The sequence below is a fragment of the Pezoporus occidentalis genome, unplaced genomic scaffold, assembly GCF_034315485.1.
Source record: "Pezoporus occidentalis ecotype Australia unplaced genomic scaffold, CSIRO_AGI_Poc_V1 ctg1, whole genome shotgun sequence".
In the NCBI taxonomy this organism is placed as follows: Eukaryota; Metazoa; Chordata; class Aves; order Psittaciformes; family Psittacidae; genus Pezoporus; species Pezoporus occidentalis.
This window is the reverse complement of record NW_026912778.1, coordinates 16,414,109-16,485,807: the sequence shown is the minus strand read 5'-3', so window position 1 is coordinate 16,485,807 and position 71,699 is coordinate 16,414,109. Positions and strand designations below refer to the sequence as shown.

The 71,699-nt window shown below is 43.9% G+C and overlaps 1 protein-coding gene across 1 annotated transcript; it reads left to right on the top strand.

Moving 5' to 3' along the window:
• The first annotated feature begins 29,588 nt into the window (after nucleotides 1-29,588).
• On the top strand, nucleotides 29,589-65,843 carry PDGFRA (platelet derived growth factor receptor alpha). Its single transcript, XM_062607036.1, has 23 exons — nucleotides 29,589-29,741; nucleotides 38,090-38,150; nucleotides 39,544-39,858; nucleotides 42,887-43,150; nucleotides 43,861-43,991; nucleotides 45,413-45,584; nucleotides 45,687-45,876; nucleotides 46,379-46,494; nucleotides 46,964-47,090; nucleotides 48,061-48,254; nucleotides 48,714-48,808; nucleotides 48,920-49,052; nucleotides 53,164-53,268; nucleotides 53,972-54,082; nucleotides 54,356-54,509; nucleotides 55,604-55,770; nucleotides 56,911-57,026; nucleotides 57,607-57,729; nucleotides 58,336-58,447; nucleotides 60,235-60,334; nucleotides 60,444-60,549; nucleotides 61,240-61,475; nucleotides 62,477-65,843. The coding sequence occupies exons 2-23, from the start codon at nucleotides 38,102-38,104 to the stop codon at nucleotides 62,622-62,624; spliced, it is 3,264 nt and encodes a 1,087-aa protein (XP_062463020.1). The 5' UTR covers nucleotides 29,589-29,741; nucleotides 38,090-38,101; the 3' UTR covers nucleotides 62,625-65,843.
• The last annotated feature ends 5,856 nt before the right edge of the window (nucleotides 65,844-71,699 follow it).

Genomic DNA, 71,699 nt, shown 5'->3' with positions numbered 1-71,699 from the left:
GAAAAGCAGGAGGCGTATTTCAAGCGGTTCAATAAAGAGGGTTGTCACTTAAAGACAAGAACCATAGTGCTTTGATGACTTTGTATTAGCCTCACCGTTTCAAATAAGTGACTCTACTCTCTTTGCGGAATTCACCGAGTTTCAGTGGATGACACTTCAGTGAAGCCGCTTTGGACAGGAACTCCTAACTGCGGGGACGAGCTCCTCCCCGGGCGGATTTTGCAAAGTAGATTACCGATCGGGGCTGTTTTTACTTTCTGCCCTCAAACTAAGGGACCTCGGGGGAATCAAGGTTTACAATTTACGCGGAAGCACTGACAAAAGAGAGAAAACGCTCCGCCTCCTAGGGACTGTAAAGAAAGCGGCGGTGAGATGTGGAAATGCCGGGGGAAAACGCTGCCTCCCGGCAGCGCCCGGCAACACAGCGCCGGTCCTTCCAAAATCGCTTTCTACACCCTCGAAGGAACCACCGACACGGGGTGTTGAAAGTAAAGCTGTTTAATCCTCCAGGAAGCCCACGTTTGTCCTCACCCCGCGTGCAAGCGCAGCCTCTCCCGGGTTCTGCGTGGTGTCCCCCCCGTCCCCGGTACTTCCCTTCCCTCCGGGACACCTTTCGTCTGCCCGGGGCAGCCGGGGTGCCGCAGCCCGACGCTGGTGCAGGGGGAGGGAGGGAAGGCGCAGCCCCGCCCGTGAGACTTTGATATCAAACCCCGAGGATTTATACATTTTTCTCTTAAAAATTATTTTATTTTTTTAAGATGGGAACCCCAGAAAGCTGCAGCCCTTCCCCCCCCCGCAAGGCTTTGCAGGCACAGCGAAAGGGCTTCACTGTGGGTTTGAGCAGACCATTTAGTCACTGTTTCATTAGGCACTATTTGAACCTTGCAACATGTGGTAATTTCTGGGGCAAGCTGAAAAGGGAGGATTATGTAGGAGGGACACAAGGAAATTAGCTAACGGTTAATTTAACTCGTTTTCTGGTAGAATTTTCGATACATTCCTAATTGACTGAGGAGGCAGGTGAAGTCTTCAGTTCCAGGCAGACTCATTCACGGTGAGAATAAATGGCTCTTTTTCAACTCACACTGCTCACAATATATCATCAGGGAAAAGACATGCAATGAATATGTTGATTTTTTTTTTATTATTGTTATTGTTAATGGAATTACACCCTGCCACGCAGGTGCGAGGGTAAAAACCTATACTACTTTGAAATCAGATTAACAAAGAAATGAGAATTTTATTAGCTTTCTATGTCACCTAGACCTGGATTTAAACTGTCAAAACAAGAAACAAGGAGGGCTGGGGGAAAAAGATAGTCTGAAGGCAGCAGTGCCGATCAACAGGCAGAAGGAGCAGCTCGGTATCCAAATTATAATTAGTTGCAATTCGCAGTGGATATCCACACCCCCCACTCTACGCTATTTATATCATATAGAGAATGCATGATTAGCCTATAATGGGGAATCTCTTGTGAGCCCGGGGTTTGCCAATTAATCCTAGTCACCCCGATTTGCTGTGACCCGGGAACATTTGCTCATAAGGTCTGAGTTTTAATAAACCAATATCTCGTGTCGGACATAAACTCTGGCTCAGACTTTTGCCGTGTTCGCAGCGGGGAAAGGGCCGAGGGAGAGCAGAGTGTCCCGCGGGAGCAGCGCGGGATGCAGCGGGACAGGAGCCGCTATCCCGTACCAGGCAGCTCCGGGGAGCGACGGGCTGGGGGTGACCCTGCACCGGACACGGGTGGCGTCGGCTGTACCTGAGCGGCGTGCGGAGAGGTGATGGGCGCAGCCGGGCAGGGCCCGCCGCAGGGGAAGCCCGCCACGTCTGCCAAGGGCCCTTTGTAACCTGCTATAGAAAGTGGGAATACTCTGCATGACAAAGCCCAATTAAGCTCGCTATTCAGGACCTCTGCAGCTGGCAGCCCATTGGGAGAATGGGAGGAAACGCGAATATATTAATTATGCGAAGGGGCGGTGAAAAATACCAACAACGGCGGTTCTGGGTTGGGTGTTGGGTATGTTTGTTTGGTTTTTCCTGTGTCAGACCTGTTATTTATGTATGTATTTGGTGGCGGGGCGGCGGGAGGAGGTGGGGCGCTGCCCGGGGGCACAAGCCTCAGCCTCGGGTCTGTCTCTGCGCTACTGGCAGCAGAGCCCCGGTCCTGAGGGGCATGAAACCCCGGGGCAGGATGAAGGTTAACCAAAGAAGTGAAAATACTGGAGACCTGAAGTTAAGATTGACCCAGACAATCCATTTGCTTTTCCGTTTTATTCCCATAATACACACGTGGTTATAGTTGGTACGTAAAACACAATTTCAGACTCCAAAAGCCGGAGCGTCAGAGAAATATCTTGCACGACATAGTCATCTTACTCTAAATAATCCAACTCTCATGATAGCAGGTGAGTTTTAGTTCAGAACTATGTAGCACTACATACAGAAGAACTACGCTTGCAATCACACAGTCCTCAGACCCTGGCCACAGATGCATGGACTTGACCACATGGACATTCCCTTTTCTTCTGTAGAAGTAGACGTCAACAGAGAAAATTCAAGCTGGTTTTATACCACAAGTGCTACTAGTCTTTTCAAAATGGTATGGAGTTTAGGCCAGAGTATGGTCAGCCATACATGCAGAAGATAAAAATAACATTGAGCCAAGGAGCATACTTGGCATAAGACGTGTAGTGCACTTGAACAAAATTTTGATATTCTATTTTTTTATGCAGTAAGTTTAGGTTATAACTAACCTACCACCATCATCCTATTCTTCTAGAATGGTTGTCAGAGTAGTCATGGCCTCAGAGTCTCAGTGTTGCTGCAGAAAATCAAGTAGACATCACCTCCCCCTCCACTCCTCCCTCAGTTTGGGTACCATAAGGAAGGATACATTGCTTTTTGTTTCAGCTCCCCTGACAGACCAGTCCTGGCTTTTAATGCATATTCTATATTCTGGAGTGTATAGACAGGGCTCCTTTGCTGCCTTGAATTAAACTAGTAAGAGCAAAGACAGCGCAGTCTTTAGACAAGTGAATGACTCAGCTGAATACAGGACAGTTTAGTGTAAAAACTTGTGTAAAAACTGGAACAACTCCGAGGAGAGATGGGATAGCAGCAGAAAGAATTGCTACTTGATGCCAACAGCATCAATTTTCATCTTGCTGTTGCCATTTTCACCTGCTCCCATAATTTTGTTTTGAGACTGCATTTTTTTTGTTTATTATTCAGCCAAATGAAACGACGGATTTTAATGAGTTAATGAATAGCCATCAGAGATCCTTTTTTAACTTTATTTTTTTAATCAGGTGTCTGCCAATTTTCCACAGCCAAAGGATTTCAGCTTTAAAATCATTATGTTAAAATAATGCTGCCATTAAGATTTTTCAAGATCTGATTTGTCTTTTGTAATTAATGCAAGACAGAGTGGGCTTAGGCAATGTACAGTTTAATAGATTGCAGCAGTTCAGCTCACGAGGTTTTCAGCAAAACTTGTCAAATTGCAGTAAAGTTGTCAGCATTTTTTTCTCTTTCCCAATTGCTATTAAATGTAAGTGATTGCATGCACAGAAAGTAGCTCTCAAGCTTTAGGGTTTTTTTCAGGCAAAGGTAAAAGTTCATTGGGGTTCCAAATGCAAGTCCACCTGCACTAGGCTGCCTCAGCAATGCATTGCCTTTCAAGGCCATCTCCAGTTTTGTGATAAAATGGGCAGAACTTTTTATCTTCAGAGCTAACTTGCAGAATAAATTTAAGCTAGAAACTGCTATAGGTAAACAGCTTGGACTTTGCAGGCCAGCTGCCATTATAGGTGAGCATGAGAAGAAAGAATACCACACTTAATAAAAGACCTTTTACAAAACAAGCACTGAATCTTTCAAACACCTTGATTCAGGACTTGACACTTCCGTAAATATTTGGGAGCAAGACTGAGATCATCACCTTGGTACTTGGAGAGCTTCTTTATCGCATGTAGTGTCAGTATAGGTAAGGAAGGCGGCAGATGCATGTCTCCATGGGGTAGGAGGGCATGAGTCCCCTGCCACAGGCCTAATCTCAGCAGCTGCACTGATACTGCTGAGATAACAGCAGCAGTGCTCACCGTCTTGAGAGCATGAACCATCATGCCCATCAGAAATGCTGCTTTTTGCATTGAGGGAAACACTGTGAAAGTTAATGAAAGTGAATCCTGCAAAGCACAGCCTGCCAGGCTGAGGTGTATCAGCCTTATTTATGCTGGAGTCTCATGAAACAAGACAGTATTGCTGCCAGAAACAATGGCCTTTGCCTCCTGTCATTCCCTGCCTCTTGTTCTCTGGGCTGTCCCATCCTTTGCGTTTGCTTCTTCCCTATGGAAACTTCTGGCTTGCTTTCATCCCATTTCTTGGGAAGTGCACAAACCCAAATGATGTGATCAGTTCATCCTGTTTAAAGCCCTTCTCCTACATGTGAGGAGGGAGCATCTTTAAGACTTCTCCTCCTTTCTAACTGACATTGGCTGATAGATCCTAAAATTGCAGGGGAGCTGAGCTGGGGGGACAAGTTTAAGAGACTGAGGGAGGTACAGGCAGATTGCTTTCATAAATGGAATCTCTTTGGAAAATGAATTTTACAGTATCGGAAACTTCAGTCCCATAGCTGCTAGGTCAAAGTTGAGATGGTTTAAAATATCTTCAGTGTAAATGTAGCATTTGAAAGAGGTTTTTCTGGAGGAAGACTTCTACCATGCTTGAGGTACAGGAATATCAGCAGGAGCATGCTGTGCCTGAAGCTATAAAGCTGACATACTTTGGGTGTCCTCTGCCCCTAAAGAAATAGAAGATTCTGACTTGCAAAGAAAAGACTTGGATGAAACTGCAGGAAGAGGAGATGGTAAATATAGTACATGTTTAGAGCAAAGGACAGCACAGATCTGTTGTTGTCATAACTGTTTTTTCCCTTGTTAGACTTGTGTTTAGTTCTTCCCATAACTCTAAAGGGAAGTGGAAGAGATCTACTGTTTTTTTTTTTCCTTATGTTAGTGTTTCCCTGCCCCCCAACCCCGAGGCAAGCTCAAGGGCATTTGAAGAATTCTGACATTTGAAACTAAAGAATAATTTCTGTGTGAAAAGTAAACAGGAGATACAAACATTTGAAAGCTGTTTCTGTTTAACTTGATTTAGAGCTTCAGCTTCCCCAGGTTCTGCAGCAGGCTGCTGTCCTCTTCCAGTGCGTCCTCCTCTGTTTCTTCACCTTGGCATTCCCATTTCATCTTATTCGGGCATCAGCTTATCTTGAGGGATCTTGAGAAGCTCCTAGGTCATATTTTGCAGGAAGACTGGTTTTTTTTTCCCCATAGGAAAGCAGGGAGTATTATACCTCAGTCTTTATACTGTATAACACTGTCTTTTACAGAACTAACAACACAGAAAGAACTTGTTTTACTGAATTTGTGTTATTCCCTTTTTCTGTTTGAGGGGTCATTTAGGAATGAGTTAATGAATCATTTTCATCATTTATGCATAAAAATGGTATAGAAATGCACAAGACATGTTATTGCTGGAGAATGCTGGCAAACCTACAGAAGTAACAGCTCTGGGGATGGGCAACATCCAGGCCTCAGACCAGGAGTGAAAGAAAACGTGGTCCAGCCACCTCCAGGAGGGACTTTCGTAAGGAGCACAGTCCTCGCAGCATTTTGCTCCAAGAGGGAATTTGAGCTAATGCCACCTAATGGAGAGTGGGGACCACTGCAGCAGAAAACGGGATAAAAGGCTGGGGTCAGTTCAAGGGGACTGGGTGGTGATTCCCCTCCCCGGACCTCTTTGGAAGGCATGGAAAAGGCAAAAGATGGAAGTTGAACAGAGAAAGTGGCGAACAAAGGTTTTCCTCACAAAAAGGAGTATTTTGATTCACTGGCGATTTTACTGTTCAAGCTGCCAGACTGTAGAAAAGGGGGAGCAGGAATGACCATCCAGTCAAAGAGGGGAGGGGGATTTGAGAACTTTATTTGTGTTATAGCCAGAGGAGAAAATGGCACAACATGAATCCATTCTAGGGGCAATGATTGTAGATGAGAGTGGGAATGGCACAAAGGTAACGCATTCCAGTCCTAATAAGGTAACACTTGTATGGTCCTAACACCCTTTATTTTGTGCAATTTGACAGTTTCTTTGCTAGAACAACTGCATGCTTACAGCCATGGAACAGTGCATTAGCAAATACTCTTCCATCTTTGAAGAACAGAAGTTTTCACTTTAATTACATTAATGCTAATCAATAAATGTCTTTGAACTGTCCTGTAGCATCATGGAAGTGATGTTACAGTGACTAAGGCAATACTTGCAGTATCAGTCAATTCCTTAGCTACTTGGAGCACTCCATAAAGTCAATTTTTGTTTGTTTTTTTTTTGTTTGTTTGTTGTTGTTTTTTTTTTTTTTGTCTAAGGTGAGCTGTACTTATTGTCAGCAGAAAAGGGGAGAGGCAAACATTACAAACCATGTGCCTGGTACGTGCGAGCACAACTGGACCCACAAAGAAACCTTGACGTGTCTGTGCAGGCATAGGTTTGCACATGCAAAGGAGGATGCATCTGTAAATGGGAGTTTGCTCACACAAACTAACTAGCTGGAGCAGAAAGCAGCATGAAAATGTTGCTTTAATTGTTTTAGAAAGTGAAGTGCCTGGGCCACTTCATGCTGTTAGCCATTTCCCACTCTCCTGGGAAAGCACTGGGAAGGCTTTGCTGGTTTGTAGGTGCAGTTTGCTGGGTTTGTATCCAGCTAGAAGAGAAGTGGGACAAGAATTCAGGAGTGAAGGTCAGCAAGGGTCAAACAGGTCCTTATGGGAAAAACCCTCCTGGGAACTGTTAGAGAGCTGCTAAGTCTTAAAGACAAAGTCGGAGTAGGCTGGAGCAGGACTGAGAGTAAGTGTGGTCCAGGATGAAAGCCAAGTCTCTCTAAATATGTGATTCTATAACTCTTCATGTTTTTTTTTTTTTTTTTTTTTTGGTAGAACATTAGAATTTGTTCACCAAATGTGTTAAAACCTGATGAAAGGATATGTGACTCCTATATTTATGAACACTTGGAATATTATCAGAACATTCAGGAAATCCATGTAGTATGTGACATTTAGCAAATAAATGACAGCTTTAAGAGGTACTTACGGGGGAAAATATGCCCAGTCTAAGTTTATAACATGCGTTACATTGTTTTTAATAAAAAGATACATTGTACAGGTAAAAAGATGGGGTGGGCAATGGCTTCACATTTAGGGTTTAATCAGTTTTTTCATCTAAAACAAAAAATATTTGTATAATTCCAATTATCCATGCCAGAGGAATTAGCTGCTTTTCCTCATTTGCATTTTTCGATACTTTCAGGTCCTTATTAATCTAAAAATGCTGGATTTTTTTAGGACCCTATTGTCCTTCTGCTGTTGTGGTATTTGGAAAGCACCCACCATGTATATATAGTCAGTGATCTCAGCTTAAATTTATTATCAATATTCTGTGTAGAAGGAATAGATTTTGAACAAGGAATGGACTGGAAGTGTTATGCACTGAAATAAATGCAACTGTTTATTTGAAAGGATCATAATGCATTCATGCATCTTAGCAACATTAAAGGCAAAATGATTTTTCCACAGACACAGGTTATAAAATGGCAGGAGGTGCGAATTTGTTGTCGAAATGAAATGGATTCTCTCTGAAGAGTTATCTTCAAGTGAAGAAACTGATGTTTCTATTGCTTCTAAATACCTGCAAGAAAAGGAGTTAATGCTTTTATAGAGCCATTGCAACCTGTAATCAGCAATGCTGTGGGTAACTCAAAAGAAAACGCAATGCAGGAGACTTTTCATCAGATTTATTTTTCTATTTTTCCAAGGTTTTATTAGTCCAGTGTTAACCCTCAAGGAACCAAACTACTTTGCTGCATCCACAATGTTGAGCAGACCATCAGGACAGTACTGCATCTCGATTCAAAATAGTTCTCTGCTAAAAATGAATGGAAAGCTATCACTGCCTTTACACTGCTTTGGCTGATTTTGTCTATTAAAGTTTCTCAGTTTCTTACAATAGCAGAAAGTATTGTTTAACAGAGCTTTCCTGATCTGTTCTTAGAGAACAATTATTGACATTCTTTATTCTTATATTGAGTGAAGAGGATGAAAATAATGAACCACTGAGCACAGATTGTTTGACAAAGACCAAATTTTGGGAGCCCTGTTGGCTGTATTATTCACTGCTCAAGATCAGCCCAGTATGAAGGAGTGTTGGTGATTGCTGGTGCATTTGTCCATACCCCTGAGCCATCTCCTCTTTTGCATTTAACAGATTGACATTTCAGTCTTCCATATCTTCAGAATAAGAAAGGGTCTCACTTGGATAGATGTCTGCTGTTTTAGAGTATGTTTTTCTGAAATCAGTGAGAAAGTACTTTTGGATTTCATCTGCTGCAGGGTCAGTTCCTAAGGTAATATTGCCTGACATAAGAACTTTCAACATACAAAACCTAGATTGTAGTATAACACAAGATTGCTATTCCTATGATACTTTTTTATGCATTCAGTCATACATTATCCCTCAAACACCTACATTTTTGAAAACAAAGATTAATGTACTCTATTAAATACTTAGTGAGAGAATCCTTACATTGAATTACTGTGCACATTAGGTTTTACTGTAATTTTGTGGCTTTCAGACTGCTGGTGTTGAGATCCAGGAACACTACCGAATCTTGACTGAAAATTTGGAAAAATAAGCATATTTATTTCTGCTATTTGGTGTGAAAACTTGTAGTCTTTACTCTGAAGATGGTAAGGCACTATAACAAGTGGCTATTTATTCCAAAAAAGGAAATGCAAATACACTTTTGGATTGTAAGGCATCTTGGATGGAAATGTCATTGTTATCTGGTTTGGTTTTGTTTTTTTCTCAAGCTGAAATGTACACACAGATAATTATCTGTTAATAGTGACCGGAAATATCTAAAGCACGCAATTTAAAACAGTTTTACTGTAAGCCTGACAACCCAATAAAAAAATAATATATAAAAAATACAGTCTCAAGCCTTCATTCAACACACTTATATTACTTGATGGATTGATTGTATGCTAGCCTGCTAGTAATTCGTAGACTGGACACCTGAAGCAAGGCAAAATGAACCCTCACTGGCTGGCAGAAAACAAAAGTACAAGGATTGGCTATACTATATATTTGACAGAGTGTCATAGCTTCATATTGTTTCGTATTTACTCAGAGTGCAGAAATGTGAGAACTGCCAAAGACAACAGAACCTCCTATCCTCTGCTCTAAATAATGATCCTAAAATGTTGTAAGTATGTCCTGGCATTTGCATACATACCTCTGTTTTTTTTTGGTACTGAAATTCAGTATACAACATTGTCAAGGGACTGTTTTATTTTAAGGTGCCTAGAATATCCAGCAATGTGTTCAAATTATTTGAAAACATAATAATTATGTTGCATAGAGGGTTTCAGTTTCAAATACTCAAAAGCATATTAGAGAGACACACGCTTCACTATGAGTAACACATCTGCTTGGAGCACAAAGAGCTCTCATTTATAGTGTTTCAAGTGAACCACTTTAGAGGTAGGTACTGTTGTGGATTTACAGGAAGAATTTACAGTGCTATTGTTAATCTTACTCATCAGTGTACAGGGATTTCCCCTTGGGATCCAAGTCCAACAAGGCTTTGAATAAGACTTCCCTTTACAGACCTGATCCTGCTTTCAGTTGTTCAGTGTGCCAGATTAGCTAAAATAATTGCAGGCATACACTCTAAAAAGAAATCTTACAAACAATTTTTAACAGAAGGGAACAGTAAATTGATGCTCTTAGGATTTCATGTCCTGGATTCATCTCTCATCACTGTGGCTTTACCTTGGAAACTCACCCAGGCTTTTAATTAGGGAATTCAATATTGTTTAAGCACACTTCAAAGGTTAAGTATGTGATTAAGTGTTTTCTTGAATCACTTACTGGAGACACTTCTCTCTTTCCATGAATACAGAGGCAATCAACTCAGCTTGGATACCTGCATGTAGAAGGCTAGAGCTGCCTGCTCTAATTTGCTCCCCAGTGGGTATAGCTATAAAATAAGGTTGGAGAGTTTCCTATTTCCAGAATCCATATGACAAGCTCCGTTAGCCAGTGTCATCCCCTCCAGGTCCAAGTTGCAGGTAAGACCCATGCTCAAACTGTCATTAGATTCTCTTGAGCAGCTTTTGCTGCCCTTTATGTTACAGTTCTGAAGGCTGCAGCAGGCTTCTGCAGCAGGTGCCTTCTGCTTACAAGTCTGTCCCCAGCTAAATGTTGACTCTTAATGTTTGGAACAAAAGCAATTGTGAATGTATTCCCTGCCTGTTCAGAAACTTTCCTGTCTTCCAGAGGGACATACAAAGGCATAGATGAGATTTTCCTGCATTTTCCTACATTTTCTTACATTTTCCTAGACTTTCTTAGATTTTTCCTGCTTTACTTGGGCACAGGATGGTGGTGTAGTAAGAGCTGGGAGGATTTTCAGGTGGTTTTGTTTTTTATTTATGTGGGTTGGAGGTCTAATTTCCAGCCCTACCCACTCATGACTCCTTATCTTCTTCACCTTTGCTTGTGAACTTTTTATGTTTCTTCCTGGGGAAGGATATTCCTTAGAGTGAATAGTAGCCTTTCAAAGGGGTTTTATTTTGAACTGGGGGATCTAACAGAGGCAATCTGAATGACCTTTGACTTAGGAATAGCAGTGATGGACAGATGCATAGACAGCCTGGGCTAATAACTAGATGTTAGTCCTTTGGTAGGTAAGAAATGAAACCCCCTGATGAGCAACATGGAATAAGTGCAGTCAAGCCCCTCCCAATTCCTCCATCCCCATCCAAGCTGTACCATGGCTGCCAGAGTGAGGGTGTGCTTCAGGGCAAGCTCATAGAACAGCTCACATTTTGTTGCTCTACAGCAGGTATGTGATGAAAGAAGAGTGAATGGGATTTTCTGCTCCCCCCGTCATGGAGTCGAAAGCTGTTGAGTGAATGCTGCTCATGCAGCCTTGGCAAAGAGGCAAAGACCAGGCCAAAACCAGGCCAAAACCATCTACCACATTATTCTGACAACTTTATAAGAAGAAATGAGAGGGTAGTACGAGAGTGATATAATATTGGTAATCACACATGAGCTTTTGTGAGGTTTTATCTAGAAGCACCTTTGCACATAATATAGAGTAGTTCCAGGTGAAAGTAGACCACACAACATAAAATGTTAAATGCACTTTTATTAATGATATTACTTCTTTATATTAATGTTGACTTCAGTTTCAGGTAATCTTTATAGGTTTCCGTATTGGGCCCCTGATTTACTCTTCTGATATATTGTCCAAACTGGAAGGATTTCTTGGCATTCTTTGTTTCCTCTTCCTGAACACTGCTAATTCATGGAACATTCTGCAGTATCACAATGTCAGGAAACCCTTACTGTACACCAGAAATTTGGCCTGGGATGACTAAAGAGTCTTTCTTGTGATTGTTGAGAAAGGCTGATGCCTTTTTAAATGGAAAATAAGGTGTATTTTAAAATGCCCAATACATACATGTATACAGATTATTTTCAACTGCATATAATACAGCTGAATAAAACTGAGCAGGTGTTCAGTTTCAGAAGTCTCTCAGGTGAATAGAAATTTTCTAAGTAATTTATATTAAATGGCAGGTCGCATACACCTGATTCATTCTCCTACATTATTCAGCTTTCGTATATCAGGCGTTCAGCGATGTGATGTTACCCAATGGGACTCCTCCTGATTTGGACCTATGTGGCTCTTATTCTGAGCTGTTGAACATTTTATTGAATTGCTCAGGAAAATGCCTATAATCACAGTATCACAGTATCACAGTATGCTAGAGATTGGAAGGGACCTCAAAAGATCATCTAGTCCAATCCCCCTGCCAGAGCAGGAACACCTAGATAATGTTACACAGGAATGTGTCCAGGCGGGTTTTGAATGTCTCCAGAGAAGGAGACTCCACAACCTCCTTGGGCAGCCTGTTCCAGTGTTCTGTAATATAGCACTCAATATGTTCAGTTGATGTTGCTGTCATTTTAAAGAGTGGGCTGAAATTTGACAACATAAATTCCTCATATCTTTTCCCAGGAAAGTAAAAATCTGTCTCAATTTCAGTGGTTCAGAATCTGGTCTATCAAAAAAGTCTTGTGGTTCCCAGGGGGCTTAGCCCATTCTCTGATTTATGGGGTTAACTCCCTTACAGTTTGATTTAAAATATTGTTAGAATGGGCTGCGTGAAGGTTTCAAATGATTCATTATTAGAGTAATACTGCTCTTTTTTTTTTGCAGAAAAATGGCCAACTGTTATTCCCATTCCTCTGAAGTTCTTAAGAGTTACAGCCTCTTCCTGGCATAATTTGGAAAACAGTGCTGATTTGCTCCATTTTAGAAGTAGCTTAAAGCACAATGGGAAAACTTTACATACCACATCTCCTTTCAGTGAAATTGTAATTGCTGCTTCGTAACACTTAAAAAGCACAAAACTAGTGAGAATCCTGCAATCATAGTCTTTGTTCTTGCATAGAAACACAATCAACTGTCTCAAGAGGAAAAAAGATGAAAGCAAAGTCTGGGAAAAATGCTGTCCTACCATACTGGTGTTTGTGTGTTTCTGATGATGGGAAAAATTCTCTGTTTTGAAACCAACAACAAGTGAAGCACTACTATTCTCCTTCTACATTTGCTCCTGAAGTGTGATAAAAGAGTGCTCTTGAAGTGTGACAAAAGAGATCAGTAAAGGATTTTTCTGCTTCTCTTTGTATTTGCTGTATGTGTGCTTGATGCCTGTTTATCAGTATCATGCTGAATCCCAAATTTCTGACCGTGAGCTGAACTGCACCTTTGCTCAAGAACAAAACAGTGTGTCAGTGCCTGAGAGTCTGGGTTACAGAAGGCTGCAAGCATTGCCTAGAATAAGAGGTTCAGGACTTGATGCATTGTTTTTAAGAGAAAAAATGGCATTTTTAGATGAGACACCATTGTAATATTTCTGGAATAAACTCTTTGGGGTAAATTTTTTGGTGGCTGCTGGGTCGTAGAAGACATTCTGGCACAGTCTCACCCTCCTGCCAGCTCCCTACTGCTTGCATCTGCCCATGGACCGGCTCCTGTAAAGCCCTTCCCTTTTTCTAGTCAACAGAGATGGACCTGGTCAACTTAATTGGTTTAAAGAGCAGATTTTTGTTAACCTGACCCATTCTCTGAGAAACAAATCATGGAGCAATGCCACGAGCAGCTGAGTGGAGAGAACAGAAACTGGTTTCCACATGGAGATGTGTGGAAGGAGCAGAGGAGATGGGAAGCTCTAAAAGCCAAGCTGCTATGATGCTAACTAACTCTGTCGCTCAGCAGGTCTTATTAGCCTGGGCACAATGCCATGCAGCTGAGGGGACAATGTGCAGTCAGCAGTGGCTCTGGGATCTCTGTAGCATGCCCTGCTGTGTAGTGTAGACGTCTACTTTATGTTTTCTTCAGATCATTCATGCTACAATTGTTTTTAAGAGGCCAAGAAAGCCTCAGACTTGACAAGATGCACAGAGCTGGAGTCCAAAATGAAATTATTAGCTCATCTAATGTGGGGTTCTGTATATCTCAGGATATTAAATTTCACCTATTTATTTTTTGCAAGCTGGAACTGATCCAAAGCCTACTTGCAGCCTCTGGACTTACTCCAGCAAATTCAATGGGTTCTGATTCAGGCTTTGAATCAAGCCTTAACTTTACACATTTTTGATTATTGAAAAGACTCTAATCCCCTCCTGCCTCCATGTGTGCTGATACAGAGACCTCATTTTCCATTGGTTAACGCTGGAATTTGTCACTCTGCAGGAAACATGCAACATTTTAAATCAAAGCAGTCACCCAGTGTATTTTTCTAATGGATTCTGTGGGTATGTGAGCGGAGCCATGTGTCACAGACCCAGGGTGCAGTTGACGTAAATTATTTCTGAAACTCAATGAGCTGTGAGCACAGAAACAGAAGTATCAAAACTTCAACTTCAAAATACAGGTCTCTGCCACTGGAGTCACCGACAGTGCCCCAGAGGTGGAGGGTGACTCAGACACGCACAGAGGTGGACCAGCACCCCTGTCCAGGTACGCAGTCCCAAAGCTTTGTGGAAAAAAATCTGATTGCTGAAGGAAAGCAGGTGCTTCCCTGACACCATTCACTAAAAGTAATGAGTGGAAAACAGAAAGTCTGGTCCAAGGCAAAATGTTTTTGTTTATGGAAGCAGCAGAGAAGTAGGGGAGAAGGAGAGATGACAAGGCAAACTCACAAAGCAAGGGTGGCATTTGCCCTGTGAGCCTGAGCGAACAAGCAAATATTTCCCTCCACCTTGGGGAAATCTTCGTTCTCTGTCTCTCAGCAACCAAAAGGCAACAAGTATACGCAAGTGAGAGGAGGTTGGCACAGCACCAGCCTCTATATACAATTATTTGAAGAAACTTGTGAGTGCTGAAGAGAGAGAACCCCCTGAGGGTAAGCAATGATGGCAGCTGTGTGCAGGGTTACTTAAGAAATACCCACAAACTTTGTTCCCTTCATAATTTCACAAAGGAAATAGATCTGATGCGTTGAAAGAAGAGTGCAAGGGTTAATCATTTTACAGATATAAATAACATGAGGTCCAGATCACTCTGCAAATACAGCTTCCAACTATGCCATTCCTTCACTTGTGGTAGTGGAATAAGACAATTCAGTACATCGCCAAGGTATTTGAGATATGCTGTCATCTCCAGCCAGCTTCTGAAGGGTTCCGTGGTGAGAAGGAAGACTTCACAAACTGATGCACTAACAATGTGCTGAGCTGCTCTCAGAGGAGTGTGCCAGGTCTCAGTGAAGTTAACAGGTTGCAGTCTTGGTTCTGTTCCCAGTCTTTTTTCTGTCTCCTCTCTCAGCATTTTAACTCAATTCTGGTCATATCTACCAGCTGATAGCTGCAAGTTCCGGAAAAGTGAAACCTTTCTGATGACCTGACCAGTAACCTTACAAATCCTGAGCAATCACTGAGCTTCAAACAATCCAGTTAATGAACTATAAGTGCTATAAATCCTTTCTTTTTATTTAGGACCTTGAAACATCATAATAAAGAGATTTATTCCTTTCTGCACTGCAGCGGTTTGTGGGGTGTCATAATTCAGCACTAATTCTCAGCATGGGCAAATCTCTGCCTCTTCTGCACATCTAAAAGCTCTGGCAAATCAGACTGAAGCTGCTGCCACCACTAGCAAGGGAAGAATTGGTGTGTATATAGTGGAGGATACTGGTGTAGGAGATGCCTCCTCCTCATGCCTCATATCTGGGGATGGGATATAGCACTTTTGAGGCCTACTTGCCTTTGCTGTCCTATCCCTCTGGCAAAATACATGCTTTTCAGGATTATATGGAACCTGCTCCTCTGAGACTAGAGCAATGAAAGGTCTTCCACCTCCCAGGTGAAGCTAGGCATAGCTCTGTCCTCACTGCTCTTGGGCTGCTGCAGGGCTCCTGGTGACCAGCCCACCATTTTGGAGGACTATTTCTAACCTCGTCCTGTTAACATGTGCTAAAAATCTGCTGAGGTACAAAGTGCAACTGGAAAAATTCAGAGACATTGGGAGCTATTAAACATGAAGGAACTTCTTCTGAGGTGCAAATCATTGCAGGCTAGACTGGTGATTTGAGAAAGTAACATTATGCATTTGCCTCTACTTCTGTGTTACTCATTACTGGCCATGGTCAGAGACAAGATAGGCTTGTGGTCTGACTCAGTACAGCTGTTCTGACAGCCTTATCTTGGACACAAATCCTGGATTTTTCCTTTTCTGATTTCTTTTTAATATAATGTTTTGAGAAACTTCTAATGTAACTGAAATATCTCCTCGTCAAACCCAGTGTGTCTGCTTGCAGAGTTCCCTGGTGCAGAACCAGCATCACTTTGCGTGCAGAGCCCCACTCAGTGCTTGTGGTCCAGCGGCACTCACTGCTCAGTAGCTCCTCCATCTGAGCTGAAACTGGGCCAGAGCAGCTTCACCTCCACATGGCAGCTGAGCCAGAGCTGAGCTCTGCTGACTGCCTCTGAGACTGAGGTCTGAGAGAGGAGCTAGGAACAAGGACACAGCCACTGATGTTGTCTGTCACACTAGTGTGACTGCAGGCTCTGGGACAGGCTTTACATATATTTACATATATTTACATATATGGATGTCTGTGCGTAAAAAGCATCCATCATGGCAGAGCCCTGATCTTGAATAGTACTTATTGACTAAAAAATAAATGACAAAATATTAAGAGCAAACAAACAAGTCTTGGAAATAAAACCAAGTGTGAAGGGAAAATGTAGAGAAATTAAGAAAGTTGCCAGAAAAAAGTACACTGGCATATACAAGTGCATAAAAAAAGTGCATTAATAAATTGCTTCTGTACGTAGCTTACTCATACAGCTCCCCATGGTTTATTTTTCTATTAAGTTATTCTAGACAGTAAATCAAGTTGTTTTTGACAGTTTCTGGATTAGTTAGAGAAGGAAATAACAGATTATGGTAATCTTTCTCTAGAAGAGGTGCCTTTTAAAGTTATGTATGGTGCTCCAGAAATGCTGCAATGCCCTTCTGTTATGAGAAAAAAGAGCTATGCTTTACGATGAAAACACTGGAGGAGCATTGCACAACTTTACTGGTTTATAGGAATCTGTCAGGTCATGTTAATGTAGCAGTATTCTTGAAACTGAAGCTTAAGGTGACACTGCCAACTTGAACCTGTGCCTGTGCCTGCAAATCGGGTAATTATCAAAGTGGCAAGTAATATGCAATACGCTAAACAAACCTGCCATATTTTTTCTTCTTCTGAGCTATTCAGATTTTTTTTTTTTGCTAAAAAGACCTTTGTGACAATATAAAACTGAAAGATTAACAAAACAAGCTAGTAAGAACAAATAATGTGACAAAACCAGTTCAAAGGCAGTTCAAAAGGAATGCTAGAGATAGCATTTCAAAACTGTGCTATTTGGACTTGACTTCTTTTAGAGTTTTTCTCAACTAGAAATCATAACAACCTGATAGGGATCAAAGTTTGTAATGAAGCAAACGTTATGCTGTGATACAACTTTTTGATCTACAGCACCACATCCTTTAGAAAAATGAGTGACCTCTGCGCCTCAAAATCCTTTTGATATGAGTATAGGAGATGAAAAATCTTTCAAAAAGGCTGGTTTTTTTGTTCAAAGCAGTTTTCAAGTGAAGTAAAAATCAGCCTAAATACTCTGTGTAGTCACATTTTTCTAAGTTTTTCTTGTATGAATGTTGTGTTACTGCAAAACCCACATCACTCATTTTCTTGAGGCAGCATCCCATGCACTTATCAATATTTTCATAAAATTAGGCATTTTTTCAAACTCTCCTGTCTTTTGATGTACCATAGGGACACTTAGGACGACAGTCACTGTGCCTGTTGAACTCATACCCATCCACATCTTCTCTAACCAGATGGTACTCATGGAAAAAAGGGAGGAGCTGGAAAGGAGCTGTTTGCATTTCGATGGTCCTGTTACTGTTTTCACTACTGTTTGTTCTCAAAATCATTTAGAGAAATATTGAATCCTTAAATTGACCAAACCCATCACAATTTCATTCTCCTTCAAGCATGTACATAGCATATATATACATATCTTCTGACTTAGTCCAGAACTGCAGCAACCACCTGCTCTGCTTATGCCATCAACACAGCTCAAGCCTCAGCACTGGTTTTGTCACAAAGGGGTAAGCATTGCCCTTTTCTTTCTCTTGACTCAATTTTTGTTTGTCCCTGGTCCAGTAAATGGGAATGTGTTTCTGTCTGAAAACAGACAAACAGAGGAAGTCTCAGATGTGGCTGTCTGTTGCAATCGTTTGAAAGCGAGTCAGAACAACTGCATCACTGCACAAAGTAGTAAACAAGCGCAACCGGAGTAGGAGTTGAGATAACCCTGGTGTTTGGTGTCAGCTCTTGAGCTGGGGAGAGTCACCATACAGCAGGGACATTTGTCATCATTCTCTCTTTTTGCTTTGAGAAAAAAATGGGACAAGGAAACTCATAAAGAGACATGGGAGATAAGAACCTGTCAGTGTTTTAAATAGATTTTTCTAGTTTACAACTTGGGTCTTCTTAATTTTTTCAAAAAATAAGAGTTTTCTTGGAGAAAATTAAAACAACTCCCACAAGCTCCTGTTACAATTTTCCAATAAAAAGCAGTGACTTGTTTTGGCTGGCTGAAGCTTTTTCATTTATGTTAGCAGCTGCCAGAAGCCTAGTTAGAGAACATGTTTTGCACTGTTAACCAGAGAGGGATTTTGGATGAAAGACGCCTTACTGAGCTACATCCACCATCCTGAGTTTCTTCTATAGTGATGCTGAAAGCGAACTTCTGATATGAGGTGATGTAAATACAGTTATAGCAAGTTGAAGTTTTTTAACCACCTTAAAATGAGTTTTGGGAACGCGGATCTTCACCAAGGCTCCAGGTAGTATGGCCAAGCAAAAAGATGTTTTTATATATGATATCCAGAGGTATGGGTTTCGACCAAATGCCTATGGAGTCTCTGATTAATTCTCATGTAGTTAGTACAATGATTTATATCTTTTTATGTCTGGGAAAGAGCAATGCTTGCCAAAACATGCTATTATGTCTAATTATTTTTCAATATTAAAAGCTACTCTAGTAATGTCACTAGTAAGTAGTTACTCACTACTTACTTTAGTTATCTTACACCAGTGTAAATCAAGAGAAACCCCACACACTTCAGCATCCTCCTGTGCTTCTGGGATGTTATCATCAGCAGAATTTGCTGACAGGAGGGAGAAGAAGGCATGGTGGTGGATTACCTGCCTACAGCAGGCATAGGCATTCTGATGAATTTAAGATTTTTATTGACTCAGCTGTCCTCAGGACCTCTAAATTCTAATAGCTGTCTGGTGATTGCAGAAGATTCTTTATCTGTATCCTTCCTCCACATGATAGCAGCAAATCCAGTGTGTCCTCCAGATGCAGTGTACAACCTCTTTGAAGAGCACCAGATGTTGCTAGTGTGATGCACTTCGCACTTGGAGAGCATCAGTCCAGTTGCTCTGCACGGAGCAAGGGATTGGCTCAGTCCACCAGTTCAGAAGCAGGAGCCAGGGAATTTCTGCACTTTTTTTGGAGTATGTTTGCCTCTGCCCATGGCAGGGGGGTTGGAACTAGATGATCTTAAGGTCCTTTCCAACCCTAACTGTTCTATGATGCTATGATTCTATGTGTGTAAGACAGGCAGATACCCACTGCCTGTGAACAGAAAGTAGAATAATGGAAGACACAATGGAAAAGAAGGAAAGAAGCAGTAACTGAAGGCAGTCCTTGCAGGGCTGTGGAATGACTTCATGAAGCTCTGAATCTACTTTCTGAAATCCACACCCCTTCAGGGTCGTGAGCTGGCACATTTGGTTGGCTTCAGACAGCAAAGGATCTCCTGGCCCCACCACTCTGTGCATTGCCACTGAGGGGCAGCCTGTGTGTCCTAGCAGCTCTGAACCACCAGCTCTGCACACAGTGCAATCCCGTTGTGTTTCTTCCAGAGGCGCCTCTAACTCCACAGGGACAGGAGTTAATTTTGGACGGCATGCAAGAGTGCTTGAAATGCCTGTGTAGATCCTGCTGCTCTGTTGTGAGAGGTTGAGGAATCTAAGGGAATGGTCAACTTCTTGAGATTTAGGAAACAGTCTGGCATTTAAACTAGAGTAAAAACAAATGTTCCCTGCAAGAGCAGATGAGGATGCTGTGTTTCTCTTCCTGGAATTTAGGGCTGGCAAAGACGGAAGCCTTTTAATTCATATCATATCAAGGTCTTCTGCACATTCCTTCTGAATGGGAGATGCTGGAAGTGGAAAGTTGGCTCTGGTTTTTATGTTTTTTCCAAAACAAAGGCCTTTCAGTGGTATTCTTAACATAGATTGAATGGGTGAAACAAAACCACTAGAAATTTTTCTTAGAACCTCACCTGAAGGGCACTGATTTTCCTGAGAGACATCTAACAGAACTGTGTATATACAGCTTGTTACATAGAACGTTGTCTTCAGAGGTTTTCTGTTTTACCATTTAAGTTTTCCAAAAGTGAAGAACATCATTGGTGATCACTGTGACTCCAAAGAAAACAGGCTGCTCCTCTTGGTCCTGTTCTTTGCTCAGTGTAACTTTGTGGATTTCAACAGCTATCCCTCATTTACACCAGCGAAGTCACTCCATCTGTGAAGTGACTGATCCTTTTCGCCTATACAACTGGCACTAAACATGAGCTCATCCATTTAATTTACTTGGTCAAACCCAGTCTCCTGGACTATAACTTTAACAGGTATTTCATGTGTGATATACATAGTCTCAAAAGGTTTCCAGGCTAATACGAATGGAAATGGTATGCAGTCTAAACTTACTTATACCTTTGTAGCCTTGTAGCTGCTTAAGGTGAATTGCTAACGAACAGGGACAAAACAGTCACTTTTGGAACATTTTAACATCTGTAGAGATCTGAAAGCTTTTCTCCCTGAAGAATACTTCACCACAGCCTACTTTTCGTTTGATTTCTGTGGTTTTTGCTTTCTGCTGTGGCTCCTGGAGATGATGCAGGAGTCACAGAGCCAGCAAAGCTGTGGAGCTGGGCAGAAGGAGCCCGTGGTGTCTGTGCTTATAGCTGCTGCTCACTTTATTTTTGCTTCTGGGTGGGAAGCCAATAGCTGGTTTTAATCCCAATTTGAATGTGTCTTAGGGTCTGGCTCTCTTCTTGTGTAACACTGCAAAGCTGAGGTATTCTGGGACACTTTTACTAACCATGGCAGAGATGCATTCCTGACGACTGAAGCAAGGGTGTTTTTCAGTGCAGGGCCACATGTTTGAATGATTCCAGCTGGGAAACCCAGTCTCTCTGGTGGTCTGATGGAGCCCAGGTTTACTGACCTTCATAAAACTGCCACCCACTGCAGTAAGACCCCCCTCCATGCCACACACATCCCCCTTGCTCTGTGTACCCCAGTGATCTAGGACTTCATACTTGCTTCTCCTGGGTTTGGGCAGGCAGAGCAGTTTAGATGCAAGGATGGCAGTGAGAAGCAGGAAGGAAATGAAGCTACCAATTAATGACAGTTTTCTTCACTCAAACTCCAGTAGATCTTTGAGAAATCCAACATGTTTTTTTGAAAGCAAATTTGTTACATCCTTAATTCCAAATAATCCCCGCTGCTGAAATCCTCTGATGTGATCCTGCTTCTCTCCTACTCTTCAGAATAATTGAGGGGTGATGCTTACACAAGGTGACTGCCTACCCTAGGTCCTCTTGTCCCCCTTATCTCCATTCAGGTGCTAATGATGGTTTAAACCAATGTTTGCTATTCACAAGCCTAAAGCAAAGCTAGGCAGAAGGTCTGTAGACAGTACAGGAGCTAGCTATTTTCAACTCCCCTTCTCTCCTAAGTCAACATTGGGATAGGCAGCAGTGAAAAAACCCAACATACGGAGAAGGAATTTGAAGCCGGGAGAGCTTCAGAAGCCATCAGAACAAGCAGCCCCACAGGGCAAAGGGCAGCGGGAGAGGCATTGGCAGGTGCTAAGTGGGCTGGTGACCATTTGTCTCCCAGAAAAAAGAAAGGCGCTGGACTCATCAGATGTTTACAATGGCTTCTGTCCACTCAAACTGTCTAACTACCTATAAATTTTCACCTCCTGTAAGCAGAACTGTGTGTCTCCAACTTCCCTGTTAACAGCAGAGTCTACGGTTATACATCCAATAACTGTTTTGATCAGCCCTCATCTGTACAGCTGCTGATGTTTCTGTAGTAAAGCTTTTCCTCAAACCCTTCTTGTCAAGTTGACTAAATCCTACTTATGTTTTGGTAAAGAATAATCAGAACAGGCTTTGTAGGTTCATCCAGACCACCAGAGACTCTGCTTGCAGCTTTCTGAATGAAAGCTTCCCAGTAAAATTTCATAGAGGCAAGGATTTAAATAATACCTTTTTCTTAGGGTAGTGTAAAGCACATTGGGAGAAAAATAACTGAGAAGAGAAAACATAAGTTTGGTGATGGATAGGAATTGCAAGAATTTATTTGGATTTACTTTGGCTCTGCAAATGTTTTCTCACATCACAAAGAAAGAGGGGAAAGAAATTCTGTATTCTTTTGACAATGAGGAGAGCACATTTGTATTCCATTTGATTATGAAAATAGAAAATAGGGATGAACTGACTTGTTCCTACTTTATTCCTTCCTTGTGGTGTCCTTGACTGATGGACAAAGAGAACCTGCAAAGAGCACTGTTCTGGTTTGGCTGGTTTTTGTATCTTTGCCAGTATTCTTTCAGCCCTTAGTCTGTTAACGTGGGACAAAGGAAGCAAAACATGGAAGGGAATAAGGGTGAGGAAGGTGAGCGATTATCCCACGATTCCCTTTCTCTGAAAGGAACTCCAAATGGGTAAAATCAGAATGGGCCCCACCTTCCAAGCTCTTGCAGTACAGGTCCTTCAAGTGTTGTAAGTGTGGGCTCTCCCCTGTTTGCTTCCTGAATCTCTTTGATGCACCTGCACAGGGCAGAAGAAGGATGGTGGATAAGCTCAGCAAGGCAAGAGGTTAGGGCATGATGTGTATCTCACTGCTCCCTAACTCTACAAACCTGCTGACAAACAGCTGAAAAGATTGTTCTGTGAAAGAGTCAGCTGTACCGTGATGTCTTTCTTCAGTGATTCAGCAAGGAGTCCTCCAGCAAAAAGAAGGCGGACAAGGTTTAATTTTTCTGTACTTTTGAAATAAGAAACAAGTTTGACTCCTCCTACATCCCAATACCGCTTAAAAGGAGCAAAGCACATTTTCAGAGTATATATTCTCCATACACCACAAGGAATCAAAGACAGCTGTTTCTCCCCTCCTTTTCGCCCTACCCTAAAGAAAGATCCGTTTAACCTGTGATGAAAGTCTGGGACCACTCAAGAAAATGACAAACATCCTTCTGATTTTGTTGGGGTTGAATGCCAAACCTGGAAAAATTGGCCAACATCTTCTTACCAATTGCAATCAAATTATGGTGAAACAGTTTCTGTCAGAGACATGGGCCTAACAAATAAAGTGAAATCAGACACAGAAGCTATCAAAGGACATCTTGCCCTCTGATTCATGGGAGCTAGAAAAATGTGCAGTAATTTATGGATCTTCAGTTTTCAGCATTTCTTTAGGGACTCCTTTCATAGTTTGCTTCCCAGGCATACTAAGCAACTGCCTTTTGAAAATTGCTCCCTCTTAGCGTGCTGAGTTTAGCAGTCAGATAACAAGATTTGCACCATGAAAAAAAATCTTGACAAGAAAGATATAAATCCAGGTTCATTGCAATGCCTGTGTTGTGGCTAGGACAGTGAAATTCCCCAGCAAGAGGAAGCTTGCTACTGCCACAGCAGAAGTAGTACCATTTTAATGGATATTTTGTTTGTTCTTTGGACAGTGTCCTGCAAAATGATAAGTTTCTGTGCATAACGTAGGTTAAACACAGTTGGTTATCAAGGGTTAACTTGCTGAGTGGAACCAAAGTGAAAGTTTTAAAATACTGCTGCCATGGAGAACAAATGCCTTCAAAGCCCCTATAGCATATGTTATTTAAAAGAGCACTGAAACAATGTCCTGGTTTTAATTATTTTTCTTCACAGTACTTCTCTAACTTTACTGCCAAAGAAAAGACTCCCAGAGCCAATTTTTAATCTTAATTATACCAGGCTGAATCTGGAATATTTCCAAGTTAGTTACACCAGATTTACACAAATCAGGATCTCGCCCAGTTTCCACATTAGTCTCTTTCTCAAAATATAATTTAGCTTGAAAAACAAGGTACCTGACTAAACCAGCCAGCACTCCAAGGTTCAAAACCTACCTACATGCTGCTGTATGCCCTGTTCTGGAGCTACACCAGAGCTTCTCTGTCTGAGCTAAGTCTCAGCTGTAGGTTCACATCCATGGCTGCAGGGAAGGCTCCTATATCTGCATTTTCCTCTTATCTCAGTTTCTCATTTCTCCCTCTGCAACCTCCTTGCTCAAGTGAAGTGCGTATAACGGAGTTCTCTAAAGGACTGTCAACAGCAGAAGGCAAATAAACACGTAACTGAAACAGAAAGGGCTCCCTGCAGAATTAGATGATGTGCAGACTGGGACCTGGTGACCCCAGACAAAAGGAAAAGCACAAACAGCCTTTTGTAGAAGTGACAGAAAAGAGGAACAGTTTCCCCTGGCTTCTCAGTGTGTCAGTCCCTCCTGTCTCTCAGTGAAAGAAAGAAAACTGAACACGTGGACTTCATGCACTGGCACTCTTGGTATGGCTCTAGGTGTGACTGGCGCCTGCTTGATTCCTTTCATCACAGATTAGGGTTGCAGAAATAACTTCAGGCTCATGTTTGCATACAGGAAGCACGAGGCTCCACAAGAAAAATGACAATGTGATTCACACCTCCTGCCAAAGCACCTCCAGGACAACCTTGGTAAATAAATGTAAAATGAATGACTGACTGCAGTAACTAAGAGGAACAACTAAACCTTTTTCCAGGTCTGGAGCTTTTTGCTGACTGTGCCAACATGGATGCTGGTTCTTGGAATCCGTAGCGGTGGATTAGGGCTGGACCTGTTTTGGAAAGTATTGGGTGAAACATGTAACCTACAATGTCTCCACACAAACCCCTGTTCTGCAAGCTCTTAGGAGGCATTGAAGGCTTTCCCTCTTCTTTATCCTTGGGCTATTTGTAATCTCTTCATGCCACAGGAATAGAGGGATAGTGGTTTTATTTTTTTTTTGTGATGGCAGTTTGGAGCATGAAACATCCAGGGAGGAGGGTCATCCTTCTAGAAAGTCAATTACCATTCAGAACCCTTGGCCACAGCTCCAGTTATTCTGTAGAAAACCATCCGGAAGGGATGTGTTGTTGATCACCAAGCATCAGAAGAAAACCTGTTGTGGTGGAGCTCAGGAATTCAGGGTAGTCAGTGAGCAGGCATGTTGAGTCCCTCCTGAGTTTGGCACTTTGCGATGATCAGCCTACCTTGGCCTTTCTGCCCCCATGGGAGGGATGTATGGTGAACACGCTCAGCCCAGGCACTTGTGTGAGACTGACACTGACGCAGACTAGGGATGGCCCATGCCCGTCATGTCCAGGGTGGGCTCCACATCAGCCAGCTGCCCCGTGCAGAACTGAGGGCAGGATCCTCAAGCACAGCAGCCTGAGGGGACAAAGCTGGTACTAAAAGTAGATAGACGCAGAACCGAAGCCGCCTGGTCTGGCTCTGTTTTTGTCCTGCTGTAATCCATTAATTGCTGCAGCTTGAAAGAACAAAGGCAGAGATAATGGTCTCGGGAGTTACGAGCCGAAATCAAACCTGGGCTGAATCAGCAGAGGAGGTCCTTTGATTTCAGAGGGAAAACTCATTTGTGGCACGGGAGGAATCGCTCTCTTTGCTTTACTTACAGCACGCCACATCCCCCTAGCTGCTGAGCCCTGCCCACGGCAGCCCGGGAGGGCTGGACCTGCGGGGATGGAGCCTGGAGCAGTCGGATTCTGGGGGACGACAGGAGGTCCCCGCTTCACCACCCTCCCCGGACCCGGTAGATGCCTTAATTAACCACGTTGACACCGAAGGCTGGCGAGCAGCGCCGCTCCCGCGGGCTCCGGTGCCCTCTAGCGTCGCGGGCGGCGTCGGCGCTGCCCTGGCACCCCAATCCACAGCGAGGGGCACTCCGAGGCCTCCGTGTCCCGTCGGTGCCGTGGCGCACCAGGGATCTCCCTCCGGGGGCTGGGGGCGGGGGCATAGCGCCTAAGGCGCCGGTGAAGAGTTACCGGAAGGAGCCACCCGTTATCCCCTTGCCTTACCTCACCCCTAACTACTTCTGGACCAGAGCAGCCTGTTTATTCTGCTCCAGTCAAAAAGTCCGGGTGGGAACACAAGGGAAAACAAAGCCTGTTTTTCAAAAACTAAGGCTTCCGCGGCTGTTCTGGCATCTTTTAATGTAAAGAGCCAAACGCAACAATGAAAGCAAAACAGCCCGACGTCGTGGCAGCAGCGGCCTCAGCAGGAAAAACGACGGGCAAAGGAAACTACCTTAACCAAACATGTGGGAATCAAAACAGAGCTTAGTGAGGGCAGGCTGGGTAACGTTAATTTCTTTTGTCTGGCTCCCTGTTCTCCCGCTGACACGGGATCCCTGCTATTCAGAGCCAAATTCTGTTGAACAAACAAAATGAGAGAATCTGGTGTTGTGGAAGGAGGGAAAGGGAAAAAAAACTGGTAGGACTGCAGATGCACACAGGACCCTCCTGCGGGCAGCGCACATCTCTCTGAGGGGCTGCGGGGCTTCGCGGTCCCCTGACTTGCTCCCCTTCTGCCTCAGGAAGCCTCACCACTGTGCTCTTCTCCCTTCGGAATAGGTGGGAGCACAGATTTATAGCACCACATGACGAGAGGCCTCTCTGCTTTCTCTCTCTAGCAGGGGTTTGAGGGGTATCTGTTCCAGGTTGTAGCTGCTCTTTACCATACAGGAGGAGTTCTAGGTTTGCAGGTAGAAAGCGTGAGCAGGCGGCAGCCGGCCCCCGCACAGTGCATCGCTGCTGCAACGTGGGCAACCTAATCAAACGCAGACCTGCCTTCTCACTGAGACAAAAGGCTGCGGCCCCACGGCGGGGCTTCTCTAGGGCCAGAGCCGGGCACCCCCTCTCGCAGGCCCCCGCCCCTCATCAGGCCGCTCGGAGGTCCTTATGAACCACCTATTAGGCTGCTGAATAGCCTGAGCCAGCAGAAAGCTGCCCGGGTCACCCCTGGGAGAGAGCCGCAGGAAAGGGCTCGTTACTAGCAGCAAACTGGCGCTCCTCCGGGGGAGGGAAGGGTCCGGGAGCTGGGCGAACAGCCCTGCAAAAACCCTCCCCGTCGGATCCTGCTGCCCGGACCCTGGAGGCGCTGAGGGACGGGGGAGGGACCCCTGTTGGGGGGTTAGGGGAGAAGGTCGGGAGCATTAACAGGCGAGAGCGGCTCTATCCCGGGAGCTGCAGTGTTTCTTAAGATGTGCAGCTTCCATCTGTTGCCGCGTAAACAAGCGCTAGTGGGATGCCTTGCGCTCCAGCCCTTCGGGGGAGGGGAAGGCGGGAGGAGAGGGGGCCGCAGTGGTAGAACTCCCCCCACCCCCAGCCTGTCCTCTAGCTAACCCCAAGTCCCCCGCGCCTCCCTGGACGGGACCCCCAGCGCCACACGGGGCGGGGGGCAGGGCTCAGCAGCCGTCCTGGAGGGTTTATTTTAACTACCACCTCCTCTGAGCGGGACCAATCCACAGGCACCGCCGGCTCTGCGGAGGTAGATCTGGCAGGCGGCTCCCCGGAGCCGGGCCCTTGGCGCGGGGAAATCACGTCGGGGAAGGTGTCACTAGTCCCTGGCCCTCGGGACACCGCCGTCCCGGTGCCCGCAACGCCCGCCTGGCCTGGCCGGGCAGGAAGCTTTGCCGGTGTCCCAGTGTGCAATTTTTATATTTTCGCTGGCTCCTGTGGGATCCCACGTGGAAGCCGTTAACGACCGCTCGATAATGATCACGACAAAGGCATTATTCAAATGAGGCAGGTAATTGTAACCAGAAAGCGCCTCCTCCCCTTCCCTTTTGCTCCTTTCTTTTGGCAAGAATAACTCCGGCATTGCATCCCAACCCGACGGTGCTTCGCCAGAAATCACCTCCACCGCCCCGCACGTTAAACCAGACATGATCACGCCGGTAGATCGCGGCCCGAGACCGGCAGGATCCTCTCGGAGCTCGCAGGCAGTCGCTGCCGCCGGTCTGAACCGCACGTCTTAGTGGGGTTTTAATCTGCCAGAGCCCACAGCTCCGACCCAAGTCACGACAGGGCTTCTCCTTCCACAAACTCGGGGGTTCAGGCTGGGTAGGCTAGCTCGCCCCCCAGGTAGAGAGCTCCAGTGTGCGGTGGTGGGTGGGTTGTGTTTTTTCCCTCCTTTTTTTTTTTTTTTTGCCATGCTTTTGATTCACTGGGAGCCTGTTGTTTATTCACAAGCATTACGGTATCCTGTTAGCATTCCGACCAGGGGCTGCTCACAGATCTGACTCCAATGATTTCCTGGACGAACATGTGGAAGCAATAGCGGAGCTGAGAACTCACCCGAGCCGAGGATGCACTAGCGGAGGGTGCTCAAAGGGCCGGGGCCGCCGCCGGGACCCGGCCAGCCCAGCCTAGCCCTCTCCTCACGGGAGTAGGTTCTCCTTTATGCCCCCATTTCCTTCGGGGCATCTTCTCTTCGGAGACTTAATTCTCTTAGGAAAGAGAAAACCCATCAGATACTGCCGCTTGACTTCGAGAACAAACTTTTCTTTTGTTTAATACTAAAAATTAAAAAAGAGGTGCGGGGGGTGGGTGCCAGACTGGGGAGGGGAGGAAGTGGGAGCAGCCGGGGCCGGTGCCCTCCCCAGGAGGCAGGCGAGCAGGGTATCCCTCCCTGCTCCTTTCCTGGGGCTGCACTGCCCCCTCTCCCGCGGCCGCCGCATCGCCCCGCCGGCCGCGCTCGCCTTTCCGCACCGAGCATGCAGCAGCAGGGCTGCCAGGGCAGCTGCTCCGGCCACCTCTTATCGCCAGCTGATAGCGAGGGCCAACAAAGCAGAGATACCCGGTGCTGGCTCCCCTGCGGGGATCAAAGCTCCGTCTGGAGCGCTTCAAATCGGAGGGACTCGGACGTGCGCTGCCCTCGCTTCCTCAGGCATCGCCGACACTCGCCCTGTACTGGATGGGACATCCAAGGGGTTTCTTTGCTCTGGGCAAAGCAAAAGTAGAACGAAAAGAAAGAGCTTTCTCGATCCCGTCGGAGCAGCGGGGTTTGGGAGGGTTGGCTCCTGGCGAAGGTTACCTTTCGTTGTATCTTTCATTCATAAGTGTTAGTGAATCGTCTCTCACCCTCTCTCTCAGTGCCTCCTGCTCCTGGCGGGCTCACGGCCGTCCATCCAGTTCTCTAGCCCAAGCCCAAGCTCAGTGTTGTACAAAGGACACGAGGAAGCCGCAAATTCGTTTCCAGATCAAACTCCCCATCCATAACCTCATACTGTGCCCGTGGACACCGAGCCCTGCGCCCCAGACCCCGTCCTGGAGGGTCTGAGGAGGGAAGTCTCATTCATGAAATTGGGAGCACTCGGAGTTTTCATGGAAGTTTTGGGGGTTGGTTCTATTTTTTATTATTATTTTGTATTTTCTCCCCTGCAGAGCAAGCCCCTCCGCTCCCCCCTGCCTCCCCCTCGCCCCTGCCATATGGCCAGCCTCCCCCTCCCCTGCGAGGCTGGTGAAATCTGGAGGCAGAGACTGCCCCCCCCTGCCTGCGTAAGAGCCTCCCGTCGGCGCGCCCGCCTTCGGCCGCCGGGCTGGGGGCGCCGGGAGAGCCAGGGCGGCTCTTATTCTGAAGGGGCCGGAGGGGGGCTTCATTTCCTGACAGCTATTTACTTAAAGCAAATGATTAGTTTTGGAAGGATGGACTATAACATTGAATCAATTACGGGACGCGGTTTGTGAGACCATTACAGTCGGATCGGGAGGGAGGGCGAGCGGGAGGGAAAGAGCGCGGCTGAGCGGGGAAAGTCACAAAAGACGTGGACATATTTTGGATATTTTACAATCTGCAGGATTGGGGTTGAGGATTATAAAGGAGAAGGTAAGAGGTGAGGGGCAGTTTCCCCACCTTTTCCTTTCTTTCTTTCACGTTTTCTCCCTCTTTTTTTCCTCTCCTCATTTATTCCTTTCCCCTTTATTTACTTGTTGCTGTTTCTTTCGGTTTGTGTTTATTCTTTTTCTTTCATTTCCCCCCTTTTTCCCTGTGTTCTGAGCCGGGCGGGGGGCTCCTTCCCGCTGGAGGGAGGGGAGCTGGGAGCCGGGAGCGGGCGCTGCGCGGGCCGTCGGGGCGCGGCGGCGAGCAGCGCGGGCAGCACTAATGACAAACACATTGGAGCGGCGGGGCCACCGCGCCGCATTCCCGCCGCGGGGGCGGGAGCGACTCGCCGGGGCTCCGCGGGCAGCGGCAGTGCCCGCCCGAGGGGGATCCGGCGGGATGCGCACCGACAGAGTGAGTGGCTCCCCTTCTTCCCGCATCCCTCGCTTCCTTCACCCCGCTGTTCGCCCCTGTCCCTTCCCCCACCCTTTGTTTTTCACCACCTTGCCCTCCCCACTTCATTTCCCCTGACCCGGTGGGAGCCGAAAATGCCCCTATACCCCAGGTGGGGATATGCACTCAAGCCCCCAAGGCAAGCCGATCTCTATCCCTGCGTGTCCAGTCTTTTTTACACGTCTCGGCGGAAGGGAAGATGCTGAATTTAGGCAGGACGGGTACCTGGAGCTTTTCCAGTTTACAGCCTCTTCTCGCCACCGGAACGGCAGCCCTGCCGCAGCCCCGCCGGGCTGCCCGAGCCCACTGTCTCCTGTCCCAGGGAGGGCAAAAGCTTCGCGGCCGCCGTTTGGACTTTGTCAAGCTCGGCAAACTTGCCAGCCCCTGCCAGGCTGGAGTCCCCTGGAAAAGTCCTAGGAGCAAGTAGGAAATGGTTTTTTGGCTGTCCGCGGCATTGCTCAACATTTTTGGACGCGGATCCGCAGCCCAGGAGCCGTTCCAGAGAACAGGACTTGGACAGCTTTTTCTGGAGCCAGCAGCGACAAATCAAGCGAGGCAGCAGCAGCAGGAGCTCCGGGGTGCAGCCGCCGGAGACGTGGCTTGTCCACATCCCCGTGGGAGGCGGCTGCGGCGCAGCGGAGGGGCGATGCCCTGGTACCCCCCCCGCGCCAGGGGCACGTATCCAACTCCCCTCGAGGGCATTTTCGGAGCGTATCTTGCAAATGTTCCAGCTCCCGGACGCTCCTCCGGTGCCCAGGGCTGCACGCCCGGGGCGGACAGGGCATCGCCTCAGCTCGCATGGGGCCCGGCGGACCCGTCCTTAGCGCTTCGGGCACGTCGCTCTTCCTCGGTCCAGCAGCTGCCAGCAGGGGCACAACGTTTGTTCGCTGGCGAGACTCCCGCCTCTCTCCGGACCCTGCGCCTTAGGGGTCCGTGCCTCACCTGACGGAAAAAGCTGCAGAAGGAGCACCGGGTGGCAGCTCCAGCAGAATTAGCCAGCCCCGGAGGGAAACACGGCTTCGCTCTGCATCTCCCCTACCCCGCTTTTCAGTTTTCTGGCTATTTCGCATAAAAAAAAAAAAAAAGAAAAGAAAAAAAGAAAAAAATTATCTCTCCTTGGCAAGGGCTTTCCTATTGTTTCCCAGACAAGCAGCGAGGTGGCCAGGAGTTGCCATCTCTGCCAGGTTTGCTCGTTGTCCCGGGCAGCCTTTCGTTCGCAGCAGCTACAGCCGCCGGGCTCTGCCTCGGGGACCTGGACCAAGGAGGAGCAGCTCCCCGGGGGGTTCCTCTCGGGCTCCCCGCAGACAGACCGGGTTTGGCAAGCGCCTGCAGCCTGATGAGGGCTAGAGAGTGTAAACGTAACCCCCCAGCCCCATCCCACCCTGGTCCCGCTGGTTATAAGAGCCCGCTCTCTCCCCGACGGGGTGCACCGGGAAAGGGAGGTGGCTTGTTATGCTCTCGGCATCTCCCGGGGCTGATGCAGAGCCCAGTTGGGGTCCCGGCTCGGCTGCCTTAACTCTGTGTCTCTAGATGGGGCAAGAGAAAGGATCAAAGCAAGGAGACAGGCATCAAAGGTTCTTCTGTCATCGGCTGATCAAAATCCGAGCTGTGGCTGTCCGACTTTTAACTCTGGATCTGGAAACGTTAGGGAAAGATGTCCCAGCAAGGGACTTCGGGTTTAGCTTCTAGTTAACAAAGACCATTTTAGAAAGGCTCTCAGATAAACAGCGGTTTAGCCAACCTCAATGCCTGGGGGGGGGGGGGGGGGGAAGTTTGGAGAAAAATGATACTGCACAAAGCAGTGGGATTTGGGATTCCACAAGCAAACCAGCTCTCCCAGCCTGCAGGGGCTCTCATACTGCTTCAAAATGACACCCCTTGTTGTGGTACCCTTATCCAGGCACCAAGGGGCAGGAGGTGTGCCAGTCTGGCCGCCGCTGGGCACTGAGGCCATCCTCAGTGTTATTTGCTTGTTGATGTATGGGAAATCTTCATGCAGCTGTGAGAGCAATATATAGGTATTAGGTTTCAAGAAAGCAGGAAGTAATAAATATTTTAATAAAATACCTCTCAGCAGTACTACAGTATCAAGCTAGTTTTCGAGGACAATGTACATAGGCAGAAAAAGCCTTGCACACTCCAGACCTTGCTGGTTACTTCCAGCAGTACCAGTTCGTCTAAAAAAGAGGGTGAAATATATAACCTTAGACAATCCTCTCCTCAATTGCATCCTTAGATTATTATGGCCATAATGGCACTATTTCTACATCTGAACTCTGAAAATTTTGATAAAAGATGTTTGTTTTGCTTATTTTAAAGACCAAGGAATGAATTCTGAGAGGCTGTTTCTTCTGGTGGAGAAACAATCCTTTCTCTCCTTTCTCTCCCTCTTGCCTTGCCCTCCTGCTTGACTCATCTCTCTCGAGCCAATAAAGCTTTGCAAAGGCACCCAAGGGAAAGGCTTGCAGCAGCTATGCTTCCTAGCTCTTGCGATCAACAGAGGTAGATTGTTTTTTTCATGCAATGCTTCTGAGCATTGAGTTGGGATCTGAAGTGCTCTTTGATTTGATCCTGAGAACCTAAGCGAGATGTATTCCTTACAAGTGCCAGTCTGTTTGTTTGCTTAGACAGCCTGGAAAATCCTTTTTGGACTAAGTGGGAAAATTTAGGCTTTGCAAATTTCCTCCCACATTAGCTCCTAGACTGGTGGAGTCTGTCCTTGACGGTTAGGCTGAAGAATGGGGCTGACTAGAAGGCTCATTGGGTATCAGCCACCAACGTGTGTCCTGCAGAGCATGAAGCACTATGCAAGACCCCAGCACAGGGCTAACCTTGGTCCTGGTGTGTAATTTTTCCTGCTTATAGCCTGTGGTGGATACAAATAATTGCAAAGTGATGTGGAACAAGCCCCGCTTTAGGAGGGTATTTAAGCTATTAAGACATTTTCTTTTGTTGTTTGGGCCCTTCTCCAGGAGGGAGAGGAAACCTTCGGACTGATCTGTTAGTGCTGCAGGGCAGCCCTGCTTTTGCAGAGAAATGAGTTTGTAGTTTTGGAACTGAGAACCAAGAAGTGTTCACGAGGTCCTGTCTGAACATTGACATTCAGCTGGTGACAACCACCACAAAGAGGGAATGTTCACCTCTTTTCTTGGGCTGGCCTTAGCTCTTCCTGGAAAAGATCAGTCTTCCCAGAAGGACAGGCTGCCACTCTGACAAAATCACCACTGAAATTATCCAGCCCTTTCATAACAAGGATAATCACATCATTACAGGCCAAGATTTGCAATCTAACCACAGTCCTATCACTTATGTAAATATAGAGTAATAGGGACCAGTTCGGTTTTATTATTATTTCTAAAATGGTGAACTGGCATGAAGTTAAAATATGAGAAATTCGAATTTTAAGTTGATCCAGGAGACCCAGTTTGGATTCCATCTGATACGTTGGAGAGTAGCGCTGCCTTCTGCTCAACGTTGGCTCATTGCTGTGGATCAACATTGCCATCCTGTGGCCAAGAGGATGAACTGCTGGGTAGCTGGCAGGGAAACAGTCTGGTAGTCTGCATTCTGGTAGTAGATGGGCTAGTTTTCCGTCTTGAAAGCGGTCTTTGATTGATTTACAGCAGTATGAAAAGAATATATACAGTTTACTCTTCATGGTGCATCGCCGTGCTTTCTCTCTAGATCACGTAGAACAATCACCCAGGAATATCTAGTTTTTTGTTTCTAAACCTGTATGTCCATTGGTTTTCTGGATATTGATTTTGTATTCTGTGGTGTGGTCAATGGTAGGAGGCCAGCGCTTGGCAGTGAGTGCTTGAGATTGACTCCTCACTGATAACAGTTCTTCAGATGTTATTTGCCTGTTTTTTTTTATCACTTAATTGCCCAAGAAAGATACTAGGATTTCAGACAGATCCTTTCAAAACCTAGCAGTTAAAGTAGATGCAATGACTGTTTTACCCTGGACAATCAGCACTCCCTGTAGAGAGTTTGGCAAAACCCTCATAGCATCATCTAGCTTTCGCTATACAGGACTGTTTCTATTTAGCTAGCAATGTTTAAGGTATGCAAGGAATTCAGGTTGGCTCGATCTTACACTGTATATGTGCTGTTACTACTGTGCTTCAGCTTGCATAGATCTACTGGCTTCAGTGAGGCTACACCAATTTATGAGTTTATAGAGTGGTGTTAGGAACTGATCTTGATGTATTTATTCAGGGCTGAGATTTGTGTCCTGTAGAACAAAGAGGGCTGCTCTGCTATAATGAAGGTAAAGAAGACATGTAAGTACATACAAAAAATTAGGTGATCATAAACAAATAAAGCCACGATAAGTGTGCCTGTTTGATGGTGTGGGAAAGAGTAAAGTCTCTCTTGCCCAGAAGTATGGACTTGTACGTGTGTTAAACCTTGATTCCAGCACTGGCATGTGAGGATATGCTGGTGATGGAACTCCAGCAAGTTTAACTCAGATGTAACTAAATCCATTTCAAATAGTTTTTTAATATGGATGATGGTGAATCCTTAGTACATTATTCTGTCTTTCACAGTGAGGAAGAGTTGCTCTGGGGCTTGATGAGATTAACAGGTCATTAAGGAAAGACCAAAGCTCAGGGTTGCGGAAGAACAGTGAAACCAGAACAAATAGCCAGATGGAAAAAGCAAATTTAGTTAAGTTCTTGTGTTTTGAAAGTGCAAGTTTCAAATTGCCTGACCAGTTTGGTGGCCTTCTATAATGGGGCTACAGAACTGATGGATAGGGGCAAAAAAAAACCCCTACCTGGACTAGTGCAAAGTGTTTGAGACAGTCCGAACGACATCCTTGTCTCTAAACTGGAGAGACATCAATTTGATGGATGGACCACCTGGTGGATAAAGAGTTGGCTGGATGGCTGCATGCAGAGAGATGTGGTCAATGGTTCAATGTCCAACAGGAGACCAGTAACGAGTGGTGTCCCTCAGGGATCGGTGTTGGGACCGGTCTTGTTCAAGATCTTTGTCGGTGACATGGACAGTGGGATTGAGTGCGCCCTCAGCAAGTTCGCCGATGACACCAAGCTGTGTGGTTTGGTTGGTACACTGGAGGGAAGGAATGCCATCCGGAGGGACCTGGACACGCTTGTGAGGTGGGCTGATGCCAACCTCATGAAGTTTAACCATGCCAAGTGCAAGGTCCTACATCTGGGACGGAGCAATCCCAGGCACAGCTACAGGTTGGGCAAAAAAGAGATTCAGAGCAGCCCTGTGGAGAAGGACTTGGGGGTGTTGGTTGATGAGAAAATGAACATGAGCTGGCTTCAGTGTGCACTTGCAGCCCAGAAAGCCAACCGTATCCTGGGCTGCATCAAAAGGAGCGTGACCAGCAGGTCGAAGGAGGTGATCCTGCCCCTCTACTCTGCTCTTGTGAGACCTCACCTGGAGTATTGTGTGCAGTTCTGGTGTCCTCAACATAAAAAGGACATGGAACTGTTGGAACAAGCCCAGAGGAGGGCCAAGAGGATGATCAGGGGACTGGAGCACCTCCCGTGTGAAGACAGGCTGAGGAAGTTGGGGCTGTTCAGCCTGGAGAAGAGAAGGCTGTGTGGAGACCTCATAGCAGCCTTCCAGTATCTGAAGGGGGCCTATAGGGATGCTGGAGAGGGACTCTTCATTAGGGACTGTAGTGACAGGACAAGGGGTAATGGGTTTAAACTTAAACAGGGGAAGATTAGGTTAGATATAAGGAAGAAGTTCTTTACTGTGAGGATGGTGAGGCACTGGAACTGCTTGCCCAAAGACATGGTGAATGCTCCATCCCTGGCTGTGTTCAAGGACAGGTTGGACAGAGCCTTTGACAACATAGTCTAGGGTGAGGTGTCCCTGCCCATGGCAAGGGGTTTGGAACTGGAGGATCTTAGGGTCCTTTCCAACATAAACCATTCTACGACTGAGGCACCCAGCTCTTACTGATTTCTATGGCAGCCCACGCAAGACAGCAAATTCAAAGCACTTTGGAAATGTCATCACCTATACTTACACCAGTATCAGACTGAAGCGAGCTTCAGTCCTCACTTACACAGAGCTCTGCAACAGTGCAGGTCCACTTCAGCAGAACTTCTGCAGACTGGTCTGCAAGATAGGAACTGGCTTTGTTTTTAGTCCGTCTGTGCTGCATCACTTGTTCTGAATAGTCTGGAAAAACAACACAAAAAGAGGGGGAGAGATCTGCCTTTCAGAGAAAAAGGGCAGAAGGAAACTTGGCAGACAGTGAGGTAGCATTGTCTTGTAGACCTTAGGAGTCTAGGAGTCAGATCAATAAAGCAAACCATAGCAAGTCGTTAAAGATTTACACTGGGTTACTTTATCAGAAAGAAATGCAGGAAATAAATGTGATAAAAATGAGCAAGGAGGCTGAGGGACTGCTTTGATATTCGAGAGTCTGTTATCAATGACGGACAGATACATAAAAACATGGTAATTATGGCAAATTGAAGAATCAGGCAAAATGCCTTGTCTCTGCTAGAATGTTGTCAGCTGAATTTCTGAAGTTGTTTGCATGTGTTTTTGAGGCTGGTAGTATGTAAATCTTCTAATCCTGTTTCTGAGACCTTTATGTTTGATTTGAGTATCAAATACTTTTCACTTTGCAAAGGTCCACTGTCTGCTCCACATGTTGTGGGAGGAAAGCAGGACTAGTTCAGAAGCACTCCTTGGCATGTTGTGAGCATCTATTTCCCGTATGTCACTGGCATAGTTGTAATATCTAGATGCACCTACGTGCTTTCCTATCTCAGCATCAGGAGATGAATACCAGAGGGTGAATAGAAACTCTCCAGAACCTTTGAAAAGAGGTCCCTGTCTTGGCACATCATCCTTTATTTTACTCCTCAATCTGTGTTTCAGATTAGGGTCTCTTCCGTGCAGTCTTTTTCCAATCTATATTGGCTTTGGGCCAGACCCAGTTACTATTAAAGTCACCAACAAAACATCCACTGATTTCAGTGGGAGCAGGTGTTGCAGGAGCTTCTCCTTTGAAAATTATCTAGCAGGCTGCTCTAGGGTTTTCAGTAGAAATGCTGTTAGGTGGCACAAAAATTACATAGATGCTTACTGCAATTGTTGCCTCTTCAAGACTGATGATTTAGGATTATGTGTTTGAAAGCTGAAATTATCGAGTGTGATCTATGAGTCTCAGCACTGTTAGGGAGAAGAGATGCTCTGTGACTGGCAGTGCTAGCCTATAGTCTGTCATGGATTTATTCCATTAGAAAAAAATGGCATATGTTTTAAATAGCATGCCTCTCAATCAAGTGAATTCTTGCTAAATAAGCAATAAACACTATTGTAGTGCATTGTGTTCAGTAAGCTATATATATACATATGTACAATGGCAAAACAAAAATATCACTCAGGATTGTACTATTTGTAATGAAAGCAGCTTTAAAATATGCTTTTTCTCCTATAAAAGCTGCTTGCAGCTAAAAGGTCAGAACCCACTCTATGTAAAGCCACTGCATCCTCACTGGTTCCTGTGAGGGTACTGCCTTTGTGCAGGGGTCTTTCTGTGGGCTCCTGGACACTGGAGCGGACATCAGAGCTGTCTACAGGCTGTTTGGAAGAGGGGTGCACCAGGGCTTGGCTTCTGACACTGCCAGCGGACAGAAGGGGTTATGGTGCTTTAGGTGCATTCCTCATGCTGGTGATGTGTCTGTGGCCACACATACCTCATGGGAGATGGTGGCATGAGTCTCAACAGGCTGTGGGTGTGAGAAAGGGTCCTCAGGCTGTTTCTGTCTGCTGCACCATGCAGAATGACAGGAACCTGTGTTAAGGGCACTGTGGAAGAGGGGTCCTGCAAACTCTTGTACCATAATCAATTTGTTAACTGCCTCTCTCTTGCCTTCTCCTTTCTGTTTCAGTTGTTGGTAGCTATGGGTACTTACCCACGGATGCTCCTGATCCTAGGATGTTTTCTCACAGGTAATGCTCCTCAGTCCTCTAAGCTTCTTCACCCCTATTCCTTCATAAATTCAGATTAAAGCTTGCTTTCATTGTGTCCACAGTAACAAGTGCCAAATGGTGTTCAGCTGGCTACAGAGTCGATTTTTCTGCTTTCCCCTTCAGTAGGCTAAGATAAGACCTATCGAGAAAGCAGTACTTCTGCTAGCCCATGCCTGACACTGTGGCACCCTGACAGCTGCTCTAACCTCCCTCCTGTAAGGAAAGTGAGCCTGTCTTTCTCCAGCTGCACCAACCCTGCCCCACTGGGGTTTCTCCAGCAGCATGGTGCAGACAAGGCTGCCTGTGTGGGCTCTCCGCATCCTCCTACGCCGCACCACCTAGCCACACTCACTGGGGCTGCCTGATGAGGCTCCCAACATCTGCCAAGTGAATGGTGCTGGGAGGGAAGTGCAGGGTTTGCCACAGGGAGCCAAATATAGAAAGGGCCTGGAGACTGAGATAACATGTGCAGGAGTAAGAAACTGGTTTCAAAGACAGTCTGGGTTCCTGCTGCTGGGTTTATTGCACAGAGCCCACTTTCACACAGTGGGTCTAAGTGGCTGTTTATTGTGGACTACCCTATCTGTTTTGTTCAGGCCATTTGACAGACTGAAACAACAAATCTTGTTCTTGGGTGAACTCCCTATTTTTTTTAGGGTGTGGATTCTTTGATTTTCCTTCTGGGAGTTGGACCCACACCAGCCCACATACAAATTACACAGGCTTGCAAATCTGAGCCTGTAACTGGAGGTTGCCTCTGAAAACTAGTGCTGTCTACAACATCTAGTTCAGTGAATTACAGTTTTATTTGGCTATAAACCTGCACATTTTTGGCTAGAGGTAGACCTGATGGACAAATTTTCAGTGTAAGCCCCTGCTCTGGCCCTTTGCAGGAATAGAAGCCAGATGTAAAATGCTGGTGTTGGTCTAGGGAAGGGCTTTCTAACTTTCAGTTGTGAGCTTGCTCTAACGCTGACAGAACTGCTGTTTTCCTGACCACTGCTGTAAGGAGTTGTAAGACGCTGGTGGCCCAGCAGCCAGGGTGTGGGATCACTGGTCTGCAGCAGAGCCCTGCTCACATGTGGGGCTGGGAAGATGAGGTGTGGATTTTGAGCCATCTCTAACTTTACCTCTGTCTTACACCTCCTGATTTGACAAACAGAAGTCAGCAAGCAAACACTTAGCATTTCAAAAGGGAAGCCTTTTGCCATCCATTGAGCAAAGCTCAGGCTTTTAACAAGGGCAAATTTCCTTCGGCATGTCTGAAACGGTCAGAAAAACAGCTGTCCTGGATCTGCTCTGCTTTACTTCACATCCCTGTGCTGGGACTATTCTGTGTGTTCATATGTTATTTATTCGTGTCTTTTTGCAGGACCATTCCTAACATTTTGCCAGCTTCCTCTGCCGACTATTGTTCCCAATTGGAATGAAATGGTTGTACAATTGAATTCCAATTTCACACTCAAATGCTCTGGAGACAGTGAAGTGAGCTGGCAGTACCCAGTGACTGAGGGAAGCCACAAGATAGACATTAGACATGAAGAAAACAACAGTGGCCTCTTTGTGACGGTGCTTGAAGTAGGAAATGCCTCGGCTGCTCATACGGGCTTGTATGTTTGCTATTATAACCACACTCAAGTGGAGGATGGGGAAGTGGAAGGGAAGGACATCTACATCTATGTGCCTGGTAAGTGGAGTATGTCACAGCTGTACCCCAAGGTTTGGATGGGAGAACTGAACATGGATGCCTAAAAGAGACCTATTGCTGATGGCAATTAGCTGTCAGAGGAAATAAATGACCCCAGGGCCATTTCCTAACGTGTAAATCAAAACCAGTCTCCGTGAATCTATGGACCTGTTCCTTTTTCCTTTGGTTTTCACTTGTTTGGTAACAGTTTTAGTTCTGAAGAAGAGGGGTGAATTCACACTTAACAGCTGAGGTCTTTTGCCAACCAGGGGCTGGGTAGTAGACACTGGTGTCCAGGTCAGCTCAGCTTCAGGTTTGTCTGGCCTCTACGTGGAGATTAATGTCAATGCCAGTCCTTTCAGAGGTGACTTGGGTGGATGTTTTGAGACTGTACTGACCAAACCAGTGCCATGTCTGACACTAAAGCAGTTGCCAGATGAGGAAGACCACATCTTGCTCTAAACCTGAATGTTTAGAACCAGTTGTGTGAACTGAGACTGGAAAAGCTCATGTGTGCACAGGGCCTGGGAAGTGTAAAGCAAATGAGATGTCTTGGGGGTGGCTGTCACAAGAGAGGGAGAAACACAAAGGAGGGAGAAACAAGAAGTGTTGTTATTGCTGGTCAGTCTGATGCAACATTAAAAACATGGTGCTACCATGCAGTGCCCTGTAATTTTCAAAGCGAACATTGCCTTCCCAGGCCCTGCGCTGCCTTTCTCTTTAGTGGTGGAAAACCTTTTGGACCTGGAAGAAATGCCATCCCTTCTTTTTGGAAGTGCTTATCCCAAGCTGTGCTTCCCAACCCCCTTGTTCTGACTGGAAATCTGTTTAAAGGCATTCCATGCTATCCGTGGAATGAATTGTCATAGCTGAGATGAGCACCATAGGCTGAGCCACAAACAACTGCCTTTGTAAAGCCCTTTCTCAGCATTGGCTGGGGTTCAGGGGATGAGTGGCACAACTGCAAGGCCATGAAGATCGAGCCAGTAGATTTGCAGTAAATATTTTGAACAGGAATAAAAGAGAGAAGAAGACATTCAAATTCATCCTGCAAAATAGCTGTATGTTGTGAAGGAGATAATGTCTGCAACTACAAGGAAAACTGTGGGAGAGGAAAAAGTCAGGAAGCAATAACAGAACTTGTTTTAAAGGCTATTTTGCAGTGGCATGAAGTTTTTGCAGTTTACAGTATGTGATTCAAGGACAGTGATTCTTCCAAGACTACTTCTCCATTTCCCACAAGAAATGTAAAAGCATTTGAATTCATTCTTGAAGCAAAAAGTTTCAGCAGAGGCTGCAGGCCTTGGCACATGTATCTGAATTTCCAAACAGCGCTAAGCAAATCACCAGAAGATGTTATTGGTGTTAATCAGTCTTGTAATTCTCTCAGTGAAGGAATATAAAGGCAAGAGATGGAAGATTTATTCTAGAGGGCATTTTGGTTTGGTTTCCAAAAGCCTCTAGACATCAGCCTACCAGATTTGCAGGGCAGAGACACCCTGTAATTTTTTCCACTCGCTAACTATCAAGCTGTCATAAATGCAGAAACATATCCTTTTCTTCAAATTATAGAGAATGTTTCTGTTTCCACTATAAACTTCGTCTCTGCAATTGTTTTTCCTGCAATGAATTAGGAGGGCAATGGGTGGCAGCAACCCACTTTAGCCAAGGAGGATTACAGTGAGACTTCATACAATATCCTATTTTCACTAACAGCACACAGAAGACCAAACTAGGTGAATCCTGTTTCTGTTTTAAATTACAGTGGGAAAATGAATACATGGAGTTGGCAGCATCTTTGGGACAGAACACTGTGTTTGGAATATTGCTACAAAGAGCCTGCCAGTGCAGCAGAAAGTCTATTGTTGGAGGGATTTGAATTGCTATTTATTAATTTTTATTATAAAGCTTTGCACAGAAGCTCCAGGCTAGCAGGGATTATTTGTTTATTCTGAATGGCCAAATGGAGACGATTTGAGGGCTATGCTTTCTAAGTTGGCTATGTTATCCAATTACGTTTTTAACTCAGACTTTAGATTGGCTGGGTAGGAAAGTTGGCATGTATTTTTGTTGACTTTAAAAGAAGTAAAACTACCAGGTGTTTGCTTGCTTTTTTTCTGGTTGAATACCATGTTTTGAAAACCACATGCTGTGACCATAATTAACTATGTTTCATAACTGTGGTGCTGGACATGTTAGAAATGAGTGAAGATAAGTACCTTAAACTATTCTTGTTGAGATGTGGTTTTAATGGTGTTCAGCATAAACATGAAGTTGATTTCTACTTTTTGATGTGGAAAGTGTTTGGATTTTTTCCTTAATTTTATTTTTTTCCCCCAATTACATATTGGTCAGGAGACACCTACTATTACTAAAGGGAAAAAAAAGCCAAACCCTTAACTGAAGAAGATGAGTGATTTGTGCCAATAAGTGGCAGGATCTGTAATGATTTTTTTTGCGTGTGCAGTGAATGTTGCACCTAAGTGCAAAATACTGTGTTGTAAAAATAACATGTTTAAATCCGAATTTTTCCCTGAAATCTTTGCTGTACGTATATCTTGATAGAGTTATCTATGATAAAGTGAATTCATTTTTACATTAGTCCCCAGCAATTGCATGGAAGTTTTCATACTTAGAAGTGATTTTCTTGCTTGGTTTGTCACTTGAAATCCTTTTGCCTTTATTGTCAGAATACGTCAGAAGCAGGTCTGAGGGGATTAATAATATTTAGCACTTTGGGGGGGAGGGATCTTTTCTATTTTTCATTCTGCATCCTGAATTGTCACAACGGAGCCCAATCCCTTTCCTGTTTTGTGCTTAGGTCAAATGTCTCTCTGCATGTCATATCAAAGAGCAAAAATGAGATACTGCATGGAATCACCATGCCCTACACTTAATCTCTGAAAAAGTGGGCTAATGAACTGTATTATTTTCAATTCTGATCTGTAAGTGGTCATTGATACTCAATTATTGTAAATGGACTTACTACAAACAAGACAGTGTAAAATTTCCTCTTGTTTTTTTACAGATCCAGACACGCCTTTTGTCCCTTCTATACCAGAAGACCAGTTCATCTTAGTAGAAGAAGGTGATCCCACCGTTATCCCCTGTCGGACAAGTGCCCCAAATGCTGAAGTGACTTTAATTAACAGTTTAGACAAGGCTGTCTATGCTTTCTATGACAGCAAACAAGGCTTCATAGGGAATTTCCCTGCAGGCTCATATACATGCAAAACAACAGTTAAAGGTGTGGAGTTCAAGTCCGATGAGTTCCTCATCTATATTTTAAGAGGTATTTATTTTTGTTCTTTTTTTTAAAAAAAGAAGTAATGTGTTCAGCCCACTTCTTTCCTCACACTGTAAGAGCCATATTAACATCAGCATCGCAGGGTTATATTGAATATTTCCCCAGTGATGAGCTCCTTGCTCCTCCAGCAGCATTCCCAGTTACTTGGCTGCTAATTTGCTTAGAGGTTACACAATGTTGATGAGAATAAACTGTCCTTAGCTTTATCTCCTCTCCTAAATGGTTATAAGAAAAGTCTTATGTAATGCATGTATTTTCATCTTGTTTGCTGAAATGTAATTTAAAAGACTGGTGTTTCCCAGGGGCTTCAAATCATAGGACTTTGGGTAGTCTGAAAACCAGTGTGATTCAAGTATTTTGAAAACAAGGTTTTTATTGGCCAGCAAGGCAGTCACTGATTTGCAAAATGGGAAATTGTTTTTATACTGAATGACTTTTCACAGGGGAATTTGAGTTAGGAACTTCTAATTGAAATTTTATGCATGGATCCTTTCTTTGTGAGATTGAACTCAATGCCTGTACATTTCATGCTTTAAGCACAAATTGTTTAAATGAGTATAAATAAGCAGAACTTTCACTGAGTTTTCCAGGTAATTCCTCAGTAGGGGAAGTGAAATGGAGCTCTCACCCCTGAAATTGCACCATGTGAAAACTGCATAATTTATAAAACCAAATCTGCTCTCCTCTTCTTGTAGCTACTTCACAGTTGCCAGTTGAAATTGAAGCACTTAAAACTGTCTACAAAACAGGCGAGACCATTGTGGTAACTTGTGTGGTCTTTGACAATGAGGTGGTTAATTTGCAGTGGAATTATCCTGGGAAAGTGGTAAATATCTCTTTTTATCTATCTATCTATCTATCTATCTATCTATCTATCTATCTATCTATCTATCTATCAATCTACCTAATCTACTTCTTTTTCTTTGAATGTTTGTAGCTACTTATTGGGAAAGAAGGTGGTGGTGTAAAATATTCTATTTTCTCTGAATGAGAACAGCTGAGGAGAGAAAACACAACAATTTACTCTACTTTTATGTTGCCACAAAAGAAATACAGTCCCAAAAGTTAGTTTTTGTTGTTGGCAAGTATGCAAACCATGAGAGGATGGTGAGGTATCACCAGGAGTCCATCCTCTGAGGGAAGAATGCTGTCTCTCACGTCTTGTGCTGTTTCAAAAAAAAAAGAAATGTGGAAATAGAAAGGCCTAGGAATGTGGGACATCTGCATAGAGTTCTGCTGCTGAAGGTCTGAACCTTTAAAACAGCTCTCTTAAAACCTGGTTCTTGGGCTTAAAAAGGAACGAAGAAGAATCAAGTCCATAGTCTTAATTGTTCCTCATTATGCAGGTGTAAATTAAAATTACTCTTACAGTCAGTGTAGTTACTCACTAATGAGAACTGTCTAGCAAGAAAACCTTAAAACTTTTGGAAATTTTCAAACTGGTTTAATGTGCTTCTGCACTGAGAATTTCTATTCAGTGAAACTTGGTTAGTTCTGGTCAATGGAGAATTTCAGAGTATCCATGTAAAAAGTCTTGTCGTTACTGAAGGAATACGATAGTTGAAGTGTACCTACTTGTGAACCCAAACCCCAGCTGTTATTTAAGTAGGTTAAGAGCCAAAGACGAAAAATTACTTGAGAAGGTTTTTTTCTATTTTCCATGTTACACATCATAATCTCTGCTATGCGCCACCTTCCAAAACCAGCCCTGGTGTATTTTTTGTTCCAACCTCTCATGATAACATGGTCAACAATTCTCACCATCCTTTTACTTGCAGAAGTCTTCTCCTTGCCAGTAAATTATCCTTGTTTTCAGAGCAGGCAGAACATAGAATCAAGAATTGATAACTTTTTTTGGGGGGGGGGGGGGGATAAAAATTCACCTGACTTCATGGGAACTCACTGATGAAAAGCCAAGTGGATTTTGTGTTTGAGGAGAAGGTAGCACATAAACAGTAAAATGCTCTTTCAAGCTGCTCATGCAAGTTCAAAAAGAATTAGTTTTGAGTGCACGAAATACGAGCTCTCAGCCTCCTCACCCTTCTGTGCCTGCTCACGAAAGAATGTATTTTTATAGTGCACTTTTTGTGCCTGTGGCTCAAAAATTCATCTCTGACAGAGTAAACAAGTTTCTGCCATACAGAGTGTATGTAGATCATTACTTTCACTCATATCATCATAGATCCTCAATGGTGTCCTTTCAGCTCATTTATTTAGGTATTTTTTTTTCCCTTCTCCGAACTACAGAAAGAAAAAGGTCTGATAAAACTTGATGATATCAAAGTCCCATCGCAGAAGCTGGTTTACACCTTGACCATTCCTGAGGCATCAGTGAAAGACACAGGGGATTATGAATGCACTGCTCGGCATGCAACCAAGGAGGTTAAGGAAAATAAGAAAGTAGTCATTACAGTTCATGGTACAGTCTGATTTTAATGTCCAAAAATTATTAACACATCGGAAAACACTGTTTTTGATAAATGCTGCAGTGTTGCTTTACACAAGGCTTTTTCATTTGCAGACAAAGGCTTTGTTCATCTGGACCCTCAGTTTAGCCCTCTGGAAGCTGTCAATCTACATGAAGTCAAAAACTTTGTTGTTGATGTGCAGGCATACCCAGCACCAAAAATGTACTGGTTGAAGGATAACGTGACTCTGATTGAAAATCTCACTGAGATTGTTACTAGTTCCAACAGAGTCCAGGAAACAAGGTAAAAATAATCTTCTGACTCTTACTTTTCTATGTTGACTTGAGTTTCTTCCCCAGAAACCTGGGCACTGCTCCCTCTCTCTTCTTTCCATCTGTTTGTCTCTTCTTCCTCGGGTAATGTCTTTGTTTTCTTCTCAAACAGGTGATGCCTAATCTGCCTCTGCCTTCATAACATCAACCTCTCCAAACCATAGATATCTTCATTTTTGAGTACTAAGCCTTTTCAGTTCCTCCAACATGTCTCCACATCAACAATTTCTAGCTGTTTCCAGTAATATCAGAGGCTTTGTCAGATCCCTGCATAAATAACTGTGCCCACTTGTTTCTCAGTTGTATGTTAGTAGTTATTTACTGCTTGAGTAGTGACTTCAGTTAAAGGCTTGCTGGAAATGCTGAATGTCACTACATTAAGGTCTTTACATACCCAGATTACATATTGCACTAAAGTGATTTTTTTCTTGTGCCTGCTTTAAAAATACAAACAAAAACTTTTGTTTCTGCAGATTTCAGAGTATATTAAAATTGATCCGGGCCAAGGAAGAAGACAGTGGATACTATACTTTGGTTGCCGAAAATGAAGATGAGATTAAAAGATATACCTTCTCCTTGCTGATACAAGGTAAGGACCCCCAGACCCTTGCCCATCAGAATTTATGGCACAGAGCAAAGGGTTGATCTACTTACACAGTGGATTGCCTAGAGCATGGAGATAAGAAGGTGTGAACTAAGAAGGGGTGTCTGGAGGAGTGCATGTAGTGCTGAGGCACTGGAGCTCTCCTACCCCCATCCTGGCTTTCGCTTCTGCACTGGCCTTGAGCCAAAAAGAAACTTTATCCTCCCGCCTAAGTTATTCCAGCTGACAGTGGGGATGATAGCTCATTTAGTATGACATGAAGACGTGGCATAACCACAGCACTTCCTTTCCATGGCTCTAGGCTAGGATGCACTCTGTCCTACAGGAGATAAGGACCTCCTGGACGAGTCTGGGACTCTAGCTGCTCCTAAGCTGTTCTGCTTTATTTGAAATTTCAGGCTGGTTTTTTTTAGACCCTGATAAATATTCTAACAAATTCCTGACTCCTTCCCAGTTCCAGCCCTGATCTTAGACCTCGTGGATGATCACCATGGCTCTGCGGGTGGGCAGACTGTGAGGTGCTTGGCAGAGGGGACCCCGCTTCCTGATGTGGAATGGCTGGTTTGCAAGGACATTAAAAAGTAAGAGAAGCAGGTGCTTTCTTATCTAAAATATGACTTGTGGTGTCCTCAATTAGCGTAATGTTACAGTTACAGTACCGTGCCTTCCTCATCAAGCACCAGTAAGCTCTAAATATTTTTTTCTCTTTAGACATATGCTGTTCACATTTCAAGAGAAGCTGTCAGTGCCCTTCTATTGCTTCCTGTAGGAGAAGACACAATGCATTAATTCAGGAGGTTTCTCTCATATAAGCTTTGTATTCAATGAGGGAACTCAGCAGATTTCACAGTCCCAGTCTGAGTAAGGATCCTGAGATGTAGCTATCCCTCCCTTCAGGGAGTTCTTATCATTTCACAGATAGCTCAGTCTGCCTCATTAACACTCTTGCATGCTTCTATTTTTTTTTTTTTCCACTTGTAATTATCTCTTTCTTAATTATAATCTTCACCTTCAAAGTATTTTAAACGTGGAGTAATTGCTCCAATTCTTGCTAGTTCTAGGCTGTCTCTTTCAGCTGCTACTGGGAGGCTGTTTTTTACCTGGGAGGTTATCCACCAGGGAGAGGGAGACCATGCACGGAAAAAGGCTGGGAACCACGGACACCTTCCGGCTATGTTCTGCTCTCATTGTGATAAAATCTCTTATTGCCTGGTGGGACGGTTGTACTCCTAGCCCTGCCTCTGGGAGTCTTGTACAGCATTAAGGATCCAGTACTATAACTCTATGGGATACATAAAGGCATCAACATCTGCCTAAACCAGGTCTTCTGGTCTGCAGTCAAGCCTTCAAAGTGGCAGCAGTAATGAGGATCAGAAGGCAAAATATTCTGAGGGAAGAAAGGTGCAGGCTTTACACAAAAGTTGTTTTAAGCATTTCTGGTCTTTAAAAAGATTGCTGTCAGAAGGTAGTTATAGGGAAAGGTGACTCTTGCTCTTGACTCTGTCTGTACCTATGCCCAACACTCGTTTCCTTTGTTATTCTTCTCTACAGGTGCAGCAATGACACCTCATGGGCTCTTTTGACTAACAATATCTCTGATATACACATGGAAGCCCACCTGGATGAGAAAAACATGGTGGAAAGCCAGGTGACCTTCCAGAAGGTAGAGGAGACCCTGGCTGTGCGATGTGTGGCAAGGAACGACCTTGGTGCTGTTACTCGGGAACTGAAGCTTGTGGCTCCCAGTGAGTTCACTTTGTCCTTCTGTGAAGTTACAGCAGCCAGTTTGACCCCTCTCTAACACACCCTAGTTCAGCCTTAGCAGATAAAAATACAAATTGTTGCAGATAAAAATAACTGGAAATGGATTTTTTTCCACCCTGGGGCATTTGAGTATGAGGCATTCTACAGGTCTCTAAAGTGCATCGGTTGTTCACTTGTTCTGTGGTTCCATGAGCCATTTTATCATTTTATGGCCACTGGCTACGGGGCATTCTTCTGGATGACCTCTTCATTTGATTTTGAAACAGGAAGGCAGAGCAGCTCTGGGCTTGGGAAGACTTCACAGTCACCAGCCTCAGGAACTGCTCCTGTCACATTTGCAGAACATGGGAACTGCAGTGGTAGGGGAGGTGGGTGCCTTATGTGTGTGCCACGTTCCCTGTGGCTCAGGAGAAAAATGTGGTCTGTCTTTTTCTCCACAGCCTTGCGATCAGAACTGACAGTGGCTGCTGCAGTCTTAGTGCTGTTAGTGATTGTGATTATTTCACTGATTGTCTTGGTCATCATATGGAAACAGGTAATGTAGAAAAATTTTTTAGTTCAGCCTTTGAGTTCTGCTGGGTTCTGATCTGCTCTGAGGTCAGGCACAGGACTAACGGTTGGTTTTGCATTCGAATGTGCTTTGCAGAAGCCGAGGTATGAGATAAGATGGAGAGTCATTGAGTCTATCAGCCCTGATGGCCATGAATACATTTATGTGGATCCAATGCAACTGCCTTATGACTCCAGATGGGAGTTTCCTCGAGATGGGTTAGTGCTTGGTAAGTTTCCTCTACAAGCCTAATCTCATCCTACTCCAGGAAGAAAGACAATTCAGGACAGCTGTGAGGTCTCTGCTACTAGGATTTGCGATGTTAGATATGGCCATGAAGTCCAGAGCCTCCCTGTACCTGTCTGTTCTCAGTCCTTCTCCTGCATCCTCTTCTCCTACAGTGGTGTCAGCCTTGAGCTCCCTGTGCTAGTGTCTCCCATTCCTCAGTTCCAGCTCTCCTCCACGTACTTTGTGTGCAGTGCCCACCCGCACATGGCTCTGGGGGCCTCTCCCAGCATTAAATGCCCTCTTCAACATTCACTTCTGCTAAGGCACTCACAGGAAGTGCATCAGCATTTTTAATTTGCAGGACATTTATATACTTGTGTGCAGAGGCCAAGTAGTTATGTAGTTTTATTAAGTTATGTAGTTTTATTAAAAGTAAGTTTTAAATTATTACTCAGCACTGTGCCCATAGGAGTGCTGAGTAACTGCATAACTTATTTTTGTGGGTACTGTCCTTCTTCCTTCCCCTTCTGTTTTCTTGATTTGTTATTCCTCCTTTGGAGTTCATACAGAATTCGGTTACAATTGTTTCTTCAGGGCCAGCCCAATCTGTCACTTGTATCAATCGAAAGTGTAACGGTTATAAACAATTTTAAGGTTCCATCCAGTCACTGCTTTAAACATACAAGCTTTCCCTCTCTTGGAGGTATCTGTGCACCAAGTTATATCATCAAACACAGAAGAAGAAGACAAAATATATTTGCTGTTTGATATATTTTAAGGAAAATAGTCTCCTGGTGTAGTTCCCCTTCCCCATTACAGAGAAAGAATTGATGTTAATTCTTGAAAAAAGCAGCACAAAAAAATCTGGCTCAGGAATGATGTCCTTTAATTAAATTCGTATTGCTAACTGAAAACTAGAGAAGGGTGAATATTTAATGGAAATATTTTATGACCCAGACTTTAATTATATGCCTAAATAGGATTTGTCATATCTGAGTTGTTAACAGACCACCACTGTGACTTTATCTCCCTCTGACTCATTAGCACCAGACTGCCCCTATGCCTTCCTGTTTACAAGTATATTCAGGATAGTCAGTGCTTTATAAACTAATGCTACATGTCCTTTTGACAATCTGGATTGTACAAGCATTCTTCATGACACAGTTTGCATTTACCCACTGTCAGTTTTGCCATGTGAAATGTTTGCTGGTGTTTTTTTGTTTGTGGGGCTGATAATTCTGGTTTGTGTGGGTTTTCTCTTGTCAAAGTGGGAGATTACACCAAAGTAATTACACCTTCAGCTCAGGGAGGCTCTGAAGCAGGATACAAACCCATTTGGCTCAGCCAGACAAGCATTTCCCATCCTTGCTGTGTAAGCCAGCTGGCATTTATTTGTTTTTCTAGCTAGTAGTGCCTGGAGTGCAATGCTGTGTTGACTGCCAACTTTGAACATTGGCTGGATGGAGTTTCAATTGGTAAATTTGGGTTACACTGCAAATTTTCCTTTGCTATCACCCCTCCCCAATGCATGTAGTGTACTGCAGTTGAAAGCACTCATCAGCCAGTGCAAGACTAGGGGATGAGTAACAGAGTGAAAAATGTGATAACAGCGTGCTGTTTGAACGCCACTGCCTTCTCCTGGCTCTTCTGAGAAGTGGTTTGGTCCCAGCAGGACCTGGACCTCCTCCTTTGGCTGAGATGGCAGAAGGCACAGCCTTTTGAGGAGCAGAGTCCAAGTGCTGGTGTTTTTCAGGATCTTGGGGTGGCTGTAGAGAGAGGGCAGAAATGCTCCCATTGCTCCCATAAGGCACCCATTTGTTCTGATGGATGTAAGAAAATGGAATGCTGGTCTGACATAGAATCAGATCCATCCGTGTTTGCAAAAGGCGAGTTAAGATTCAAGATGCACAGCATTTAGGGACATGATACGTAATTTCTGATGAGTCTAGACACTGGATGGAGATTTTGAGGCTTGTCACTTGTTTGGCTTTCAAAATAGACCAAGAAAGTTACAGTTTAATTTGGGCTAGCCTAATCATCCCAGTTCAACTTTAGTCAAAGAAACACCCGGTTGAAGAGGCTGTGTCTGGAAAAAATTGACAGGCTTCACCTTTGTATTTGTGTCCCCCCGAGCAGAATAGCTCCTCTCTGACAGGCTCAGCAGATGGGTACAGAGGCTGAAATAGTTCTCACACCCAGGTGCTGTTTCCCTACTAGTTGGAGCAGCCTTGAGCTGCTGCTGTTGTTTGCACAGTCCCTCTGTGGCAGAGAAGCAGCTCTGCTCCTCTGGTGAACAGATCACAGTGGTGCCATTAGACTAAGAAAAGTAAACACACGCTATCATTCTGGGCTCTATTGAGGACATCAAGAATGCGGTGGCATTACAGATGCCTCCAGCTCTTGAACAGTCAGCTCCCACCTGACTCCAAATTTCAAGTGTAAAACATATGAGGCTTAAGCTATGTCTGTGGAGAGGGGTGAAAAGGGGAAATAGCAGTGACTGTTCCCTGCCACGCCGGAAGCGCTCTCACTGCCTCTGTGTGCACCCCGGCTCAGCAGAGGTGATGGAGAGGGAGATGTGTGCCTTGTGCTCAGCTGACAATATGGTCTGGGGAGGAATTGGCTTGTGAAGACAAGAAGATCAAGGAGCATCAGCAAATGCCATTGCATTCTGAAGGGCTGCATCCTGCCATATGGCTCCCAGACCTTTGGTCTGAAAAGTTTCTGGGGCCAAATTTCAGTCTCAGGTTGTTTGAATTAGTCTGAAATTTAGAGGGCAGCTTTCTCACATCCTGATTGGGAAGAAAAATGTTTGGAGCACAGGAATCTTGAAAAGAAATGCATGACAAACTACACTGTCATAGCCTTGGAGAGGCTTGGAGAGGTTCCTCAGTGGTAACCCAGCTAAGCATTTTTAACCATTTCTTGTGCTTGTTAATGATGTAGATATTGTGTGGCTGAAAATATTTAAAGAAGCATATATACAATAAAAGTGGGGGCTGTAACTAGAGGATAACACAAACATACAACCTTGCATGTCAGATAACACCTTCAGAAGCATAAAATATGGCCAGTTCAAGCTGCAAATGAACATCAAAGGCAAAAAGCCATCTATCTGCATAGTAAAAGTCACTACTTATTTTTTTTCTGTTGTGGAAGTTAAAAAGTAACATAGCATAAAATAGAGAGCTTATAAGGAATATGGAGATATCCTGGCATCTGGAGCTCATATATGGGTTTGTTCACTGAGTAAGTGTTGCCTTCATGAACTTGCTTTTCAATACAGAAACTATGAAACATAATATTTTTGAGTATGGGTGTGCAGCTCATATTTCTCTAAAGGCTCACTCAATCTGCATGCAGTTCTTCTGCACACTGTATCCATATCAGGAGACAGGAAATGATAATCTCAAATTTTTGTCTAAATTGATCTGTGGGAAGAATAAGCTGTGTATAAACATTAGCCGTTTCATTACAGCCCTTGGAAATTCACAATAAAATTTATTCCAGCATATGAAGCACACTTGCACATTAAACTTCAGAGAAGTTTCCCCTCATATGTGATCAACATGTATTTCAGCTTCTTGCAGATTACTGAGGGTGCCTCTTGCCTATTCCTACATGTGCTGTTGATGTGATTTACTCTATCTTACTGCTAGATGTATCCAGGCTTGATATAACAGCCCAAAACTACAGCTAAGGAGTCCAATTCAGATTTCTAAGTAAAGGACACAACTGTATTGCAGTCTGGTGCTGACTGAGGCAGAGAGGTCAATTTAAACCTAGAAGAGTCAATGATTAGAAAGGATAAAGCGAGTGTGGCAGGACACAGTACAAGATTAATTTAAATGAGTTGTGCTCTCATGTACAGGCAGATGTACTCCTGATGTTTGCTTGCTTGCTTTTATTTAAGACTTGTACTCAATGATAGCGTTTCATATTTGCTTTTTCTGCTTAACAATGGTAATAACAATAATACCAGTCTGGCTAAGTGTGTGTGCTCTTTCCAGAGTACATTTGTATTTCTCTACAACCAGTAGAGGAATAGCAGCAGGAAACAAGGTGAATTGCTGTTACCTTCTGAACTAAATAATGGTTTCCCTTGTGTTCAGGTCGAATCCTTGGTTCTGGTGCATTTGGAAAAGTAGTTGAGGGGACTGCATATGGATTGAGTCGCTCCCAACCAGTGATGAAAGTAGCTGTGAAAATGCTGAAACGTAAGTTGTCACAGTTCCATTTCCCAAGGTAGGTAGGGCACGTTTCCACAGGGTTATTGAAGCATTGCTTGTGTATAAACAGGTTCCCCATATCTGAAGTTGAAAATGAACTACGGAATGGCTAAAGTTTAAAATTATACTTTAGATTGCTTCATGGTATTTCAACATTGAAAGTGCTCGGGCTTCTGAAAACATCCAAAGTTTGGTTTTAGCTGTATGGACCATAGCAGACATAAAAACTCAGCAAGTTCAGAAAACGATAAAATAAACATGGATATTTGTGAACAAATGGAAGCTACACAATAAGGGAGAAATAGGCAGGTCTTGTGTGAGAATCTTCAGCTGACTGAAGATTCCCCGGTTCATGACAGCAGAGAATTTGATGCAGTGATTTCTTGAGAAACCTTGAGGAGCTTGCTTGTGTTGAAATGAGCACCTTGTAAAGCGCCTCTGTGCCACCTGGGCAACCCACTGTACCCCTGCAAAGGGACAAACAGAGTGGTTCAGCTACTGAGCTGCATTAAGTGATTAGTGATTTGTGACTCCTCTCCAAGCCTAAGAAAGCCTTCTGTCGAGTAAAAGACAGTCTTCTTCAAGAAACCATGGTAGCAATGTTCTAATAAGGCAAGCAAGGAGAAATCGTCTGTTACTGTGAAAAAGGTGGTTGCTCTCACTGAGTGGCTGGTGTGGTTTTTTTCTACAGCTACAGCTAGATCCAGTGAGAAACAGGCACTCATGTCTGAGCTGAAGATAATGACACATCTTGGCCCTCACCTGAATATTGTGAATCTGCTTGGAGCTTGTACAAAATCAGGTGGGTTTGGCTGACAGAATGGAGGTGTGCTGTGGAGCCATCATTCACTGTTGAACAAACACACACATTTCAAGTAAAGGATTTAACAATAAATATAGACAAATAAAAGGTTTCACAAACCTGCTTGATATTTGGCAGTAGGTGCAGTCATAACTTAGTAAATAAAAATGTACTAGCCCACAATACTTTTTATGTTTTATATTTTATTTTCTACTGGGTTTAGAGTTTTTTTTTAGTATTATTTTAATGCATTATTTTGCTTTATTTCATCAGGTCCTATTTACATCATTACTGAATACTGCTTTTATGGTGATTTGGTGAACTATTTGCATAAGAACAGGGACAATTTCCTGAACCGACACCCAGAGAAGCCAAAGAAAGATTTGGATATCTTTGGGATGAACTCAGCTGATGAAAGCACAAGAAGGTGGGGAAAAAAAAGTATGAACTACAACACAAGGAAATGCCATTACTAACACTTAACTCCATTTGTTTCATTCATTATTTCAAAGCCCTCCCTAATTTTTCTCATTAGGCTTTTATTTACCAGGTTTCATAGACCTAGAAAGATTTCAACACTTTTTTTTCAGTCTCCCTGACACGTGTCTTGGATCCATGTTTCCCCTGTGTAGAATGCCTGCAATCCCAGGATCGCCATTGGTTCTCCATTGACATCCTGAGGTCCCAAAACCAATTCCTGTTAATAAAGCATGGCCCAAAGGTTTTACAGAAAAGAGGAACCTTTTGCCCTTACCCAATTTTAAAAAGTAAAGTGCAACCATCTGTTTTCCTTGTTTCCCTGCTTGGGGAATCTCTACTGTCTAAAACTCCTTCCCTTCAAGCAACCTGACAGAGCTTGTTCTCCAAGCTCAAGTACTCTCCTTTATCTATCAATGGCTTTGCAGTCTGAAGAGTTTCCTTCTGGTTAATGTTCATCCCACAGCTTTTTCCAGATGATGAAGGAAGCTTGTCATCATACATTCAGCAATAAAGCAATGTCATAAAATTAGCCAGGATTTAGAAGGTGAATGAAGATTCCTTCAAAAAATCACTCAGGCAAATAGCTCAACTGCCTCAGTAGCTCAGTACAGCCAGGACAATTCACCTGAGCATGGGTTTGTGCAGAAGGACTGGATTAGATACAAACTGTCTGGGTGAATAAATTACATCTATCATTTGGAATACCTTTAACTAAAAGCCCAAGTAATAGTAATACTTGAATTCAGTGGGATTTTCAGATGTTAGACAATATATGCTTGCATACCTGACTCTTTTCAAAAGGGCAGGTTCAAAACACTTGACTACGGTCATACCTGGTGACATGTACTAATATGTGATAATACACAGTTATGTTACAGTACACGATCTTCATGTATTCCCTACCAGGAAACCAGCTCTTGTATTTCACAGCAATACAACTGTACACTGTAAGAGAACTGTTAGATCTACAGGATGCTGTGGCAGGGAAGTTACCTTGACACCCCTCACTGATACACCTTTCTTTTTTTTTTCCTATTTCAGTTATGTGATATTATCATTTGAAAACACTGGAGAATACATGGACATGAAACAGGCTGATACCACTCAGTACGTGCCAATGTTGGAAAGGAAGGAGGGATCTAAATACTCTGATATTCAGAGATCTGTGTATGATAGGCCTGCTTCATATAAGAAGAAATCTATGTCAGGTAATATAGAATTTTCTCTTTTGATACATCATTAATGCAAATAGTTCTTACATACATGCATAGCTTGTTTTTGCTCTCTGTAGACATAAGCTCTTCATCTGTGCTCTGCAAGTGTGCAAACTATATGAGCTATAAAATAAAAACTTATGCTTGTGTTCTTCTTTATGGTCTGGGAATAGAAATGCATGCTCCTGGAGCAAAAGGGATCCTGTCGGATATTTGCTTCTACACTGAAGTGCTCTGCCACAGGGCTGTAGGCATTCTTTGGAGGTAGTGATTCTATCAGTCTTGTAGTTTGCAAGATTTTGAGCAATAGCAATGAACAACAGTGATAGTAATTTGTAATGTTCTGTTTCTACTTATGTTTCACGTTAACTGACACTTACCAAATGCAGAACCCTCCCAAATACTTTCCTGGATTATGTAATGAAGATAATGAATTCATCTTATTCCCTGGTCCTGTTCTCAGAAACCAAATATGCTTTGCTTTAAAAATAGGCACTGTCCTTTCTGCCTCTAGGCCTCAGAAGCTGAACTATATCCAGTCCCAGATCTACATCTCAGACTAATGTACTCATATTGTGCCCTAGGACAGTTAGAGTAAATGAATGACTGAATTCTGTCTGGGTTTTTTTTCTGACATCTTTCATAAAAAAAATAAGAACTGTTGCTATAGAATTCCTGACCCTTCCTGCTGGTATTGGATTAGTCCCCGTGAATACTTGCTGGGAAACATAACAGTATTCAGCAAAAGTAAACGGATAAGAATGTACATGCATGCACAAAAACCTAATGAAGGCACCACCTCTAAATAAATGTTTTTGTACCACATGCTGAGTGTTGTAAACAACCTCTATAACACTTCCACGAGTCTTTTAACTTCACTTTTTCCTGCAGTTCTCTGAGGAAAAAAAATACAGAAGGAGAAAACCCAAAACCTATATTTAATACTGGTTGGTTTTAAAAATGCAGTATGTGTCAGTGACTGATGCAGACATTAAAAGTGGTTAGTTATTATGAAAAGACTGGTTTGGTCATGGTACTCTGCTAAAATCATCGGCTTAGAATCATGATGGGTAGGGGGAAATGGGTGCTGCATTCACACTCTGAAGCACAAACACATTCTCTCCTCTTCAGTAGAATCAGAAGTCAAAAACCTTCTTTCAGATGACAGTTCGGAGGGTCTCAGCCTACTGGATTTGCTGAGCTTCACCTACCAGGTTGCACGGGGAATGGAATTCCTGGCTTCTAAAAATGTAAGTAAATAAAAAATCGAACAAAACTGAAGAAAGTGCAAACAGGTCTTTGCCTCCAACTCTGGTTTTTAATTTAGCTTCTGAAAACACCACATAATATAATATTCTTTTTGGTGGCGTAGACAGCTTTCTTACTTGCTTGGCAACTGGCATCACCGTGGTTAGAATAATCAAAGCAGCAGCCAATCCTCTTCTGTTGTTGCAGCCATGACATTCATGGAATCAGGGTGCCAGAGATGGTGGTGGATCTAGGCAGGGTCTGGGTGGAGGGTCCATGCAGCCACAGACCAGCATGGTCAGAAGTGTTGACATATCATTAATACATGATGGGTAGAAAGGGAAAGGCTGGCATCATTTTGTCTCCTCCCCATTACAATGCATCCGCATGAGCTCTCACTGGCTCTGAGGACTGATGCCTCCCTGCCTCTGTTAGCAGGGCAATACAGGTGCCTGTTCAGTAGAAGACCTTCTTAAGACTGTGCCTAGAAAGTCAATAGGTCTTTTTTCAGGCATCTTTGCAAAGGGAATGGCCTTCGTGGAACTAGCACGTCCTTGAACAACTTCATTTCTCTTCATACAGTGTGTGCACCGTGACTTGGCAGCTCGTAATGTCCTCCTGGCTCAAGGAAAAATCGTGAAGATCTGTGACTTTGGGCTGGCTAGAGACATCATGCATGATTCCAATTATGTCTCCAAGGGCAGTGTATGTACTTCTTAATCTCCTGAGCTCTGTTTTAATTGAAATGAGAAGTGCCAGTTTTAAATGCTTTTCGATGTTCTTGCCATTCAGTGCTGGTTACACTAATTGACTGTTGGGATAAACGCTCCTGAGAACAATTTTTCTTCAGTTTGTTAATTCCTGTAACTTTTGTAATTCCACTTTGAGGACGAAAAGTACTTGGCCACACTTCGTACTTCACAGGCTGATATTTTAACTGTCAAGTTTTGTGACTGGATAAATTAAGGAATTCTCAATATGATATGGAGAGTAGTGACACATCAATCAATGATATAGACTAGACCAGCAGCGCCAGCTTTAGTATCATATCTTCAATCAGCTTGGTCATTTGCTAGTGATAAAACGAATAAAGTCATTGCTTAATTAGCTTCTGTGGGGAGCAAATAGTAGCATTGCTTATAATCCTGGTACATCTGTGTTATATTGAATTAAAAACAAACACTAACCAGGTTAACACAGCTTTCCTTATTAGAGAGAAGTTAAACCTGGCTACCAAACAACAACTGTAATGGGAAGCACTTCTTTAATGACTAATCTGTGCTGTTTGGGGTTCCTTTCTTTTTGCTCCAGACTTTCCTCCCGGTGAAATGGATGGCACCTGAAAGCATTTTTGACAATCTGTACACAACATTAAGCGATGTCTGGTCTTATGGCATTCTGCTGTGGGAAATATTTTCTCTTGGTATGTACTGTGAACACTTTCTTATGTGCAGTGATTAAGCTTTTTCAGTTCAAGCTGTTCTACATAAAGTATTTAAAATTCTACAGTAAAAATGTATGTGTGAATCAACTGTTAACTATTCTTCTATATGGGGTTTCAGATCTCAGCTTTGGGTGTGAAATGAAATTTCCATACTCTCCCCAAGTTCTCTTTAGATTTTTTTTCTGCAAGATATTTTTTTTTTCTTGCTAGAAAACTTAAAACAATGCATGAAAAGATTTTGTGGAAAAAAAAAGGGTGTGCTGGCTAGAGTGGATTTTCTGGCTAATATGAGAAGGAGCATGTTCCCCCTTGCAAGAGGGTGCCTGGAGCTGCAGCCCAGCCCAGTGGCTGGTTTGAAACAGTCTCTTCATATATGTTTCTTAGTCCCATTACTGAATGAAAACAAACGTCAATCTTCTGGGATACTGATTTCTCATTTCCAGGTCAGCACTGTTCACACAGTAGGTTTATGGCAGCATAAAGTGGTTATGACAGTGTATGGCAGTTGCAGACAATGTACAGTTCCCAGCTGGAAAGAGCCAGGGAACAGCCTGGCTCTTTCCTCAGCCTCATTAATTAGCCTCCTAGGCAGGTGGCTGGCCTGCTTTAGCAAGTGTGCATTGCCCAGATCTATTCTCAGCAGAATTAATCACGCCTATATGGCATCTACTACTGCCCTACGGCAACCCCCAGCCTAATGTTATTTTCTAGATTAAGTTGTCATGTAGCTGCTTCTCAGAAAACAGCAGTTCTACCATTTATAGTATTGACTACTGTAATCTCTGGGCATCATAGCATGCTGTAATAACCATTCCCTGGCATCCCTGAGTGGCATGCGATTGCCATCGGATAGCTCTGGAACTAAGGCACAGTGAAGCCTGTGCTTGACTGCCTTATCATTAAGGAAGATTCGGAAGCCCAGTTTTAGGTGAAAATCCTGCTTTTGAGAGGGCTGAGGTTTCTGGAGTAATATTATAGTGTGCCTCCGCCACCCAAGAAAGATGATCTGTCTTGGAAAGAAAAACATATGCTCAGCAGTATTTCCTAGGAAGGCCAACTTTGACATCTTGCTGCAACACTGATTTCAGCTTGAATGATCCTTTTACACATCAGTGGCAAGTGGGCTTGAGTGCAATGGTCACTATGCTATGGCCCCAAATGATCACTTAGCTGAATCAGCTCAGGTGCCACATCCAAACTTTCCAACTACCCATGTAGCTGACAGGTTAGCTGTTGTCTAAAGCTAGTTGCCAGATGAGAAGACTTGGGTATGGAGGGACTGGCTCATAATAAGGCTTTGCCTTTACAACTGGGTTGAGACAAGTAACTTGGGCCATGGCACTCTCAGCTGTTGTGTGGGTGCCAAAGGCAGTAAAACCAGATAAAGCAAGTGATTTGCCTAATGTTGCACAGAAAATCGGTGGCAGAGCAGAGCCATGATCCCATATCTGCCAAATGTGAGCTGATGACCTGATGCAGGTATCATCCAACCCCTGTGCACGATAAATATATTCTATAAACACTGTAAAGGTATTTTTTCTAAGTAGTACCTACTTGAGTCTTTCCTAGCCAGTGTTTTGCATCAAACACTAATGTCCTGAAGACAATAGCTCTGATATGAGGCATTGGCTATGAAAGATTAATTTTGTTGGCACGTCAAATTATGGTGTTAATGTATTTTGACATGAACAGCAAGAGAGTATTTAGAAACTCTGCCAGAGACAGTCAAATATACAGTAGTATTTTTTCTTCTCTTTAATCTGCAGGTGGCACACCATATCCTGGCATGATGGTCGATTCTACTTTCTACAATAAGATCAAGAGTGGATACCGAATGGCCAAACCTGATCATGCTACTAATGAAGTGTATGTGTGCATTAGGCTTTTCCACACCTGGCTAGTCTCCAGACAGTTTCTGTTTGGTTACTCACTTTCTTTTATCAGTTGGCTAAATTGGTTTCCATCTTACCTGCAGGTATGAGATCATGGTGAAGTGCTGGAACAGTGAGCCAGAAAAAAGACCTTCTTTTTACCATCTGAGTGAAATTGTGGAGAGCTTGTTGCCTGGAGAGTACAAAAAGGTTTGCTCTTTGGAATTTTCCCTGTTTTCTATACATTATTTTAGAGGGAATTGCAAGTGTTCCAACCATGAAAACCATGAGCACTGAACTGGTGCATAGCAACCTATGTGAATTATGTGATTTGGACAGGGACATCACATGCTTTTGCATGCAAGCTTACTGAGAGAAGCAATTCTGCAATATTAAAGTTCTGCAGTATTAACTAGGAAGCAGGCCTCTCCATTTCTACTTAAAACCTACCAAATCAATTTTTCTACTAGGGGATGGGTTTTATATATTCTCACTGGATTTTCTAGGCAGTGATTTATCAGCCCGTGTATATAATCTCCCTATCTCCCTCTTTGGACCCTGACACTGGCAGGTTTTCCCCTCATACTTCTAATACCTGTGCTTTGCCTGCCCTATCATTCAGTGTTTCATTTTCCTGCCTGCCTTCACTCCCTTCTTCCTCCCCCACCCTCTTTCATACTTACTAGTCTGCTTTGTGCTGCCACACTCACTCCTGCATCATCTAAAACTTACGTGTCACTTCTCCCTTCAAATCATTTGAAGATGCTGGGTTTCTCTATCCAGTGCTGTTGGCTCATAGGGCAAAACATTTTCCGGGCTAATGAATCACAGCTACCCATCTGAAGAAAGACAGCCTTAGTGAACAGCGTGTAACGAGGGATTTGAAATTAATATTTTCAGAGCTATGAGAAGATTCACCTGGACTTCCTGAAAAGTGATCACCCAGCTGTCACACGCATGAGAGGGGAATGTGACAATGCTTACATTGGTGTCACCTACAAGAATGAAGACAAGCTAAAGGACAGGGAGAGCGGATTTGATGAGCAGAGGCTGAGTGCTGACAGTGGGTACATCATCCCTCTGCCTGACATTGACCCTGTTTCTGAAGATGAGCTTGGCAAAAGGAACAGGCACAGGTAGGTGCAGTTTATAGATCATGCAGCTCATAGTCATCATTTGAGTTCCTGTTTGACAATGTGAATTAACAATTTTTAGCATCTTACTCCATGAATATTTTCCTCATCTCTGTTGAAACTCCTTGTTGGGAAGGTGCCATGTAAATATGGTAGCATGACTGGCAACAATGTTTTCAATGGGAAAAATATAATTCCACCTCTTTTGTGACTGCCAGTGGGAGGGGACTGTTGGTAGGGCACTCCTGTATGTCCTGGGGACTCCATTTTTAGCTTGGCCAAGTTGCAGCGGCTGTCTGGTGGCTCTGTGGGCAAATTTTGCAACACATCTTGCCCCTACAGCTCAATGCCCTGGAGCTGCATGTGGGATCTCAAGTGATTGATTTGTTCTATCTGAGACCACTACAAAATCTGGAATAAGTTGTTTTTAATACCAGTCTTCCATGGTATTCTTTTCTTTGACAGCAGGGTATCCAGGACTTTTTACTGCTCCCTTGTCAGTTTGCATGACCGATTCCACTAGCGCACTGCACTGTGTAAACTTACTATTACTTTTTTATTTGATTTGTTTGATTCAGCACTGAGTTCATAGTATGCAAATTAACAACCTAGAAACTTCTTTTTTGATATTTTTGTACAATTTTCGAGAAGGGGATGAATAAGTCCCTAAGAATCACTATCCACATTAAGGGTTATTGCCTCTCCCTAGTTGTCTGTTATTTTATTTTCACCTGACCTCCCTAGATGTACCAAAGTGACCTATTGTCACAGCAGCATCATCACGCTATTTTTCTAACAGAAAGTGCTTGGAGAAACCTATATGCAACCTGCTCCTTTGAATTCTGAGGTGGTTCATTACTTTTGAAATACAAATGTGTCAGTCATCTAAGATTGTGCTGTGTGTTAGAAAGCATGTGGGGAGGTAGTGTTCAGTCCTGCTAGAGACTGGAGTACTTAACCACATTTGCCGTGTATTTTATTTCTGGGGTGTTTGTCTCTTCCAGTTCCCAGACATCTGAAGAAAGTGCCATTGAAACTGGTTCCAGTAGCTCTACCTTCATCAAGAGAGAGGATGAGACCATTGAGGACATTGACATGATGGATGACATTGGGATCGATTCCTCAGACCTGGTGGAGGACAGCTTCCTGTAACCCCACAGACACCTTCCAGCTCTGCACACAAGGAAGATTGCCATGTCATCTCTAGAATCCTGCTCCACAGAGAAAACCACTTTATTGCAATGCCACAGATGTGAAGAGGTGGATTTGTACAGAGAAACTCCTGGTGGCGGGCAGAGGAATCATCCTGAGTATGAGTGAAAGAAAGACAAGTCGAAGATGGATTTTTAGTTTTGCTTCTTGCAGTACTTCAGTAGCATCTCAGTGTTTGCCATTTGAACTGGTAGGAGGATGAAGGAAAAGGCCACAAACAGACAAGTTTTGTGTTTCAAGGGCATTCATGTGACTGATGTATCAAATTTCCACTGCAGCAATACTTCACCATTGTAATTATGTAAATAACTGTCTACTCAAGGATTTTCTGAGGTGCACATTGAACATGTGCCATGGATTTTAGAAGAGATCGCTCATGAATTTTGTGTACTTCTTCCCTCAATCTTAATGTCAGCTGCTGTTGAACTATCATGTGAACTGAAGAACGTACTAAAACCACTTTTGGACCAGAAAGGTCTAAAACCACAAGGGACTCACCGGTACTACAAAACATGTTACTTTTTACCATTAACGCAAGTAAATGGGAATAATAATAATAATAATAATAATTAAAAACCAGTCTATAATAGGTATTAGAAACCTAGTAAATCTTTATTAACTATAGAAGATAGCTGTTTTCAAGATAATACCACTACTGTTTTCAGTAACACTAAATGTATATTTTACAATTCATTGTCCTTCAGTAAAAACACAGTCTCAAGAAACTTTTTTAAGTACAAGGAAAAAATTTATGACCTGAAAAAGATGGTAACCATTCTGGTTAGCTAAAACTAGTTCAACATGGAGAAAAACCTGCTATTTTGTTTTCTATCATGAGCTAAGTAGCTTTTCTAATCAGCTATACTACAAGCAATTATTGTCCTCTGATTAAATGAGGTTCTAAACATTTAAATGTTAAAAAAAAAAAAGAAAAATTTATGCCAGATCTCCGAGATGCTGGAGAATGGAAGATTATGATAAACCAGCAGCAACATCCCATTGTTATCATTTTATTTCATGGGTACTCAAAAGAAATCTTATCCTGGGGTTAGCTGTGAAGAATTGGTTTGATCTTTGAACTGTTCAAAGAACAAAGACATCTCTCCCAGTCTGGAACTCAAGTTTAAATAAGCAGAAATAATTCTGCAGCAAATATTCTTGTCTTAGTTTTCAGGTTTAAACAGAAACAGAAAACATTATTATCTTTGCCGACTGTAACTACAAAACGTAATTGCTTCCAAGACTGTTTTTTTTTGAAGAAAAAGCATCAAAATGAATGTGCTCTCAGCCTGCAATACTTGTTTTTTTTGACACCACTTATATGAACAAAGTATTACTGTTACTGCTATCACTGTACAATGTGTTAATGAGATATGATGCTTTGGAAGACTCACATGTAAAAAATGGTACATCACTGCGAAGGGCCCCATCCTTTCTGGTGCTCAGCTTTCAAGCTTAACCTTAATTCATTGTGATGAGCGTCTCGCAGGACATGCTCAGCCTCTGGCCTGACACAACCAATGCAGTGCAAACTCATCCCTGTGTTTCAGTATTTTTCCTAGGAAGTGTAAAAGGTGGACCAGCAGCTACTGACAGAACATGCTGCCACATTAAACTACAGTTTAACTTGACATGGCCCTTAGAAAAGCTACACAACTCGCCTTGGTTTCACTTGTGGACAGTTGCGGATCAGATGAAAGCAAAACTAATATTGTCAGTGTTACAGGCAAATAATTCTAAGTCTGGGTTTCAAAATGTCACCTGGCTAAGGCCACGTACAAGCATACAACTGATATCAAAACAGGACCTGAAGCAAGGCACCCTCATTTTCAACCCTGATAAAGTGCGACAATCAGAAGGAAGCATGAGTGATGGCACATCCGCTATTTCTTGCAGTCAACAAATCAAGACCTGAAATACAAGACCTGAAATACCTGGGAGCTATGCTTTAGCCAGACACATCATTGAACTCTGTACGGGGACAACTGTGAAACATAAAGACTCTTGATGCAACCAGATGAGATAATGGAAAGTCTCCCTCCATCTATAAACTATGAATTGAGAAAACACAAATTATCTATTTGATATCCCAGATATCTGAATGGCCACTTGAGACCACACATGCCTTAATTTGCATATGTAGTCATTACATGTTCAAATTAGGCAAGCGATTTCACCTGCATTTTTTGCACATGGCCATGGGTTCTTCAGGGTTTGAAAATCAGCTGCCACATGTTTTATTATACTAGTTACTGGAATCTAAGGACATTTTCATGTAGTCTTCCCTTCCCCTCACTGGTTTCATTCTGTATCTCTCAGTGCATCTCCAGTGGGGCTAGACCCAACCAGTGGAAGTGAACCAGCTGGCTCACTTTCTGATGCATGGTAATGCTGATTCTCCATCTTGTCATGAGTATTGTATAGATTAACTGGATCTGTGCCAGGGTCTAGCTAAACCCAGCTCAGTCGAGGGTTGGAATCAGATAAGATGGCCTGGAAACTGGAATAAGAAGCAGAGGAAGAGAGGGGATTTACTAGAGAGGGAGAGTTGTGAAAGGATGATTTGTTTTGTTTTACACTATTATCAGTATTACAGACTTTTTGTTTTATGGCTTAATTTTTGAGAAGCCACTGGAAGAGATATTCCCAAACCTTTCATTACAGTAATTGTATAATGACAATCAGTGTTAGCCTATGAAACACAGCTTTTGATTTGGAATGGCCAACCAATACCTTAAAGTGTGGTCTCCAACTTGTACAAAATGGTCCTAATACATGATGAAGGACGTGAGATATGGTGATGTTATACATCAATATGTATATAAGTATTTTTATATAGACTTTTAGAATACTGCCAAAACATTTATGACAGCTATATCACTGCCTTTGTTTATAGTTTTTTTTTTTACTGTGATATATTCCACAGGCACGTTAACTGTTGCACTTTGAATGTCCAAAAGTTATATTTTAGAATAATAAAAAAGGAAGTGTTTCCAAAATGGTGGCTGTTGTGAAATGTTTGAAAAAGGGTGAACTGGCCTGAGAGATGGTAGGCACAAAATGTATTTCAAAAATGCCCCTGTTGATATTTTGTCTTTGAAAAAAGTCCTGTAAATTAAGATCTCTATATTTCAATAAATGATATATAATTTAAGGATATGTGAGGGGTCTATACTCACTTATTGAGAGATGGTTATAGAGGATCAGTCTTGCTTTGGGCTTTTCTTCCCCCCCAAAAGATTTTGGTTAATTGGGTGCTCTGCAAAGCCATTAGGATGCAATGACAAGCAGGTCCCTGAGTCCTTCTGGTGGTCGTAGCATGGAAGTGCCTGCAGCAAATCATCTGCACAGCGAGTGACATCTGTGGGGAGCTATGCTGTCCCCCAGACTATGGCAGAGGCAGTGCTCCAGCCATGCTCCTGCTGCCCGGAGCAGAGCATGTGCCTCTGAATGAGGTGAAACCCTTCCTGTCGTTGGCACTATGTGTGCTGGGGAGACAGATGCCTGCTGGTCTGCACACACCGAGGAAAGGGGTGACACGGGATGCAAATGGATGTGTTGTGCTGCATGTCTGCAATGTACATTCTCTGCTGTTTCTATCATTACTGTGCAGCAAATGGCTTTATGCAAGGATTGCTTTTAACAAGGCACTGTAAGTGACTTGTGTCAGTCTTTAGCCCAAAGCTTTTCATGATTAGAGGTTTGAAATAGCCATGGTTTCTCTGCCTCTGGTTAAGGGGCTTTTTAAGCCTACACTGAGCTCATATTCTTTATGAATCAACCAGATTTTTGTCCCATGGTTCTGGGCTTCACATTAATTAATTTTACACAGTGGATGTAACTGAATGTGAAATTGGGAAGAATTGCAAGATTTCAGCCTGAAAACAGAGTTAAACTATCAGTTGCACTTCCTACTGAAGAGCCTGTCCTGGTTTGCCATTGGGAGCCAGGAAAGGCTGGCTGTGGGAAAACCTTGTGAACAGGCAGGTTAGCAAACTCCTGTCCATGGAGAAGTCACTTGATAAAACATACTTAGAGATGAACTCTCCATCTATCATCTCCCTCTCTGTCACCACTTCCTTTCAAAACAAACCTGCTCCTCACTCCAAACAGCATGCAGCGGTCTGAGCCTTTGTCTTAGATAAGAGTTGGAGAAGATTCCCTCTCATTTTTGTCCTTGACAAAGAGGAATCTTCATCCTACAGCACTGCATGAACACACAACGCTTCCTGCCACCCCAGGGGTTCAGGAAAGAGCTGTGGCAGCACTTGGTCCTTACATCTGTCTTACTCGGTTGCGCGCCTGCTATTCTGGAAGCTCAGCAGCTGTGTGAGACATGAGGACTGATGGACCCCTGATTCCTGATGTGCATGGTAATGGGTGGTGGCACCACAATCCCCCTCTGTACAAAAGCCTTCAGCTGGGTACAGAGCTCAGAATCAGTTCTGCATTCTCTTCTTCCCCTTTGCAGAGCAGGAATGCAACCTTATGAGTATAGGGTATGGCTGTGTGCCTGTGAGCACGTGTGTTCATGCTGGGGAGCATGGATGGTGAGTATCTCACCGTCCTGCTGAAGTAGATCCATTTTGGGCAAAAGCGTAACCCTTCTATTGATAACCACAGAGTGGGTGTGCAGTGGGAGTCACGCTCATTGTCTTGCTCCCTGTCTCAAGGCCTCTGCAAGTGTTTGGCTGGAAACGTATCCGGGGAGTGCACTGGCACATGGCAGAGGCAGCCTGGCCAGGATAGAGGAGCTGCGGGGAGAGTGGCACTGTGCCTGGAGCAGCAGAGAGGGGAGGGGTCCTAGCCAGGAAAGGGAAGGAAAAAGTAGGGAACGTCTGTCCACATGGGCCTGATGCAGGAGGCTTTGGTTTATGCAGGTAACCAGACCTTTGCCTAAGCGTTTGGATTGCTGTAAGTGGTACAATAGGGTAGCAGCAGGTTTATCAGCCAGCCTGAGAAGCTCCCAGTGGCTCTGGGAATCTTAGGCTCAGTGCCCTTGCAACTGTTTCAGCAGCACGGCTGTCTCCCATCACCTTATCCCCATCATGAGAGGCTGTGTGGTATGCAGCTCTGTGCAGGCATAATCCCTGGGAAAGATCAGAGGAAAGCTAAGGAAAGTTTTCTGTATGCTCAAAACCAAGGAGGGATAGTCGCATCATGGACCTGAGCTGGCAGCTGAAGCAGAGTCTGTACGCTGTGGGGGTCCTATCACCAATGCCTGCAACAACGTGAAGGGCTGGGGTCAGCACTTGTTCACCTGACCTCATCTCTGTCCTGAACCCCTTGGCACAACCACTTTACACGTGACAGAAACACAGCCGGCAGCAGAGGAGGCACCAGCCACTTCCTCTGTTGGTGTTGATGTTCAGTGCCTTTCAAAGCGAAAACTCATCTAACTTTCAACCCCAATTCATCCCCATCCATATAACTGGAGGTAAGGATTTGGGACACTTTTAAAAACTCCTGTGTCTCCTTACATTTGTAAATACCTACACTGAAATAGAGACAAACTTTTCAGAGTCGGCCACAAGATGGAAGCATCAGACAAAAATCTGTTAAATAGTTCTTTTCCTCATATTTTTTCTGCTTTTGTTTCCACAGCAGCACAGAAATTATGCCACTGCAGAAGCAGAGCAGCTGAATCCTTTACAGCAATAGAAAGTAAGGAATGAATGCGACGTCCATCAGCTCTAAATGTTTTGTTAAAGAACTTTGAACCATAGTTTTCCATGGGATGAGACCTGTGGTAGACACTCCTTTTTAAGAATATGTACTAAGGTCTACTATTACCAAAGGAAAAACGGAAACATCATGGAAGTCAGTGAAGTTGTCAGGGATTTTTCCAGGCTGTAGTTATCCCTTTTGTATTACAGCATACAGCCCAAATTCTGCAAAGCTGGAAACTTCACTGGCAAATACCATTCTATCCCTGATGGCTCTGAGGGACACTCTGCCTTTTGCCTCAAAAAACTTACCTCCAGTGAAGAAAGGGAATGATTTAGAATAAAATCTGATTTTCAGTATGGCGAGCAGTGAGACCTTGGATGTCCCAGACTCAGCTGAGACTGCGTTCATTTCCTCTGCATTCATTCATTTGTTACTTTAATGTGCTGATGTTAGATGAGGAGCCAAAAGCACCCCTGAGCTGAGGGCCAGATTCGTGTGTTTTCATGGTATTAAAAAAAATACAGGGTTAGGACCAGTCTAATATATTTAGCCAGACATCCAAACTCTAACCCCTAGAAGGCATGCAGGTTTGAGGGTTAGTTTGAATTGTAGGCTATTCCAAATCTGCAGAAATCTGATGTATCAGACATCGCTGTATCCACGCTGCCCTTAGCACTGCTGTGCTCCACCACCAGGAGCATCATCTGCTTTACCATTTCTATATAAAAGTGATGCAAGCTTCATAAGAAGGGGCATGTGATTTATTAGACCAGCTGATACAGCTGGAAGAAAACAAAAAGAGAAGTAGCTCACATCAGTGCTTGAGGTAGGGTTTGGGTATCTAAAAACTGGGCTGTGTTTTCCAGTCCTACTAATTTGCCTCGTAAAAGACATCTCTGCATATTGCTTCTGGGTGGCTGAGACAACAGCCATGGTGCTGCCAACAGTAGAATGTGCCAGCTGATGCCTGAGTCTTAGAAATGTGAATGTAAAGGCAGGTCTAAGCTTTGTAATTGGAGCCACCTTGTTGAGGATAAACCAAGCATGTGTGCAGTACAGAGCAGTGGCTCCCACCTGCAAGTATATTTGGGTGTATCTGTGTTTATACCAAGCGCATTTGTGAGTTCATTCATTGACTGCTTTCAGCAGTAGAGTTTTGTTTTTCTCACAATCTATTTGACATGCAAAATCATAGGTGCTTTGGTAGGTAAAAATGCTGCTATATTGATGTGGGAACAATGTCAGTGCTTTAAAGCCAATCTTCAATTATAAAAAAAAATCAAATCTACTGTCATTTAAGCTGGCATGCTGTATGACACAGACCAGAGGGTTTTCCCAGATTAATTCCCATTTGAACCGGAGCCTGTCATCTAGAAAAAAAGCAGTCTTTTCTCATCTCTGTGAATCCTTGTGTAAATATCAGGTTTTGCAGCTGCTTACATGTGAGACAAGTGTTATTAGTTCAACGCTCTGGGCATGCACCAAACCAAGACTTATATTTCCACACTGTTTGCTCAGAGGAGCTCAGGAACCCATTAGCCATCATTTCGAGTCTGATCGGGTGGATGAGCAGGGGAGAAGGATTTCATCAGCATATTTCAATAGCGTGCAGTGTAGTTTCTGGTAGCCGTCTTTGGCGGTTTTGGTTATGAGTGTACAATACTCTGATGCTCTGTGTGTGAAATGAGAGTTCCTCTGGCTGGGAGTTGGTGCACATGGACTGGCCTGAAGGAGGGAAGATGCCTGTAGCCCAAAAAAATGATATAACATTTCTACCCAGCAAGAAAATGTGGGTGAATTTAGTTAAACGTGTTTTCCTTTTCCATCCCAAGACCTTCTCATGTTTTTTCAAGCGGTCCAGGAAGTTTGCTTGGAGCAGAGCGGGAGGGATGACACTGTGAACCCCTAGGGCTTTGGTCAAAGCTGCCCATACTTCACTTTTATGTATGCAAAAGCAGGAATGGATAGAGGACTCTATGCCAACGTCAGCTATGACATAACATAGCAACAAGGAGGTTTGGGCCACCGCCTTTGGTTGCAAGCACAGGAGACTGTCCATGTTCTGGGCTGGCCAGGAGAAGCTCTCCCTGGCTGTAAGGCTTGGCATGAGTAGTGAGACAATGCTGAGGCATGGCTTATTCTGCTTTTTTCTGCCGTCTTGCTAAGACTGCTATTTGTTCAAAGGTGCATTTGTCTGGGCTCTTTTTGCTTTCACCCACCCTTTCCAGCTTCACCTCCCTGGAGAAGCAGGCTGGGAGCTCTGCTGCATCCCTGCCCCACTTCAGACTTGGACAATATCAGTTGCTGCCAAAGGCCAGGGTCAAATGGGTCCAGAGCCACTCCAAGCCACTCCCAAGAGTCTGCCATAGTGAATGCGTTCCTACAGCTCCTCCCTAGATCCTCAGCTGTTCCTCCGGCAATGAGAAACCCTCAGAAATAAATACTGTGAAAAATGTTGAAAATGCTCAAGAGAAACTGCATTTTGGGAGAAAATGCATTTGAAAATGTCAGTATTCTGTAAAAGAAGAAGGAAAAAAATGGTGCGAATATATGTTGCTTTACTGTCAAAAACTGAGCAGCACAAACCTGTCCTGAGCTGCCAAAAATTAAAAACTTTATTTTTTGACGGAATATATCGGTATTCAAATTTTCTCATGAAAATGCCATGTTTGCTATGGGGAACACAGAAATCAAGCTTTTGTTTTTTTTTTCCCCCATTGAAATCCAATTTTACCTCCTCCCTCTTGAAAAGGTTCCCCCTTCCCATACTGTGTGTTATGCCAGCTTGTGCTGAGACCGCAACTGTGCCACTACAAGGGCCTTTCAAAGGAACAGCTGCTAGAGGTGGCCTTACAACTCCAGGGAAGTATTTGTCAGGATTTCTTATCCTGGCAGCTTCCAAACAAAACATGCCAGCAGAGGGTTAGTGCATGAGAGCTGCGCAGGCTGCGGGCAGGGCACTGTCAGTGCCTTCCTGCGGATGAAAGATGCATGTTGTTCCCCTGCTCTGCCCCGTGGCAGTTGGGTCTGGGAGTGGGTGAGAGCCTTCTTTCCTGGGAGCATCACTGACGCAAGGGCTCACATGCATGAGTGAGAACACAGCAGTGCTTGTGGACTGGCATATGCCTGCCCGCTTGCCTGCCTGCTGCCTGACCACCTTTACATCCCATGAGCAATGAGAAGGAAGGGTCTGAGCCACACCATGGCATTGCAACTTCATGACAGTAAAAGGCACTGCTGGTGTTGCCTGGGTTTTGCCAGCTGTGTGGTCAGGGCTTGTAGAAGACATCACCTAGGTCTGTTGACCTTCCACATGTTAATCTTGAGACCATCCCAGCTAGGGGA

Bases quoted from the DNA above. Each gene is read 5' to 3' on its own strand.
- PDGFRA (XM_062607036.1), top strand. From the start codon at position 38,102: ATGGGTACTTACCCACGGATGCTCCTGATCCTAGGATGTTTTCTCACA. The intron at 53,269-53,971 runs GTAAGTTGTCAC...TTTTTTCTACAG, and splicing joins AGCTGTGAAAATGCTGAAAC to CTACAGCTAGATCCAGTGAG. The intron at 54,083-54,355 runs GTGGGTTTGGCT...TTATTTCATCAG, and splicing joins TGGAGCTTGTACAAAATCAG to GTCCTATTTACATCATTACT.